The sequence below is a fragment of the Cervus canadensis genome, chromosome 20 (genome assembly GCF_019320065.1).
Source record: "Cervus canadensis isolate Bull #8, Minnesota chromosome 20, ASM1932006v1, whole genome shotgun sequence".
NCBI lineage: Eukaryota > Metazoa > Chordata > Mammalia > Artiodactyla > Cervidae > Cervus > Cervus canadensis.
This window is the reverse complement of record NC_057405.1, coordinates 896-72,984: the sequence shown is the minus strand read 5'-3', so window position 1 is coordinate 72,984 and position 72,089 is coordinate 896. Positions and strand designations below refer to the sequence as shown.

The following is a 72,089-nucleotide window of genomic DNA, read 5'->3' as shown; positions in this document are numbered from 1 at the left end:
TGCCGGGGGCAGAAGAAATCCAGTAGCGGGTTCTTTCTGTTCTCCCAAGCTCTCTGCAGTAGGTGAACACACGACTGGCTGGGATCTGGCCTCTCTCTCTTTTCTGGGATTGTGGCACCTACACCACCTCACACACCTGAGAATCTACAATAACTCTTCTCCCATACGATATGACCTGGACTCTGTGCTCTTCCTGATTCATCATCCTAAACCTGCAATCTCTCCCCACGAAATAAACAACAACAACAGCAAAAATCCACAGTCTTAGAAGAGGGGAGAAACACGTCTCTTCAACTTTCCTTGAATTTGCCATTTATTTTTCTCATTATTAACCTTCTCACAGAAATCACAGAAAAAATAAGAGAAAAAAAGTAGAGTCTCATACCTGATAAAGTGACTCCAAACATAATCCCTCTGTATTCTTCTGTCCCAACATCCTTCTGTCTAGTGTTTATTAAACACTGGAACGAAATGTAGCAAAAACAGGGTAAGCAAAATTAAGCCTTGATTCTACCACTTGCAAACTGAATGGACTTGACAAGTTATTTCTCAGAGCTCTCCTTTATTGCTCTGCAAACTGGTGTAACAACGCTACTGCACAGAGCTGTTGGCGGACTCAAGATAATCCATGTAAAGCACCTGGAGCACGCTGGACTTTGAAGTTCTGGAGCTGTTGTTAATGCGCAGACCTCATTCATCTCTACTGAGTCGGAGAGGTGCTCTGCCTCCACCCAGCAAGCAAGCTGAAAGCACTGCAGAGGAAAAATGTGTTGAGAGGGTGCCATTCCCAGAACTAACAAATGTTCACTGGAAAGTCCCTTGGTGCCCATAAGCCATTACAAATCTACCAACCTTGAGTTCGTCTAAGCACGTTTTTAAGCAATTTATATTTTTCAGCTCATAAAACTTACTGGAATAACAAGTTCCACCTGTTAGTCATAGTCCATAAATCTCGCCTTCACTAACAGGACAGCCTTCAGGGAAGGTAATAAGACCCAAGAGAAGGAGTTCAGATACTGTTTTCAAGTGTGGGCTGAAATTGCCATTTTCTATCTGTAAAAGGGATTAGATAGATGGCTAACCTCTTTGATTCTTGGGCTCCTAAATATGAAGCAGGAATAGTAGAACCTAAGTCACACATGGGTCAGCCTCAGAGATTTTAACCCATTCTTGCTTCTTTCAAGAATGCTTTTTCCTGTAGATAGGTATCTACATGGCTTGCTTGTTCATTTCATTAAAGTTTTTGTCCAAAGCACACATATAAGAACTATCCCATGTCTATACCATAAACACCTAAAAAGCAAGACAAACTTATTTTAGACATTGGACAATAAGCAGCAAAGTTACTGAGAGTAGGAAATAGTAAGGATGAGTTTTAGGAAGGCACTGGCTTTCTGCTGAGTTTGAATAAAATTATATGGGCTTTATGAAGGCACTGGCTGTTTGGGGTTAATTTCTGGAACTTTGGAAGAGGCAGGAAAAGCCCACACTAAAACTAAAATCTTGCTAAGTTGAAGAGACTAGGATAAGAACAATAGAAGACAGAGCTCACTGGAATTTGTGGGGAAGAATAACAGAAAGGAGAGTGCTAAGCAGAGAAAATCCTCCCCAAATCTGTATAAGTTTCCCTTTTCTGCCTTTGGATGAACGCTAATTTGTGTATGCACAGAGTTAAATTCTACAGGACTGTGCAAAGAACAGCTGCTGGAGAGCTCTAAATGGAACAATTTCCATAGCTCACACATAGCTGGGAGACATTTGAGTTTCTACGAGCCAGAGCGGAGAGAACATACTGAAAACTGATGACCTTCAGTAGACCCTAGACAATACCCAATAATTGCAGAATATATATTCTTGTCAGGTGCACATGGAAACACTCTTAGATGATATGCTGGGCTATAACAAGACTAAATAAATTTAAAAGGACAGCAATCACATGGATATATGCTCTGACGTAATGAAACTAAAGTATAAATCAGTAACAAAAAGATATCTGAAAATCCTAATATTTGTAGATTAAGCAACAAACATGTAAATATTCCAAGAGGCAAAGAATAAATCATAAAAGAAATTAGAAAAATTTAATGGAATGAAATAAAAGTAAAACATAAGAAAAATTGTGGGATGCAGCTGAATCAATGCTTAGAGAGAAATGTATGCCTATATATTCTTATAGTTTTTAAAAAGAGAAAGGCCTAAAATCAATTATCTAAAATTTCACCTTAAGAACAATGAGGGAAAAAAAGAGCAAATTAAACCCAAAGTAAGGAGTAGAAAGAAAATAATAAAAATGAAAGTGGAAATCAATGAGATGGAGAATGAGAACACAGCAGAAATTTTAAATAAAAGCAATAAACCTGAATGAATTGACTCTTGGAAAATATAGTTAAAAAAAAAAACAGGGTTTATCTCAGGAATGTAAGATTGGTTTATCACTAGAAGATCAGGCAATATAATTCACAGTATTGAGAGAAAAAAAAAAAACCAATGCAAGTATTTTTTTGAGCTAGAGAAAGTATTTGAGAAAATATGACATCTGTCTCTCAGAACACTAGAATCGAAAGGAAACGTCTTTAACATGTCAGGGTAATCTGCAGCAAATAAATGAACAAACGAAACCCTTCAGTGATATGAGACTGAGTGCTTTTCTCAAGACTGGGATAATCTCATCAATTCTATTTAACAATCTATTGAAGAGTCTAGTAAATACAATAAGATAATAAAAAGAAATGAAAGAAATACAGACTGAAAAGGAAGAAGTAAAACTTTTTATTATCAGATGATATTATTACATACATAGAAAATCATAACAAATACTCAAAAAAATTTCCAGAATTAGCAAATTTAGGAAACAATGTAATCAGTAAAACCCAATTGCAATTATATTTAATAATAACAAACAATTTATAAATAAAATTTAAAATGCCATATGTGATAATATCAACAACACAAATACTTAGGGATAAATTTAACAAAATATGTGTAAGACCAGGATACAGAGAACTATAAAACACTTTTGAGAGTAATTAAAGAATTCCTAAGTAAATAGAGAGATAATTCATGTTTACAGACTAGAAGATTCAATATTTTTATTTTATTTATTTTTTTAACCGTCCCTAGTGGTACGCACTTTATTTATTAGAAGTTCAGCTTTCTTTAAGTGCAAAAAAATGCCCTTGAAGTAAGAAGATTCAATATTTTTAAAATGTCAGTTATCCCCAAACTGACCAGAAAGTCAATGTAATTCCATTCAAAATCTCAGCAATTTTTTTTAAGAAATTAATATGATTTTAAAATGTATGTGAATGCAATATACCCAGAATATCCAGAGGAAATCTGACACAGAACAACATTATACAGCTAATTTCAAGACTTGCCACAAAATTAGCAACTTTCTCTGTAAAAGGCCAGAGAGTAAATATTTAAGGCTTTGTGTACCATATACAACTCTTTAAAGATATAAAAGCCATTTTTAGCCCATAGGCTGTACGAAACAAAATATAGACTGGATTAAACTTAGAGACTATAATTGGCTATATGACGAAACAGTGTGGAAATGATGTAAGGATAGATACACATGTCAGTGGAACATAACAGAGCCTGGAAATAGACCCACACATATATGGTTGACTGATTTTTGGAAACAGAGCCCAGGTAACACAATGAGAAAGACATTCAGCTGCACTGTCCAAGAAGACAGGGTTGGAGCTGGAGATATAATTTAGAGGCAGGAGTCTACATCTTCTGGTTTTATAAGCCTTCAGCAAGAGGAATAATCAATCATCTTTCAGTCAAGCATTCAACCTTCTTTACTGTCTCTAAATCCCTTATTGGTTGCTTGGTTGTTTACTGCTATTCAATGCTAAAAACAGAAACACAGAAAAGTAACCATAACATGGTTTTACAACTTCTGAGAACACGCTTAATGAAATCCTAATTTCTACCCTGCCAAGAAACCTGCTGCCCTTTCTCAGTGTTTAAGAAGGCTCCTTTACAACTGGACCACTCCACATCTTCATCCACTCCACTAAGTCACACATCCCCAACCCTGTCTTCTCTGGCAGCATAGCCGAATCTCGTCCACAAGCCAAGATTTCACGAACAAAGACCTGTTCACTCTCTGGAAGGAAAAAAGAAGCCCAGGTCTCAAAGACACAAAGTCCTACTAAAAAGTAGAAGGAAACATGGGTTTTCCCCAGTGACGAGACTGCTTCCAAGAAAATAAGACCTAGTTAATTTTTGTGTGTTACTTTATTGATTTTTCAGAAAATCAATTGCCTTATTGTCAGAATAAATAAGAAAATAAAAACAACTCATAATCTCACCACTTGAAAATTAATGAATTAATATATTTGTTATACACAGAACTAGAACTAATAGGTGAAGCAGAAATTGAAAGAAAAAAAATAACAACACATAATATGCCAACACATAAATGGGTAAAAGATGTGACAGCTAATTCACAAAAGAGGAGCTAAAAATTGATAAACAGCTTTACTCTTTCTGAAAGTCTCAAATGGGATTCTCTGGTGCCTCAGACGGTAAAGCGTCTACCCGCAATGCGGGAGACCCGGGTTCAATCCCTGGGTTGGGAAGATTCCCTGGAGAAGGAAATGGAAACCCACTCCAGTATTCTTGCCTAGAAAATTCCATGGATGGAGGAGTCTGGTGGGCTACAGTCCATGGGGTCGCAAAGAATCGGACATGACCAACCTAGATAGCATATTAAAAGCAGAGACATTGCTTTGCCAACAAAGGTCTGTCTAGTCAAGGCTATGGTTTTTCCAATGGTCATGTATGGATGTGAGAGTTGGACTGTGAAGAAAACTGAATGCCGAAAAATTGATGCTTTTGAACTGTGGTGCTGGAGAAGACTCTTGAGAGTCCCTTGGACTTCAAGGAGATCCAATCAGTCCATCGAAGGAGATCAGTCCTGGGTGTTCATTGGAAGGACTGATGCTAAAGCTGAAACTCCGATACTTTGGCCACCTCATGCGAAGAGGAAAAGACCCTGATGCTGGGAGGTATTGGGGGCAGGAGGAGAAGGGGACAACAGAGGATGAGATGGCTGGATGGCATCACTGACTCGATGGACATGAGTTTGAGTAAACTCTGTGAGTTGGTGATGGACAGGGAGGCCTGGCGTGCTGCCATTCATGGGGTCACAGAGTCAGACACGACTGAGCGACTGAACTGAACTGAACTGAACTGATATTTCACCTATTAAGTTAGTGGCAAACAAAAATACTGGCAATACAAATACAGTTGCAGACTCCAACATTTCTCTCAACAACTGATGAAACAATTAAACAGAAAACAGCAAGGATATAGAAAAGCTATCAAAACAAAGGTACCATAAACCCTTTGTTCTAAGGCTTATTCTGCATGCTAGGTCACAGTGACTGTAGACCTAGAGGAACACCCTGGAATTAAGTCTTGAAAGCCCAGTAACTCAGTATGAGTTTCACACACACAAGATCCTCCTAAAGTATACATGTTTACTTCAAAACAGATATTGATAATAGAAAAACTACAATAAGGTCCTGATGCTAGAATGTTTCTAATCATGTTGAACTGTTTTTATGAGATTATTTATTTTTGTATATGATAAACTACTTATATATTACTTATTATGGTAAAATAAAATAGGGAAAAATTAAAACTGACCTATAAGAGTGTTAAGGACTTAACAGAGGGACATACAATATACAAATTAACCATAAAGCAAGTAACCAGGAAAAGACTGTTAATATTACATTTATACAGATTAAATGTCCTTAATTTACCATTTGTCTTTCATTTTAAAGATTATTTGCTCCCAATTGTATGATTCTAGTGTTAAAAGTCTAACTTGAATTACTTTGCAGTAATTTATTTGACAGATCTCTACTGTGTAAATGCGTAATATAATGAGAAAAGAGATCTCTCTTTTTTAATGAAAATGTTAATGTATTAATACCCTGTATGGATGATGTTTGACATTTAGTGTTTACCCAAATATGTTAATATGTTTTTGAATATACATATGACTGGAGATGCATGTTCTACATTCTGTGGGATGATCATCTACTTCAACATAGACTATCCTTTTTATGGTGATTTTGTTGCCAATTTTTCAATAGGGAGTTTAGTGAGGCTTGCACAATATAGAGATTTTTAGTTACAAATCATATCATCTAGTATGTCACACTTACATTTTTATGTTTCAATACATTTAATTACTTTTTAAATAATCCTTTGCAATGACTCAGCATATAGCAATCGATTTACATGGAAAATAAACTGAAATAAACTTAAATGGATTTCTATTAGTTCAAAGTACTTATTGAAGAGCAAATAGTACATTTTGCTTGCTTAGACTGACCTACAGAGTATTATGTGTTGACAATTACTGGATTCAATATTCTTTGTAATTTATTCTTACAAAATTTCAGCCTAAAATTGTAAAATGTTGTATGTCAATTTACAGAAGTTTAATAAAGCTACTTTTTGCTGCAACACTACTTTTACACAGTCCTTTACACCAAGTTTAAATCCTTTCTTGTTCTAATTTTAATTAATACATAATTTAATTTGTTAATTTGTTTGGCTCTTCATTTATATACTGTTGTTTGTCTTTTCTGAGTTTCTAGGCTGAGTTCAATATTCTCCAGAATTAGGTGACTGCTCAAAGAACAAGAAGATAAGGCTCTTTTCCAGGTGTTGGAGATATGGCAGTGAATAAAGCAGAAAAAAAAAAAAAATCCCTGCCCTTATGGAGCTTGCATCCTTACTGGGGGAAGACAAAATAAATAGAATAAAATTTAAATACCTTTAAGTTAAATGAAAATATGTGCTGAGAATAAGAATAAATTAAGGAAAGAGCATAAAATGTATGGCAGAAGGTGGGTGTTGTGTCCCGAGATAGAGTGACAGGCATGGTGACTAATGAGAATGTCTTAGTAAGCTCAGGTTACTATAATCAAATAGCACAGACCGGAGAACTAAACAGTAGACATTTATCTCTCAAAATTCAGTAGGCTGGGAAGTCAAAGATCAAAGTAGCACCTGATTCCGCTTCTGGTGAGAGCTTGTTTTGTGTCTTGTAGACAGCTGCCTTCTTGCTGTCCTCACGTGCCCTCACATGTTGGAAAGAGAGTGCGCTCTGGTTTCTCTTCTGAAAGATCCTATAATTCTGTAAGCTTAGGACTTCACCCTTATGACCTTATTTAACCTTATTACTTCTGAACATGCTCAGCCTCCACATACAGTTACACTGGGGTTTAGGGAAACACAAGTCCATAGCAGGGAGTTACAAATTTCTTCTATTTTAAAACATTCCTTTTTATATCTAAAAATTAGGCTTGCTAGAATTTTATAAGTTAGGTTGCCTAAAACGTTCATTTGGGTTTTTCTGTAAGATGTTGCAAAAAACCCATGTGAACTTTTTGACTGACCCAATGTTTAACATAATGCTTTTGCATGAAAAACATGATAAATAATTGTGAACTGTCTGGCTAAAGTATTTTAATGCTAGAGACTGTAGATGAGCATAGATATTACCAGCCATATCTGGCTACTGAGATGAGATTCTGGCTATGAAACATAGTGAAGTGTTCAGGAATGGGTTTGCAATATACCAATGGCTATTCAAAAGCTGAGACATTATATTCTGGTGATGGTTTCTAAGGATTAGCCATCCTGTTATAAAGATAGAATTGAATTAGTTAGCTTTCCTTTAACTATCATATTGTTTTAAAGAAAATAACAGCGGAGATGTGCTTAATTCTACCAGCAGTCACAGAGACAGACGCAGAACAGAGTCCTGATGCCAACTGCAGTGAGAGCTTTCCACATTTTTGTTTGTTTTTTGTTTACTAAGAAGAAAAGAATAGTAGGTTACTGCACGAATGAGCTAAGTGCTGTGAAATGATGGCTCTCAGGGTGCTCATTATGTAAAAACCCTCACTCATTTTCTACTGATTCCAGGCTAGAAAGGTCATTTTGGTCAAGCTTATTTCCTTTCTGTCCTTAATAATAAAGACCATTCTCTCCACTAAGTATAGAAAGCTTTTCAGTACTTTTTTCCCAATTTGGTACCATGTGTTTTTATGGCCACATTTAGAAATTGGCTAATAAATAAGTCTAGTGAGAATTTATACTTAACAAGAACAATTGTTGCATTAAAAAATAAAATGATTCAATTAAAAAAATCTGGAATTGTGTCTTTATCTCCTTTGCTACTAGAGCTGCCTTTTTCCCCTTCTTGGTTTTGAAGCAGTTTATGGCCTTGTGAGGGCAGAAAAGTGAGGAGAGGCAGATTATTTTAGACTAGAGTATGTTTTCCTCAACTTCCATATTTAACACCCCTATTTCCACACTTCCTTTCACCTTGATTTATATCCTACAGAGTTCTCAAGCTTACCTGCTCCCTGTTTTCTTAAATTTGTGTTAATAGTAAGAGATCTATTGCTTAAATAAAGGTGCCTTTCCTCAGGCTAATGAAGCCTGAGCCAGTGTGGGGAAGGGAGGGCAGTGAATGCACTGCCTGGCCACTGGAAGGCTTTGGGGGAGGAGGAAAAACTGAGGGTAAAGGCAGGTAGTGAGTAGATGAGGAGAAAGTTGGCTAGCATGACTAACCCTATGATTTTAGGAATTTCTAGCTGTCTTCTGAGTCCAAACATATACTCCATTATTCTTTTTTTTAATTAGTTAATTTATTTTAGTTGGAGGCTAATTATTTTGCAATATTATTCTTTTAAGAGGCCTGAGATTCTCAGCGTTAACCACTTTGTTGCTGTTCAGTCGCTCAGTCATGTCTGACTCTCTGCGGCCCCATGGTCTGCAGCACTTATTTAGGGTGGAGTAAATACGATAAGAAAGGAAGGATGCATGTAAGCCCTGCAATGCATTGTGTTAGTCTTGGAAAGAGCTAATTCATTCGATAAGCTTATGACACTGTTGGGCTTCTCTGGTGGCTCAGACGGGAAAGAATCTGTCTGCAGTGCAGGAGACCTGTGTTCAATCCCTGGGTCCGGAAGATCTCCCGGAGAAGGGAATGGCAGCTCACTCCAGTGTTCTTGCCTGGAGAATCCCATGGACAGAGGAGACTGGCAGGCTATGGTCCATAGGGTCGCAGAGGGTCGGACAGGACTGAGCGACTAACACACATACATGATATCGTCATCAAGGGCCAGAGAAAACAAAGCACAGAATAAACTTTGATGAAGATTGGTTGCTTCATGGTGTCTGACTCTGTGCAACACTATGGACTGTGGCCTGCCAGGATTCTCTGTCCATGGGAATCTCCAGGCAAGAATACCAGAGTGGATTGACATGCCTTCCTCCAGGGGATATTCCCAACCCAGGGATGGAACCTGTGTCTCTTACATCTCCTGCACTGGCAGGCAGGTTCTTGACCACTAGCACCACCTGGAAGATTGGTTAGAACTCTCTTTTGGAGTTCCCCCCCTGCTGAGGGCAGGGATGAGAATGGTGATGTGATTTGGGGATACAGGCTGAGCAACATGCCTTAAGCATGCGTGGATGTCCAGGGCCCTCTCCTCATCACCCCACTCTAAAGACACAGACATGGTGGAACTAACTGGTGTTCATGAAGTCAAACACAGTTCTTCCCATATATCATCTTTTCTTGGAGCTTGGACCCGGGCCTTTCACTTTTGCTCTGGAATTAAAATTTAACAGTAGCAGTGTAACTGCCAAAAACAGAATTGACATACAATTTTTATCTTGTATGAACCTAGTTCTTCAATTGCTCTTTCCACTCTGCCAATGAAAAGATTGAAGTAGTGTGAGTCTCACCAGAGTAGAGGCTTATTCAATTAAAACCAAGAAAATGATGATGCCAGGTCTCTCCTCAACCTTGGTTGAAATGTGATCCTTATAATGTCTGCACAAGAATCACTACGGGTATTTTCTGCATACGTAGATTTAAGCACTCTACCCCAAACCTAGAGGATCAGAATTTCTTTGGGGTTAACTTAGAATAAGAGTTTTTAAACAGTCATTCACTTTCATTTTATATACTACAGTTTGGAATCACAGTCACAAAGGCTTTCTTTAGTCTAGTATTTGAAAAAAGCCCTGTACTCTAAGACTTGGCACATATGTGTTCACTTGCTTTATTTGGGCTTGTGCAACGGTCAGAGTGTTGTGGGTGTATGCTGGATCTACAGTGCTATTCTTCAGCAACCAGGACTGAGTGTAACACGGCAAAGCGCCATGTCAAATTCACCATAACTTTGGATCAGTATGGGTTTGTCTGAGTCAGAAAGGATCTGAAACATATTATCCCTATTCAGTTCCTCCTGGGTGAATTTCCTAAGATTGGAAATTTGTATTTAGTCTCTTTCATCATGGAAAATTTCAGTCTCCTCCTTCTTTCACAAATTTATACTGTTTCCGAAAGATACTCATGTGGTCATAGAAGAAAACAGTCTCATACTCCAAGTTGCTCCTCACACATTTCCTTTAGAAACACTTCATAAAGAGAGATTTCTCTTCAAGCCTAAGGCTCCTTGGGTAACTATTTTCTTTCAGCCCCTTCATTGAAATTTCCTGTGAAATGCTACCAGAGTGAACTGTAGTTAAAATCTCTCATTCTTCACGTACGGAGCTGTAATAAAGTGATGGTGGCAGTAATTATATTACTCAGCTATTTTTAGTTTGGGAATGGGGCTGATATAAACCATCATAACTACAGAGAAAATGATATTCAGTTATGAATCACTACCAGATGTGTGAATTTATATCTTCAGGTTTAATTTTTCTATAATATTCCTAATGCAGTATATTCCTTATCCACTTTTTAAACTGATTTTCTCTCTATGGGTAATGGATTTAATTGCATTAAATGTTCAGAAGATCCCAAAATTAATAAAATATGTATTTGTACTCACAAATTTCACAATCCTTTTTTAATTTCTTTTTTTTTAAAAGAAATCATTCATGTGTTCATGTGTTCAAAAAGTATTTGAACATGTATTGCATTCCATGTACCATGCTGGTTGATATGGATACAAGAATGAGTAATATCTTACCTTTAAGATATTAGAAGGGCTTGCCAGGTGGCGCTAAGTAAGTAAGTAAGTGAAGTCGCTCAGTCATGTCCGACCCTTTGTGACCCCATGGACTGTAGCCTACCAGACTCCTCCGTCCATGGAATTTCCCAGGCAAGAGTACTGGAATGGGTTGCCATTTCCTTCTCCAGGGGATCTTCCCAACCCAGGGATCGAACCCGGGTCTCCCGCGTTGCAGGCAAACGCTTTACCATCTGAGCCACCTAACACAGAACAAATTGAGAGGACGCAGGTCAAACACCACTGAGCTCCACTCAGCTCAAATCAGACGAGTCTACTGCCTCCAAAGCTGCTTTCCTAACGTGGGGGTTTCAGCAGCATGAGATAAGATTTGCTGAGCACCAGAGTAATCTTTCAAGACACTGATCAAAAACATGGTCCTATATTTTAAAAGCCCCAGAAGTGGTTTTAAAATGGCAGAAGCACCTCAGCCACTAAAATAAGCAAGATTCTAGTAAAATTACCCACACAACAAATCTTTTAACAGTTCAGCAACCAGTAAATGGAAAATGTTCCTTAAAATCTGCTATTTCCAATTATTCCAAAGAATCCTTCAACTGTAGTTAAGCTCTATGAAAAATAATTAGTTGTCATAGAGCTTCTGACCACGTTGTGTGTTTCTTAGGAAAGAACACTGGTCTGAGCCAAGCATGGTGACCTTGGACCAGGCACACAGTAGGTGCTTCCAGTTCTGAGGCGGTGGGCTCCTCCTGAGTAGTGTCTGACAATTGGGCAAGTGTCACAAGACTGTACAGCCTGACATAAAAGCGATGCCAACACTCAGCTCTCCTAAAATCAATCCAAGAAAGAGATGACTAGTGTTAAAGGCGTACTACAAATACACAGGCCTGAAGCTTCAATAAATTAAAACAGCCCTTGTTAACATATACTGAACACATCAGCAAATACTGTTATATTGAAGTGCATATAGTCAGACAAATATTATATGTTACCACCTTTAATATATTAGAAGGTCTTGCCAGGTGGCACTAGTGGTAAAGAACCCGCCTGCCGATGCAGGAGACATAAGAGACATGGGTTTGATCCTGGGTCAAGAAGATCCCCTGGAGAAGGGCATGGTAACCCACTTCAGTATTCTTGCCTGGAGAATCCCATGGACAGAAGAGCCTGGTGGGTTACAGTCCGTGGGATCATGAAGAGTCTGACATGACTGAAGTGACATTGTGTGCACGCGCGCACACACACACACACACACACACGAATTAGATATCTCTGGGTAAGACATAAACAGGTTAAAAAAAAAAGAATTATAATCCCACATGCTAAGTACACACAGTTTAAAATGCCATTCAAATATCATCCAGGCTACATTTTATGATCATCTGTTTGTGGTGACAAGATAGCTACACTTACTCAAAACTTGGTTTGAGACTGATGATGGGACATAGGCACCAATACGTTTTGAAAATGTTTGTTGCTTGCATAATCAGCTTTCTGTGGGTAGCAGGGCAAGCCTCCTACCCTGGTAAAAAAATGATTTGAGAGATCAAGGGAAGGAGGTGAGTTTGAGATTTTTATGGGATTTAAGGGGTATGGTTAGGGTGGCGCTATTGGTAAAGAACTTGCCTGCCAATGCAGGAGACAGAAGTGATGCAGGTTCCATCCCTGGGTTGGGAATATCCCCTGGAGAAGGAAATGGCAACCCAATCCAGTATTCTTGTCTGGAGAACTCCATGGACAGAAGAGCCTGGTGGGCTACAGTCCATGGGGTCGCAAAGAGTCAGACACGACTGAGCAACTTTCACTCTCACTTTTTCAGGGAAAATGTTCTTGAACTATCCATAACAAAGGAGGAAACACTCAAGTCTGCTTAGAAGTTTGCCCAGATGTGGGGCAGAAGGGGAAATGAGAGGTGTTTGGCTTAAAAACTGTCAGCAGTAGTCACATAAGTCTTTTTTACAATTCACCCAGTTTACATTAGATAACTACCCATTCCTTCCTCTAAGGTTTTTATTTATTCCTTCCTCTAAGTATTTTATTATAATTGTTCATTTATATGCTTTTAAGGTAAAGCATCAGCTATATAGTAATCATTGTGTTCCTGGTTCAGTGACTGTTATGTTTAATATGTGTTTGTTGAAGGAATGAAGGAAGTGATAAGTCAATCAAAATTAACACTATCTAAAGATATTAAAAACCTAGGAATCAACTAAGAAAAAGAAGTCCCTTCAAGGGACTCAAAAAGCCCATGTGTTTAGGAAAGAATAAAAATGTCAGTGATTTGAAGTAATTCTGGGGAGATAAATAGAAATTTCTTCATGAAAAGGTTACTTTCTCTATTGAAAAATGTAAGCATGCCAGTTTCTAGTGACAATTACACTGCAGGGTTCTAACCTTGACTGCAGAGAGCTAATCTCTAGTTTCAGGTGGAGTAAGCAGGTATCTGTAAGATGCCGTCTGAGGGGGAATCAGAAGTTTCAATTCTTCAAATACTTTGCCAATTTGTGACAGTTTTCAAAATTTTTACCGATAAAACTCTTCTTTTCCAGTAAAGCATTAATTCCATATGTCATCAATAAAAATACTATAATATGAAAAGCAAAAATTAAGATATTAACTTACTATTACAATATACTATATTTTATTGCCTACCAAAACCTGGGACTGGGGTAAGTGGAACTTACAGGTGGGACATATTGGATCAATAGAAATATCTTTTTGGCAGTCAGTTGTAGTATGTTAAATTATCCATTTCTTCCTAACAAACTAACTCCAAAACATAGTGATTTATCATTTCTGGTAGTTCTGTCTGTCGGCTGGATCTGCTGGGCTCCCCTGGGCTCACTCGTGTTGCTGTGTTCAGTTGCTGAGTTAGCTGAGGGCTGGGCTTCTTCACAAACCTGGAAGTCTTACCATCCAAGACAATGAAGGCAGCAGTCTCAAGGTCTCTTAAGGCTCATGATCGGGAACTTAAAAATGTCACTTCCACCACCTTTTTTCCACCACAAGTCCAGCTCAATTTTAAGAGACTGGAGAATGGAGAAACAGACTCCATCTCTGTGTGGGAGGAGCAGCAGAGCCACTTTGCAAAGGAATGTGCACAATGTTCATCGCAGCTCTGTTTATAATAGCCAGGACATGGAAGCAACCTAGATGCCCATCAGCAGATGAATGGATAAGGAAGCTGTGGTACATATACACCGTGGAATATGAATCAGTTCTAATGAGATGGATGAAACTGGAGCCTATTACACAGAGTGAAGTAAGTCAGAAAGAAAAACACCAATACAGTATACTAACACATATATATGGAATTTAGAAAGATGGTAATGATGACCCTATATGCGAGACAGCAAAAGAGACACTGATGTAAAGAACAGTCTTTTGGACTCTGTGGGAGAAGGCGAGTGTGGCATGATTTGAGAGGGTAGCGTTGAAATGTGTATATTATCATATGTGAAGCAGATCGACGGTCCAGGTTCGATGCATGAGACAGGGTGCTCAGGGCTGGTGCACTGGGATGACCCTGAGGGATGAGAGGGGGAAGGAGGTGGGAGGCGGGTTCTGGATGGGGAACACAAGTGCACCCGTGGCTGACTCATGTCTATGTTTGGCGAAAACCACTACAATATTGTAAAGTAATTAGCCTCCTATGAAAATTAATTAATGAAAAAACATAAATGTGGGCAGGACTGGGTTGATGAGGGTCCGTAGGCACCTGCAGCTGCACTCTGTGCTGAAAGGGGTACAGGAGGATTTGAAGGGGTCAAAGCTAAAAGTAGAGTCTGACCATTAGGGAGAAACACATCTGTACCCGCCAGGGGTCTCAGGCCACTAACTGCATCAGCAAAAGGCATTCTTCCAGTTTTCATATCAGATGAAGGCAGAGTAAAGGTTGCAGGAAACATAGATCTCGGACACATTTCTTACTGGAAGGCTAAGGCTCGGTCATCTAGAAAGGGGTGGGTCCTAAGATGGAGCTGACAAAATGGAGACAGGTTAAGCCATATAAAAGAGTGTCTAAAATGTTTATGAGGTAAAATATAAATGATCAGTTTTGGTTTACCTCCTTCAAAATATTATAGTAATTTAAAGCCTAAAGCAACTCTGTGATATAGAAGGTTTTCCTCAAAGTTGTTCTTCTTAAACTCTGGTTAAGATAACCAAGGATTTGAACATTCTTTTTTGAAAATTCTAGGAATATCCACGTTTTCTTCTCTGTATTTATCTTTATGTGTATCTATGTATTCTAAGGGAAAATAGCTGAATTTATACACAATTTTGCTTTATTTTGTGCTTTCCCCCCTTCAGTGTAGTTAGTTTATGCTTGGGGGTACTTTCTTAAAGTTAAGAAGTTACAGAGCTTAAAAGCATTAGTTTTCAAACCACAGAGACATTCTGAGATAAAAGTTTTAGACTATCATAGAAGATATGATATATTTAAGAATCTCTTCTCCTTTTTCATATAGATATAAAATAAAGATGAGATTGTAAGAAAAATATGACATAATATTACAAAGCTTCCCTCGTAGATCAGTTGGTAAAGAATCTGCCTGCAGTGCAGGAGACCAGGGTTCGATTCCTGGGTCGGGAAGATCTCCTGGAGAAGGGAATGACAACCCACTCCAGAATTCTTGCCTGGAGAATCCCATGGACAGAGGAGCCTGGCAGGCTACAGTCCATGGGATCACAAGAGTCAGACAAGACTTAGCGACTAAACCACCAACCACCAAAGGTTTTGTGAAAACTTTTTATATAATTTTTCCCTATCATATAAAATGCTCAGATCCAATAATATGGGAAATGCTATGTCACCAAATATGTAGATGCCAGTATGCAAGTGGTCCCTATTTTATTAAATTTCCCCAACATCCCAAAGGTCAATGACTATTCAAGATCACTGCAGATGGTGACTGCAGCCATAAAATTAAAAGATTTTTGCTCATTGGAAGAAAAGCTATGACAAACCTAGACAGCATATTAAAAAGCAGAGACATTACTTTGCCAACAAAGGTCCCTATAGTCAAAGCTATGGTTTTTCCAGTAGCCATGTGAGTAGTAGATGTGAGAGATGGACCATAAAGAAAGCTGAGCACTGAAGAATTGATGCTCTTGAACTGTGGTGTTGGTGAAGACTCTTGAGAGTGCCTTGGACTGCAAGGAAATCAAACCAGTCAATCCTAAAGGAAACCAGTTCTGAATATTCATTAGAAGGACTGATGCTGAAGCTCCAATACTTTGGCCACCTGATGTGAAGAACTGACTCATTGGAAAAGGCCCTGATGCTGGGAAAGATTGAAGGCAAGAGGAGAAGGGGATGGCAGAGGATGAGATGGTTGAATGGCATCACTGAATCAATGGACACGAGTTTGAGCAAGTTCCAGGAGTTGGTGATGGACAGGGAAGCCTGCTGTCCATGGGTTCATAAAGAATTGGACACGACTGAATGACTGAACTGAACTGAATGACTATGGGAAGACAGCAACATAAAGACATGACTTAAAATCATAAAGAGATGACATATGAGAAGCGATATGTCAAAGCGATATGTCAAAAACACTGTATAGGGTTTTGCTTTTGGCAGAGGAAACTGTCCCAGTCAGCTTGGGCTACTATAAACAAAATGCCACAGTAGGGGTAGCTTAAACAATAGGAATTTGTTTCTCAGAGTTGTGGAGACTGGAAGTTTGAAGTCAAAGTGACAGAGGATCAGTGTCTGGTGAGAGCTCTCTCCTTGGATGTGTTAAAAAAAAAGAAAAAAAAAAAAAGGCTCAATGTGAGAGTTATGAGTAGTTTTATTTGGGGCAAAATCAGGGCTGTAACCTGGGAAACAGCAACTCAAATAGCTCTGAAAGGCTGCTCCAAGGAGGTGAAGAGAGGAGCTAGAACACATAGGAATTTTGTAACAAAGGGGAGCTAGTCAGGAATGCCATAAGATTATTGTTAGTTAAAGAAAACCAGATATCTCAAGTTAAGCAATTTAGTGCTTTTCTATGTATGGGAAGATGCAAGAGTCTGGGCCCACTGAAATCATTTTTTAATATTCATCTCACCTATCTGGGGCCAATATCTTTATTATCACATCCTGAGTTTCCCCAGGATTCACAGCTGGGGGCAGCATCAGATATTCTTTTTCTCCCTGCCTTTCCGCAGAGTTCACCAGCTCATGTAGGAGGGCTGTAAACTTTGATGACTGTGGCATCCTTTGTTTACTGTTATGGCAGGAAATGTTCCATTTTTCAGGTTTTTGGTGTCTGCCTTCTTCCTGTGTCCTCACATGGCCTTTCCTTGGTGCCTTCCATTGGAGAGAGAGAGGAAGCAAGCCCTGTGATGTCTCTTTTTATAAAGGCACAAATTCCATCATGAGGGCTCCACTCTAATGAGGGCTCCACATCTAAACTTAGTTTGAGGGCAGGAGGAGAAGGGGGAGACATAGGATGAGATGGTTGGAAGGCATCATCTACTCAATGGACATGAGTTTGAGCAAACTCCAGAAGATAGTGAAGGATAGAGAAGCCTGGTGTGCTGCAGTCCGTAGGGTTGCAAAGAGTCAAACACAACTGAGGGACTGAACAATAACAACAACAAAGCTTAATTAACTCCTAAACGCCTTATGGTTAAATATCTTCACATTGGAAGTTAGAGCTTCAATATATGAATCAAAGGGTGGGGGGGGGTGGGGTGGGGCCCAATTCAATCCATAACAGAAACTTCATCGCTTTCTCTTTTAAAAACAACCCATATATCCTGTACATCTGTGTCTCTTTTTCTTTTTGCATATAGGGTTATCGTTACCATCTTTTTAAATTCCATATATATGTATTAGTATACTGTATTGGTCTTTATCTTTCTGGCTTACTTCACTCTGTAAAATGGGCTCCAGTTTCATCCACCTCATTAGAACTGATTCAAATGAATTCTTTTTAATGGCTGAGTAATATTCTATAGTGTATATGTACCACAGCTTCCTTATCCATTTGCCTGCTGATGGGCATCTAGCTTGCTTCCATGTCCTGGCTATTATAAACAGTGGGAGAAGGCGAGGGTGGCATGTTCTGAGAGAACAGCATTGAAACAAGTATACTATCAAGGGTGAAACAGATCACCAGCCCAGGCTGGATGCATGAGATGGATGCTCAGGGCTGGTGCACTGGGAAGACCCAGAGTGATGGGGTGGGGAGGGATGCGGGAGGGGGGATCGGAAGGGGGAACAAATGTAAATCCATGGCTGATTCATGTCAAAGTATGGCAAAAACCACTACAATATTGTAAAGTAATTAGCCTCCCACTAATAAAAATAAATGGAAAAAAAATAAAATTAAAAACAACCCATATGTCCTTACTAGCTTAAGTTAGAAGCCTCAGTAAAATACAGCAAAGATTCCTTTCAAATTCTAACCAAAGCTCCATCTAACAAACTGCTAAGGTTCATGCAGCTCTAACTCATACTGAGGTGTTAAAAGAGAGCGAGAGTTTTATTCCCAGGGCTTGTATATAGCAGGAGCTATATATACGGGGGAGCATGTGTCTTGCCTTTTTTCCTTTCTTGATCTACTTTACTCCAAGTTGCCGAAGAGCTACTAAGCTGAATATAGCTGATGAACACTTGGGAGAAGTGGCGCTAAAGAGACATTGAACAGGATTTTGTATTGGTCAAAATTGTGAAAGAGCCTTTTAAAAAACACAAACAATTCTAAATATCTATGCCAAACTGATGCTATGAATCTGTGAGTTTGTCAAATGGGCACATAATGGAGAAGGTCCAGGTCTGAAGGCCTACAGAATTGGCTGGCTTTGGATTTTACCATAGGCATTTATTCGCTGTGTGACCAACAGCACATTGTCCTCAGTCAGCTCACAGGAAGACCATTCATTAAATGGGAGAATTAATGCAAGGCATTCAGAACATTTTTTCATCTAATGAATGGTTATTAAGCACACCAGTCATGGGCCAGGTTCCTTGTTATGTGTTGTGTATTGATTGGGGACTGAGAAGGAGCTGGAACCTGACTTTTACTTTATTATAGTAAAGAAGAGACAAAAATAAATAAACTGGAAAGTGCCTTGAGGAACTAAACAAGTTACCACCATGGTAGAGAAGAACACAGCTTGGAAGGAGGAGGAGAGAGGAGCAATTGACTGAGACAGTTGCGAACCTAACACTTCTCAGAGGAGATGATTTTAAGTGAAAATTTATGGAGAAGCCGGAGATACCCCCCCAACAACAAAAAAAATAAGTCTAGGGTGGGTGAAGCTGACACAAGATGACTCTAAAACAGGAAAACTCAGCGGCAAGAAAGAGCACAAGTGTTAAATGCTGAAAGGACAATAGCATGGCTTGAGGGTGATGGTGTGGGGGTGAGAACAGAACCTGGCATGAAGGAAGTATCTACAAATGCTTTTAGCTTTTATTCTTGACATTTTTATGAGAAAGAAACAAGATAATGCATGAAAACTATCTAGTATAATGCTTGAAACATAATGGGTGCTCAATCAACAGAATTAATTGTAGCTGTTATTTTTAGCAGTCCTAGTAGCTTTGCTATTTTCTGAAAACAGTTTTTCTTGATTTGGGTCATATGCAGCAGTAAGCAGTGGCTAGAAGTAGGATCTTAGTTCCCAGACTGGAGGTCCTAACCACTGGCCCGCAGAGACCAGCTGTGAGGGCCTGAGTCCCTCATTTATGCCTGCTTTGTCAAGAAAGAATTCAGGTGAGGAGGTAGAAAGTAAAGAGAAAAGTAAAATTTATTGGAAAAGAAAAGTGCATGTGGAGAGATGCACGGAACTCAGAGAGAAAGGCACCTTTGGGGAGTTTAAATCCTTTAAAAGTGTTTGGTAGTTAGAACAGGAGAAAGGAGTCCAGAATGGCGGTGGCTAAAAGACAAGGAAGGGAAAAACCCTCGAAAATAGAGCAAAGGAAGGTCTGAGGACTGGAGTGAGGACCTCAGGTAAAACAAACAGTACTCCTGGCTAGCCCAGTTTACATAGGGCAGACCCAGGGCGAGGAGAAAAAACATGTAAAAAGAGGAGCCAGAATTGGGCTAGGGACCTTTCTTCTCTTTGTGTCTTTTGGGTGAGCATGCCCTCATGCCTCGAGGGTGTATTTTCCTTTACTTTCTAAATAAAACTGAGCTCTAACACGGAGCTGTAACACTGGTCTGGCTGTCGCTTCAAATTTTTGCTACGATGAGACAGAACCGAGGAAACTACACACTCCCCCGACAAAAGGAGCAGTCTTCCCGATCTTTGTCTTCTTTCTCACCAATCATTCTGTTTTGACCCCTGTGGCTAATTTGCCTCTGGACCCTCCCCAGGGTGTGCTGCACCCCTCAGTTAAGATGAATCCCACTGTGGAGACTTACGGCAGGGGATAGCAAAACATGTATGTCTGGCATCCCCTGCCTTTTTGACCCCATGAAGGATTTTGTGCATGCATAGTGTCCCCTTTGTGCTAAAGATGGGGAGTGTGTGACTTCTTGATCTTTCAACAGGCTTTAGTCCCACTCTGTCCTTGCCATTAAGATGCCCAATGTCTGGTCACTTACCCCATTAGTATTGATGGTTTTTATATCAGAGTGGGCTTGCTTGGAGAATCTCCATGGACAGAGGAGCCTGGCAGGCTACAGTCCATGAGGTCTCAAAAGAACTGGACATGACTGAGCGACTAAGCACAGCACAGATCTCAAAACATAGGCAGGAGTTCAGTCCTAAACACGACGTCCTGGAGTCCTTTGTCTTTTGCCTCAGGAAATGTAAACGGAGGGCTGGTAATAAATGTCCTGCCTGGAGCTCATCTTCTCACCCCAGGAGAGGTGACCAGGAGGCCAGTTGTTAAGTACCTAGCCTGGAGCCCATCTCTCTTCTGCCTCAATCTCACTTTGAATGTCTCCTTTTGATAATCCTCTTATCTGCCTGTCTGTCTGTCAGTCTCCATGACTCTCCCTCTTGCTTTTCGTGCTTACCTTCAGAGTATCTATCTTAAGCTATCATACCCTCTAGATATTCTACACATAGTTGGTAGACTCTTTGGAATATTTGTTTCTCAAAAACATTTACACTTTTACTTTAACTTTTTATTTATTTATTAAAACCTATTTTTAAAGAGAAAAGACTAAATAAAAATTTTAAAATCAAGTTGGTTTGATCAGATACCCTATATTTGGTACTGAGAGGAATGATCATAACTCTGATTATCTGACAAAAATTAGGAGCCTTGGTCTTGTGAGTGGGATTTGGGAACGCCCCCAAATTTGTCGCTTTTCAAGCATAGGGATGCCTGCTCCTCTCTGCAAACTGTCGTGAATGATTGATTTGAGATTCTGGATTCTTCAGAGCTTCTTCCAAATGAACAAAAGACAGTCATTCTTGGAGTCTTGATGGCATTTAGTCAGCCCTTTAATGTGATTCTAACAGTTTGTGTGTGTGTGTGAAAATTAACAGTAAATTCATTATGAAAACCTATTTACCACAGGGTTGACACCAGCAAAAGCCTGAGGCAGCTCAGCGAATTCTGGGACATGCCATCTGTTTCACTGAGCACAAGTCAGATCGTCCACATACAAGCTCACTCACTGGGGCTTAATAACTTCTTGCATAGCTCCTTCTCTCCTTGGGACATGCACATTCAGACACAGAAAACCATAAAGGCCAACTGTCTTCTTTAACCCTCCAAGGCTTAGTTAGATAAAGGGGAACTGTCAAGAGCCATAGCAACTAGCTATGTGAAAATAAAACAATAAGAAAAAGAAGAAAGAAAGAAGTCAATTTGATGATTTAATTCAAGATCCTATATTTCCCTGTATTGATGCTTTTGCATCAAATTTTTATGTATATTTAAAATAGAAGGTATAATTCGATTATACCTACTTGTTATTTTTTACTGTTAATAAGTTTGTTGAAGTGTAAATGGCCTCATATACTAATTGGGTGTTCTTCCTGTGACATATGCAAACTGACTTAGAAACTAACATATGCTGTTATTACTCATAATACATCAGCTTTGTCTGAAATATTTGTGCCCAAAATTACCATTTGGCATGTCTCCAAATTCAAATCCACCTTCTGCCCTGAGATGAAATTCAAGGATTTGTTTTCTGTTTTATATATTTTGGAGAGGCTGCTTTCACTGCTATAATAAGGCGTGTTCAGTGTTTACATTATAATGACTATTTATGGAGGTTTAATATGTTGCTTGTTGCAAATCACATCCGACGGAAGCTTGGCAAAGCAGCGCAGAGATGTGGGACCACATTCAACTATATTTAACGTCATATCATGCAGTTGATCTTTTGAAAATCTATTTGCATTCCCACCAGCAGTACAAGAGGGTTCCCTTTTCTCCACATCCTCTCCAGCATTTGTTTGTAGACTTTTTGGCGATGGTCATTCTCACTGGGGAGAAGGCAATGGCAACCCACTCCAGTGTTCTTGCCTGGAGAATCCCATGGATGGAGGAGCCTGGTGGGCTGCAGTCCATCGGGTCGCTAAGAGTCGGACACGGCTGAGTGACTTCACTTTCACTTTTCACTTTCATGCATTGGAGAAGGAAATGGCAACCCACTCCAGTGTTCTTGCCTGGAGAATCCCAGGGACGGGGGAGCCTGGTGGGCTGCCGTCTATGGGGTCACACAGAGTCGGACGCGACTGAAGCGACTTAGCAGCAGCAGCGTTCTCACTGGTGTGAGGTAGTACCTCATTGTAGTTTTTATTTGTATTTCTCTAATAATTAGTGATGTTGAGCATCTTTTCACGTGTTTGTTGGTCACCTGTGTGTCTTATTTGGAGAGATGTCTTGGGTCTTCTGCCCTTTTTTCTTTGATTGGGTTGTTTGTTTATGTGATGCTGAGCTGTATGAGTTGCTTATTTATTTTGGAGATTAACCCTTTGTCCATTGCCTCATTTGCAATTATTTTCTCCCATTCTGAGGGTTCTCCTTTCATCTGGTTTATAGTTTTCTTTGCTGTGCAAAAGCTTTAAAATTTAATTAGGTCTCATTTGTGTACTTTTGTTTTTATTTTCATTACTCTAGGAGGTGGGTCAGAAAAGATTTTGCTGTGGTTTATATCAAAGAATGACCTTCCTATGTTTTTCTTTAAGAGTTTTACCGTGTCATCTTACATATAGATCTTTAATACATTTTGAGTCTATTTTATGTATGATGTTAGGGAGTGTCCTGATTTCATTCTTTCACAGACACCTGTACAGTTTTCCCAGCACCACTTATGAAGGGGCTCTATTTTCTCCTTTGTGTGTCTTTGCCTGCTTTGTCATAGGTGCCCACAGGTGCCCGGGCTTATCTCTGGACTTTCTATCTTGTTCCATTGGTCTATATTTCTGTTTTTGTGCCAGTGCCATGCAGTCTTAATTACTGTAGTTTGTAGTACTCTCTGAAGTCAGAGAGCCTGATTGCTCCAGCCTTGTATTTCTTTCTCAAGATTGCATCAGCTATTCGGGGCTGTTGTATTTTCATACAAATTGTAAGACTTTCTTGTTCTCATTCTGTGAAAAATGCCATTGGTAATTTGATAGCAATTGCATTGAATCTGTAGGTTGATTTGGGTAGTACAGTCATTTTCACAATATTGAATCTTCCAATCCGAGAGTATGATATATCTCTCCATCTGTTTGGTCATATTTGGTTTCTTTCATCACTGTCTTATAGTTTAATGAGAACAGATCTTTTGCTTCCTTAGGTAGGTTTATCCTAGGTATTTTATTCATTTCGTTGCAATGGTAAATGTGATTATTTCCTTAATTTCTCTATCTGATCTTTCCTTATTAATGTATAAGAATGCGAGAGAATTTTGTGCATTAATTTTGTTTTATTCAGCTTTACCAGACTTCCCTGGTGGCTCAGATGGTAAAGTAATCCTCCTGCAATGCAGGAGACATGGGTTTAATTCCTGGGTGAGGAAGATTCCCTGGATGAGGGCATGGCAACCCACTCCAGTATTCTTGCCTAGAGAATCCCCATGGACAGAGGAGCCTGGCAGGCTACAGTCCATAGGGTTGCAAAGAGACACGACTGAGTGACTAACACTTTCACTTCCTTTAATTTTCAACTTTACCAAATCCATTGATTAGCTATAGAAGTTTTCTGGTAGCATCTTTAGGATTTTCTATGTATGTCACCTGCAAAAATTTTGCTTCTTTTTCCAATTTGGATTCCTTATTTTTTTAAAATTAATTTATTTCTTTTAATTAGAGGATGATTGCTTTATAATATTGTGATGGTTTTTTGCCATGTATGAACATGAATCGACCGTAGGTATACATGTGTCTCCCCCATCTTGAACCCCCCTCCCATCTCCCTCTCCGCCTTATACCTCTGGGTGGTCCCAGAGCACCGGCGTTGGGTGCCCTGCTTCATGCGTCAAACTTGCACTGGTCATCTATTCTACATATGGTAATGTACATGTTTCAATGCTATTTTTTCAAATCATCCCATCCTCGCCTTTTCCTACTGAGTCCAGAAGCCTGTTCTTTATATCTGTGTCTCCTTTGCTGCCCTTAATGTAGGAATTTGGCACTGTCTTTCTAGATTCCATATATATGCATTAGTATGCAGTGTTTGTCTTTCTCTTTCTGAGTTACTTCACTCTGTATTATAGGCTTCAGGTTTGTCCACCTCATTAGAACTGACTCATGTGTTCCTTTTTAAAATGGAGTAATATTTTATCGTGTATATGTACCACAACTTCCTTACCTATTCATCTGCCAATGGACGTCTAGGTTGCTTCCATGTCCTATTTATTGTAAGCAGTGCTGAAATGAACTTTGGGGTACATATGTCTCTCATTTCTGATTTCCTCGGGGTGTATGCCCAGCAGTGTGATTGCTGGGTCATAAACAGTTCTACTTCCAGAGTTTTAAGGATCTCCACACTGTTCTCCATTGTGGCTGTACCAGTTTTCATTCCCACCAACAGATGTAAGAGGGCTCCCTTTTCTCCACACCCTCTCCAGCATTTATTGTTTGTAGACTTTTTGATGATGGCCATTCTGATCAGAGTGAGATGATACCTCATTGTGGTTTGATTTGCATTTCTCTAGTAATGAGTGATGTTGAGCATTTTTTCATGTGTTTATTAGCCATCTGTATGTCTTTGGAGAAATTTCTGTTTAGGTCTTTTGCCCACTTTTTGACTGGGTTGTTCATTTTTCTGGTATTGAGCACATGAGATGCTTATATATTTTGGAGATTGTCAGTTGTTTCATTTGCTATTATTTTCTCTCATTCAGAAGGCTGTCTTTTTCACCTTGCTTATAGTTTCCTTAGTTGTGCAAAATCTTTTAAGTTTAATTGGGTCATATTTGTTTATTTTTGTTTTTATTTCCACTTCTCTGGGAGGTGGGCCATATAGGATCTTCCTGTGAGGATGTCAGAGAGTGTTTTGCATATGTTTTCCCCTAAGAGTTTTATAGTTTATGTCCTTAGATTTAGGTCTTTAATCCATTTTGAATTTATTTTTGTGTATGTGAAAGGCAAAGGAGAAAAGGAAAGATATACCCACTTGAAGGCAGAGTTCCAAAGAATATCAAGGAAAGATAAGAAAGTCTTCTTAAGTAAATAGTGCAAAAACAGAACTGCCTCATTCCTGTTCTGATGTCTATATTAATATTTCACACTGGGTATTTATTTAGTTCTAATTCATAGACATTGATTTACTGAAGGATTTTTTTTTGTTGTTTTCAGTTACCTGATGCTAGAGCAGTGAATCTTTGATTCTCTCTGGGTTAGGTTAAAATTTTGAACAGTCAAGATTCCTGAAAATAAAATGAGGGGTCAGAAGAAGTGCACATTAAAAGATTTGCCCATGCCCATGTCTGCACATCGTTGAGGATCACAGAGGGTATTGTCAGTCATTATATTTTCAGAATAACTCTTCATACCCTTTTTTTCTTAAAGGCCACCGTTTGAGAGTTGTCAATATGAATCAGCAAAGTGACACTGCAGATTTGCTGGGAGGGTAAGGATGGTTTTAAACCATTTTCTTGTTATTTTGTGTTCATTGCTTGAGGTAGGGAACACTTCTTTCCTATCAAGCTCAGTACTAATCAAGCTCAGTACTAACCTTGGAAAAATGTTCAACGACTTGCCCCCCATGCCTACCCCAGCAGGATATTTATTAGTGTTTATTAAGGGCCTCTTGGGTATGTAGATGTTTCTCTTCATTTTAAAGAATTCTTGAGATTCTTGCTCTCAGAGATCCTGCTGAGGGTGTGAGGTGGGGGCTGGAATATAAAAGTGAGTATGCAGTCAACTGTGGATCACAACAAACTGTAAATTTTTAAAGAGATGGGAATACCAGACCACCTGACCTGCCTCCTGAGAAACCTGTATGCAGATCAGGAAGCAACAGTTAGAACCGGACATGGAACAACAGACTGGTTCCAAATAGGAAAAGGAGTACATCAAGGCTGTATATTGTCACCCTGGTTATTTAACTTATATGCAGAGGTTACATCATGAGAAACCGTGGGGCTGGAGGTAAGTACAAGCTGCGAATCAAGACTTGCCGGGAGAAAATCGCAATAACCTCAGAATGCAGATGATCACGTACCTGGTGGCAGAATGAGAGGCAACTAAAAGCTTTTGAGCAAGAAAGAGAGTGAGAGATAAATTACGTAACTAGCATCAGAAGCAGATAGCAATACGGTCCCATCACTTCATGGCAGATAGATGGTAAACAACGAAAACAGTGACAGACTTTATTTTGGGGCTCTAAAATCACCGCAGATGGTGACTGCAGCCATGAAATTAAAAAATGCTTGTTCCTCGGAAGAAAAGTTATGACCAACCTATACAGCGTATCAATAAGCAGAGATTGATATCAAACATCATCCATACAGGGTATTAATACATTAACATTTTCATTAAAAAAGAGAGATCTCTTTTCTCATTATATTACGCATTTACACAGTAGAGATCTGTCAAATAAATTACTGCAAAGTAATTCAAGTTAGACTTTTAACACTAGAATCATACAATTGGGAGCAAATCATCTTTAAAATGAAAGACAAATGGTAAATTAAGGACATTTAATCTGTATAAATGTAATATTAACAGTCTTTTCCTGGTTACTTGCTTATGGTTAATTTGTATATTGTATGTCCCTCTGTTAAGTCCTTAACACTCTTATAGGTCAGTTTTAATTTTTCCCTATTTTATTTTACCATAATAAGTAATATATAAGTAGTTTATCATATACAAAAATAAATAATCTCATAAAAACAGTTCAACATGATTAGAAACATTCTAGCATCAGGACCTTATTGTAGTTTTTCTATTATCAATATCTGTTTTGAAGTAAACATGTATACTTTAGGAGGATCTTGTGTGTGTGAAACTCATACTGAGTTACTGGGCTTTCAAGACTTAATTCCAGGGTGTTCCTCTAGGTCTACAGTCACTGTGACCTAGCATGCAGAATAAGCCTTAGAACAAAGGGTTTATGCTACCTTTGTTTTGATAGCTTTTCTATATCCTTGCTGTTTTCTGTTTAATTGTTTCATCAGTTGTTGTGAGAAATGTTGGAGTCTGCAACTGTATTTGTATTGCCAGTATTTTTGTTTGCCACTAACTTAATAGGTGAAATATCAGTTCAGTTCAGTTCAGTTCAGTCGCTCAGTCGTGTCTGACTCTGTGACCCCATGAATGGCAGCACGCCAGGCCTCCCTGTCCATCACCAACTCACAGAGTTTACTCAAACTCATGTCCGTCGAGTCAGTGATGCCATCCAGCCATCTCATCCTCTGTTGTCCCCTTCTCCTCCTGCCCCCAATACCTCCCAGCATCAGGGTCTTTTCCTCTTCGCATGAGGTGGCCAAAGTATCGGAGTTTCAGCTTTAGCATCAGTCCTTCCAATGAACACCCAGGACTGATCTCCTTCGATGGACTGATTGGATCTCCTTGAAGTCCAAGGGACTCTCAAGAGTCTTCTCCAGCACCACAGTTCAAAAGCATCAATTTTTCGGCATTCAGTTTTCTTCACAGTCCAACTCTCACATCCATACATGACCATTGGAAAAACCATAGCCTTGACTAGACAGATCTTTGTTGGCAAAGCAATGTCTCTGCTTTTAATATGCTATCTAGGTTGGTCATGTCCGATTCTTTGCGACCCCATGGACTGTAGCCCACCAGACTCCTCCATCCATGGAATTTTCTAGGCAAGAATACTGGAGTGGGTTTCCATTTCCTTCTCCAGGGAATCTTCCCAACCCAGGGATTGAACCCGGGTCTCCCGCATTGCGGGTAGACGCTTTACCGTCTGAGGCACCAGAGAATCCCATTTGAGACTTTCAGAAAGAGTAAAGCTGTTTATCAATTTTTAGCTCCTCTTTTGTGAATTAGCTGTCACATCTTTTACCCATTTATGTGTTGGCATATTATGTGTTGTTATTTTTTTTCTTTCAATTTCTGCTTCACCTATTAGTTCTAGTTCTGTGTATAACAAATATATTAATTCATTAATTTTCAAGTGGTGAGATTATGAGTTGTTTTTATTTTCTTATTTATTCTGACAATAAGGCAATTGATTTTCTGAAAAATCAATAAAGTAACACACAAAAATTAACTAGGTCTTATTTTCTTGGAAGCAGTCTCGTCACTGGGGAAAACCCATGTTTCCTTCTACTTTTTAGTAGGACTTTGTGTCTTTGAGACCTGGGCTTCTTTTTTCCTTCCAGAGAGTGAACAGGTCTTTGTTCGTGAAATCTTGGCTTGTGGACGAGATTCGGCTATGCTGCCAGAGAAGACAGGGTTGGGGATGTGTGACTTAGTGGAGTGGATGAAGATGTGGAGTGGTCCAGTTGTAAAGGAGCCTTCTTAAACACTGAGAAAGGGCAGCAGGTTTCTTGGCAGGGTAGAAATTAGGATTTCATTAAGCGTGTTCTCAGAAGTTGTAAAACCATGTTATGGTTACTTTTCTGTGTTTCTGTTTTTAGCATTGAATAGCAGTAAACAACCAAGCAACCAATAAGGGATTTAGAGACAGTAAAGAAGGTTGAATGCTTGACTGAAAGATGATTGATTATTCCTCTTGCTGAAGGCTTATAAAACCAGAAGATGTAGACTCCTGCCTCTAAATTATATCTCCAGCTCCAACCCTGTCTTCTTGGACAGTGCAGCTGAATGTCTTTCTCATTGTGTTACCTGGGCTCTGTTTCCAAAAATCAGTCAACCATATATGTGTGGGTCTATTTCCAGGCTCTGTTATGTTCCACTGACATGTGTATCTATCCTTACATCATTTCCACACTGTTTCGTCATATAGCCAATTATAGTCTCTAAGTTTAATCCAGTCTATATTTTGTTTCGTACAGCCTATGGGCTAAAAATGGCTTTTATATCTTTAAAGAGTTGTATATGGTACACAAAGCCTTAAATATTTACTCTCTGGCCTTTTACAGAGAAAGTTGCTAATTTTGTGGCAAGTCTTGAAATTAGCTGTATAATGTTGTTCTGTGTCAGATTTCCTCTGGATATTCTGGGTATATTGCATTCACATACATTTTAAAATCATATTAATTTCTTAAAAAAATTGCTGAGATTTTGAATGGAATTACATTGACTTTCTGGTCAGTTTGGGGATAACTGACATTTTAAAAATATTGAATCTTCTTACTTCAAGGGCATTTTTTTGCACTTAAAGAAAGCTGAACTTCTAATAAATAAAGTGCGTACCACTAGGGACGGTTAAAAAAATAAATAAAATAAAAATATTGAATCTTCTAGTCTGTAAACATGAATTATCTCTCTATTTACTTAGGAATTCTTTAATTACTCTCAAAAGTGTTTTATAGTTCTCTGTATCCTGGTCTTACACATATTTTGTTAAATTTATCCCTAAGTATTTGTGTTGTTGATATTATCACATATGGCATTTTAAATTTTATTTATAAATTGTTTGTTATTATTAAATATAATTGCAATTGGGTTTTACTGATTACATTGTTTCCTAAATTTGCTAATTCTGGAAATTTTTTTGAGTATTTGTTATGATTTTCTATGTATGTAATAATATCATCTGATAATAAAAAGTTTTACTTCTTCCTTTTCAGTCTGTATTTCTTTCATTTCTTTTTATTATCTTATTGTATTTACTAGACTCTTCAATAGATTGTTAAATAGAATTGATGAGATTATCCCAGTCTTGAGAAAAGCACTCAGTCTCATATCACTGAAGGGTTTCGTTTGTTCATTTATTTGCTGCAGATTACCCTGACATGTTAAAGACGTTTCCTTTCGATTCTAGTGTTCTGAGAGACAGATGTCATATTTTCTCAAATACTTTCTCTAGCTCAAAAAAATACTTGCATTGTTTTTTTTTTGTCTCTCAATACTGTGAATTATATTGCCTGATCTTCTAGTGATAAACCAATCTTACATTCCTGAGATAAACCCTGTTTTTTTTTTTAACTATATTTTCCAAGAGTCAATTCATTCAGGTTTATTGCTTTTATTTAAAATTTCTGCTGTGTTCTCATTCTCCATCTCATTGATTTCCACTTTCATTTTTATTATTTTCTTTCTACTCCTTACTTTGGGTTTAATTTGCTCTTTTTTTCCCTCATTGTTCTTAAGGTGAAATTTTAGATAATTGATTTTAGGCCTTTCTCTTTTTAAAAACTATAAGAATATATAGGCATACATTTCTCTCTAAGCATTGATTCAGCTGCATCCCACAATTTTTCTTATGTTTTACTTTTATTTCATTCCATTAAATTTTTCTAATTTCTTTTATGATTTATTCTTTGCCTCTTGGAATATTTACATGTTTGTTGCTTAATCTACAAATATTAGGATTTTCAGATATCTTTTTGTTACTGATTTATACTTTAGTTTCATTACGTCAGAGCATATATCCATGTGATTGCTGTCCTTTTAAATTTATTTAGTCTTGTTATAGCCCAGCATATCATCTAAGAGTGTTTCCATGTGCACCTGACAAGAATATATATTCTGCAATTATTGGGTATTGTCTAGGGTCTACTGAAGGTCATCAGTTTTCAGTATGTTCTCTCCGCTCTGGCTCGTAGAAACTCAAATGTCTCCCAGCTATGTGTGAGCTATGGAAATTGTTCCATTTAGAGCTCTCCAGCAGCTGTTCTTTGCACAGTCCTGTAGAATTTAACTCTGTGCATACACAAATTAGCGTTCATCCAAAGGCAGAAAAGGGAAACTTATACAGATTTGGGGAGGATTTTCTCTGCTTAGCACTCTCCTTTCTGTTATTCTTCCCCACAAATTCCAGTGAGCTCTGTCTTCTATTGTTCTTATCCTAGTCTCTTCAACTTAGCAAGATTTTAGTTTTAGTGTGGGCTTTTCCTGCCTCTTCCAAAGTTCCAGAAATTAACCCCAAACAGCCAGTGCCTTCATAAAGCCCATATAATTTTATTCAAACTCAGCAGAAAGCCAGTGCCTTCCTAAAACTCATCCTTACTATTTCCTACTCTCAGTAACTTTGCTGCTTATTGTCCAATGTCTAAAATAAGTTTGTCTTGCTTTTTAGGTGTTTATGGTATAGACATGGGATAGTTCTTCTATGTGTGCTTCGGACAAAAACTTTAATGAAATGAACAAGCAAGCCATGTAGATACCTATCTACAGGAAAAAGCATTCTTGAAAGAAGCAAGAATGGGTTAAAATCTCTGAGGCTGACCCATGTGTGACTTAGGTTCTACTATTCCTGCTTCATATTTAGGAGCCCAAGAATCAAAGAGGTTAGCCATCTATCTAATCCCTTTTACAGATAGAAAATGGCAATTTCAGCCCACACTTGAAAACAGTATCTGAACTCCTTCTCTTGGGTCTTATTACCTTCCCTGAAGGCTGTCCTGTTAGTGAAGGCGAGATTTATGGACTATGACTAACAGGTGGAACTTGTTACTCCAGTAAGTTTTATGAGCTGAAAAATATAAATTGCTTAAAAACGTGCTTAGACGAACTCAAGGTTGGTAGATTTGTAATGGCTTATGGGCACCAAGGGACTTTCCAGTGAACGTTTGTTAGTTCTGGGAATGGCACCCTCTCAACACATTTTTCCTCTGCAGTGCTTTCAGCTTGCTTGCTGGGTGGAGGCAGAGCACCTCTCCGACTCAGTAGAGATGAATGAGGTCTGCGCATTAACAACAGCTCCAGAACTTCAAAGTCCAGCGTGCTCCAGGTGCTTTACATGGATTATCTTGAGTCCGCCAACAGCTCTGTGCAGTAGCGTTGTTACACCAGTTTGCAGAGCAATAAAGGAGAGCTCTGAGAAATAACTTGTCAAGTCCATTCAGTTTGCAAGTGGTAGAATCAAGGCTTAATTTTGCTTACCCTGTTTTTGCTACATTTCGTTCCAGTGTTTACTAAACACTAGACAGAAGGATGTTGGGACAGAAGAATACAGAGGGATTATATTTTGAGTCACTTTATCAGGTATGAGACTCTACTTTTTTTCTCTTATTTTTCCTGTGATTTCTGCGAGAAGGTTAATAATGAGAAAAATAAATGGCAAATTCAAGGAAAGTTGAAGAGACGTGTTTCTCCCCTCTTCTAAGACTGTGGATTCTTGCTGTTGTTGTTGTTTATTTCGTGGGGAGAGATTGCAGGTTTAGGATGATGAATCAGGAAGAGCACAGAGTCCAGGTCATATCGTATGGGAGAAGAGTTATTGTAGATTCTCAGATGTGTGAGGTGGTGTAGGTGCCACAATCCCAGAAAAGAGAGAGAGGCCAGATCCCAGCCAGTCGTGTGTTCACCTACTGCAGAGAGCTTGGGAGAACAGAAAGAACCCGCTACTGGATTTCTTCTGCCCCCGGCAGAGAGGAGAAGGACTGTGTGGGTGACTCTCAGCATCCATAGATAATGTGATCACTGGGAAGTTTTTCACTGTTTCTTTTGAAGCATAGTATTAGGACTGCTTTCAATGCTTGGGTACAGAGTGAATAAGGAAGAGGACACTGCTTGTTCAAGCTACGAGACATTTCTAGGTATACCATGTGTGCAAGCAATGTGAGAAATCTCTAGAAGTAATAATACTTTTACAGGCCAAAGGAAGACATCAAGGTCACTTTTTTTCTTTTCCCACTTATCATTTATGAGTAAGGAGCTTTCTCTCACTTTATGGCATTTCCTCCCCCCTTTTCTTCCTCCCTCTCTCTACCTCTCCCTTCCTTCCTACCTTTCTTCCTCCTCCTTCCCTCCTCCCTTCTGTAATATTTATTGAATTACCTGTTATGTGCCAGGCCATGTCCAAAACATAGCTACCTTTCAATGCTCATAGATGTATATCGCAATCTTGACTACACTACCGCACCACCACTGACTTCAACATCCCTTTCATCATGATGACAGTCCACAGGCTGTGCTAAGTACCTGGGAAGTAACTGAAAAAGATGAGAAGCAGAAACTCACAAGACCAGTTAAAACAATTCTTCAGCTAGTCTATGGCCTATGAGCAGTTTGCAGATGGATCTGGGATCTTTGACATTATGGCAAAGGAGGGCTGCCATGGTCCTCCATCATTAATAAATAAGATCAACATCAAAACAGCAAAAATCTTACACATCAACCAGGGGAAAGGGGGGACAAGTTCACTGACAATGGAATATTGGTGCAGGCTTAATGCTCAATGGCTTTTTTTTTTTTAATGTAAGAAAATGCAAAAACTGAGAGGAGAGAATACACTGCCGTCACCTGGTCAATTGACCAAAGATAATTTAACTCTAGGCTCCTGTCATTTGAACCATTGATTTTGATTGCATCTTCTCAACATTATCACTTATTTTTTAAAAAAAGATACAAAGTAATTTACAGTAAAATCAAATTAAAAATAAGGTAAAATACAATAACAGGATAAAGAACCTAGTGAAAAGTACCCCCAAAAATATGAAAAAAGTGCCTCTATAAAGTCTGTAGCATTTGCACACAAAACTTAGTTGTGAGCTTCCTGACAACTTTGGAAAAGAAGGAAATGTTAAGGCTGACACAGCTCTGACAGTCTGGTGGAAGGATGGCTGCAAATTATTCAGAATCACAGCCCTGAGCTGTGGGAGAATTTTTCACATGACCCCCTATACTGGGGCATCGAATTCTATAATCTTGTGGAAAGATTTATTTGCAAAGATACTCCATGCAACTAATGATCTCAATACTGGTATGCAATGAAAATACTAGTATTTCTGTATTCATTTCATTTAATACCAAGCTATATTTTTATTTTTATTTGAATTAGCTAATTAATTTAATTATTAATATAATGATTGAAATTCAATTGAAGTAAAAATGAATAAATGCAATACATAGACATTTACCATAATTCACATAAAATTTATTCACATTTCAAAGCATAAAGTCAAAACATCTATAAAAATGCTACATCCATTATGGGCTTCCCAGGTGGCACTAGTGATAAAGAACCTGCCTGCCAGTGCAGGAGATCTAAGAGATGTGGGTTTGATCTCTGGATTGGAAAGATCTCCTGGAGAAAGGAATGGCAACCCACTCCAGTATTCTTTCTTGGAGAATCCCATGAACAGAGGAGCCTGGCAGGCTACGGTCCTTAGTCACGAAGAGTCAGACACGACTGAAGTGACTTAGCATGCAGGCATGTAGTGAGTATCAAGCATAGGAGAAGGGATGAAGGAGAGAAGAATTATAGACAGAACAAATGGTGAACAGAATTAAAATATGTGGCCCAGAAATATTGCTTTGTCCATAAAAATGTCATTGTTTAGTAGAGTCAAAAATACTCAAATTTGCATTGCAATCACTAATTGCACCATTATCTTTAAAGAGAAATAATTTATAATCTTGCTTAGATTAGTATGTGTCCAGATGATGAAATATTCAATGACCATTGGCATATAATGTCAAACAATTTTTTATGACTTGAAAAATGTTCACAATACAACTTTAAGTTAAAAAAAGTCAGAGTCAAAATTTCTATATTCATCATTATCTAACTAAGAGGATCCTGGAAAAGATTGGGAAAAGTAAAACAAATGTTACCATGGAAAGCAAAAAGGGGAAAATTGAGCTAAAGAATTTGAGCTAAAGAAAAATTGAGCCAAAAAAAATTTAAACCTAAGAATTGCCATCAGGGGCTAGGCTAGGACCTTGCCCAAGACCCAGAACCATACCTGGGACAAAACATGTTGGCCAAGTTTCTATGGCCTAGAGCAAGAAGCCAAGGCAGTATGGATTTCTGCTTCTCCATTCCTAAGAAGACAAAAAGAGGACTACATCTCCATCATCTTGGCACCACTCTAATGGGTGTCAAGCACCATTTGTTCATGATCTCAGGGGTAATGCAACTTTTTTACTGTCATTTAAACCATGGATTTTGATTACATCTTCTCAACATTACCACTTATTTAAAAAACAGATATGAAGTAATTTACAGTAAAATCAAATTAAAAACAAGGTAAAATACAATAACAGGCTAAAGAACCTAGTGAAACTTGACTTGGGTGGGTTGAGTCTGAAGGTGGAAAACTTATAATACATTTCTGTCCCTGACTTTCTTTGTTCTAAGAATGCAGCGTCCTAGACAAATGAAATCATCTTAACAAAAACATGTTCAGTTAAGTTCTGATCATTTAACATGACTATGTAGGCAGTGTCACATTCTTGACTCCTACTCAGACAAGCATTACATACACCTGGTCCCAAAAACACCCCCAAGATTTGTTTTATCTTTGAAGCTCTGGTCAAGACTTCTTTTTCTGACTTTGGCCACTAGAAAAATTCAATCCTGTGGGACATGGTTGAGGATTTAAAACAAGTTCTTGGCTTTTAGGATCACAAGGTCTACATTGTATTCTTCTCTTTTAGCGTAAGTTCCTCCCATGGTTCTTGGCACCTATCAGATGCTCAGTGGAATCGGTTATTTCTGTAGTTACCAGGAGGGCTCAACAGAGTTCATATGCCATTGCTTGCTCAATTGCTCAACCTAGCTTGTCCAAAACAGAACTCTAGACTTCCACCCCAATGACTTCTTCCTCAAGTTTTCCCTACCTCCACTCAACCAATGGCTCAAACCTGATCCTAAGAGTCACCTCTGACCTTGACTCTTCTCTCCTTCATGTCCAGTCTATCAGCAAATTTTGTTGGCTCTGCTTCCAATAGATCCTAAATCTTACCACTTCTCTTTGCAACACCATCATCGCTCAAATAGGCCATGAACTACTTGTATTAGTTTGCTGGGCTGCCATAACAAAATACCAGAAATTGGGTGTCTGTAGCAATAGAAATTTATTTTCTCATAATTACGGAGGCAGGAAGTCCAAGATCAAATTTTCAATAAAGTTCATTTCTTCTGAATCCTCTCTCCTCAGTGTGTAGATAGCTATCTTCTTCCAGTGTCTTCACATAATCGTCCCTGTGTGTCTGTGTCCTAATCTCTTTGTAGTTAGTATTAGTCACTTAGTCCTGTCCAACTCTGTGCGATCCCATGGACTGTAGTCCACCACACTCCTCTGTCCATGGAATTATCCAGGCAAGAATACTAGAGTGGGTAGCCTTTCCTTTCTCCATGGGAATCTCCCTGACCCTGGATTGAATCCCGGTCTTCTGCATTGCAAGCAAATTCTTTATCATCTGAGCCACCAGGGAAACCCAATCTTTTCTTATATGGACATCAATCTCATGGAAATAGGGGCCATCCTAATGACCCCTTTTAACTTAATTACCTTTGTAAAGATCCAAATACATTCTGAGGTACTAGGGGTTAGGGTTTCAAGATGTAAATTTTGGGAGGACACAATTCTGCCCATTACACAGGTACCTTGCTTTGATTCTTGACTCCTAAAGTCTGGTTCCCATAGTGAATTAGAGTAATCTTTACGTATCTTGGCACTTCGCCATTCTGAAAATTCTCTGGCGGTTTCCTATTGCACCTGTATTTACACCAGAGATTCCCCGGTGGCTCAGATGGTAAGTGTCTGCCTGCAATGTGGGAGACCTGGGTTCAATCCCTGGGTCAGGAAGATCCCCTGGAGAAGGAAATGGCAACCCACTCCAGTATTCTTGCCTGGAAAATCCCATGGATGGAGGAGCCTGGCAGGCTACATCCCATGGGCTCACAAAGAGTCGGACTCGACTGAAGCGACTTAGCATGAGTGACTTCACTTTCTTTACATTTAAGATTTCTTCCTCAGCCTGTGAGGCCAGCCGTACCCTCTGCAAGCTCATCTGTTCTGACCCTGGTCTGCTCAGCATGACCTAAATCTCTCCCCCACGCATGCCTAAATCATCCTCACCTCAGTGACTTTGCACCTGCTGTTCCTGTTGGGCAAAGCACACTTCCTCCAGCTGTCCCTCAAGGCTGGCATCTGCTCACAATCTGGTTCACCCCAGAGTTGCTATCACTTTCCTGGGTGCTCCCCTCTCCCTCCTGCCCAGCCAGTGTCAGCTTCAGCATGCAGACCCTACCGAGACCCTCATCCTGTTTGACTTCTTTCATAGAATAATCACTTTCTAAAGTTTTCCAATGTTTAAATTTGTTTTTTTAAATTGTCTACCTCCCCCATATTAATGTAAATTCTAATGTAAATTCATAGTTCAGTAAGTAATATTTATTTAATTATCAAAGGGAACCTTCAAAATGTGGACACAGCACTTTTCTTTTGCCAGTAAACCAGCATTTATTTACTGATGCTCTTCACAAACGACATCATTCATTAAGTCATTCAACAAGTATTGATCAAATGCAGGATGGTAGAGCAGACAGATCAATGGATTCTGCAGTAAGCAGATGGGTAATTTAAATGCTATTTCTACCACTTTGCCATGTTGCCTTTTGCAAAATGTTTAACCTCTCTAAAACTTTGTGAATCTGTAAAATAAAGACTGAAAATATATTTGTCCTTACTTTAAGATGCACCAAAAATAAGGTGGATTGACAAATATAGCAGGATGAACAGATGGAGAGTGTGTGATAAAGCAAGCAAGCAACCCCATGAATAGTCCATGGAATTCTCCAGGCCAGAATACTGGAGTGGGATGCCATTCCCTTCTCCAGGGGATCTTCCCAACCCAGGGATCGAACCCAGGTCTCTTGCATTGCAGGCAGATTCTTTACCAACTGAGCCACAAGGGAAGTCCATAAGCAAGTATGACAAAATGTTCATTGTAGAATCTGGGTGGTGAGTCTATGGGTATTCATGAAAAAATTCTTTCAACTTTTCTGCATGTTTAGAACTTTTCATAATAGTATATCAGGGTGGGGGGGGCAAATCAAACAACAATCTTGCAGGTTTGTTTTCCGGATTAAAGGATATGGTGTTTATAAGGTACATAGGCGTGGTTGGAGTGCTATCAGTTCAGTTCAGTTCAGTCACTCAGTCGTGTCCGACTCTTTGCAACCACATGAATCGCAGCACGCCAGGCCTCCCTGTCCATCACCAACTTCCGGAGTCTACTCAAACTCGTCCATCGAGTCAGTGATGCCATCCAGCCATCTCATCCTCTGTTGTCCCCTTCTCCTCCTGCCCTCAATCTTTCCCAGCATCAGGGTCGCAGAGAGTCGGACACAACTGAGCGACTGAACTGAACTGAATGTGGCAAGCAATAGGGAGGGGAGTGGGGTGGGTAGATTTACTGTAGCCTTTGCCCTCTAAATAAGGAAGATCTGATCTGATCAAATCAACAGAATTGATCGTGGATGAGTGTTTTCCTCCAAGGAACTGGCAAATAAATTGAATATATTCATTTCTTACAACTGATGTTATTTCTTCCTGGAAAACCCAGGCAAAAGAAATGTCTAAATGCAGCATAAAATTCAAGGCAGCCAACTGTCAGCCAGGGAAGACGTGAACAAAATCTTTCCAGGTCACATAGCTGTAGCTACGTTCCAGGCATTCCCTCATTCCCTCAGCAAACTTGCACAACCTTCTGTTCTGAGTCAGGCCTTGTGCCAGAACTTGAGAATGTGAAGGTGACTTTGTGGGGGTTCAGAACAGGCCTTCCCAAGATGTGCCACCTTGACAAGTGGCCATTGAGACCCTCTGGACTCAAGAGAAGCTACTTCCCCTCCCTTAACTAACCTAGAAGAATTTAAACTGGAGATTTTTCCCAGGAAAAGAGTTCTTTTCAGGGATAAATTTGATCTAAGTTGCTGTCTGTAAGGCAGGGCAAACACTTAATTACCAAACATGTGCTCTTCTTCTTGCCGCCCTGTGACTGACCCTCCTGTCCTTGAGAGCCCCAAGTCCCTATCCCATTCCTTAGCTCAGGATGGCATTTTTACCTGGTTTTACTTTTCTCTGAACCTCTCACACATGTGGGATTCTCGTACCCAAGAAATTAAATTCAATTTTCTCCTGTTAATCTGTCTCATGTCAATTTAATTCTTAGACCAGCCAGAAGATGCTACAAGGGTGAAAAACAGTTCTTTTCCATCCTAACAACTTGGACACGTGCCAGTTCCCCAGGAGCCCACAGGCTAATGGGGTGGACCAGTGCATGTGGACTGATATTAACTATGTGAAGAGGGCCAACATACATACAAAACATACAAAGGGGTGGGACAGAATGAAATTGTGTTGGACATATATAAAAGCTATAAATTCATTCTTATGAATCAAAACCAGAATATCTTTGTTCTTTTCCTTAGAAAATCATCAAAAGGAAAGGCTTTGTGCCTGTTTTCAAGCAGACCATGTCAAACATGCCAAAAAGAGCTTTAAGACCTAAGGGACTTGAAAAGAGATTTCACCAAGGTTGTGGTGATAAAATAAGGGAAGGGAGACCCAATGAATACAGAGCATTCATCCTGGGCCAACTCTTAACAGAAAGCATTTCATATCATTCTCACAACAACAGTAGGACATATCACAGGAGGAAATGAGGTTCAGGGAGCTTGGGTGCTCCCCTCAAGCACATGGACCAGAGCTGGGATGCTAACACTAATCTTCCAGTCCCCAAAGCCCATACTCCTTCTGCCAGACCCTCACCGCCAATTTTAGAGAGAATTCTTTTTTTTTTTTTTTAGGGAAAGAAGGGCGTTATTATCTTTTCAGGGGCAAATCTATGTCTTGTGAGGTTGCTTCGGAGGTCAGGATAAAGGTCACTGCCCTTGACCATGAGCCACAGTAACCTCTGGAAACTGAGGGGAGGAGGTATAGGGAGAATTGAATGGTTGTATCTTTATGCAAAGGCCCCTCCAAACTAGGGTTTCCCAGGGGGTGTTAGTGGTAAAGAACCCCCCTGTCAATGCAGGATACTTAAGAGACACAGGTTTAATCCCTAGGTCGGGAAGATCCCCTAGTGGAGGGCGTGGCAACCCACTCCAGTATTCCTGCCTGGAGAATCCCATGGACAGAAAAGCCTAGTGGGCTACAGTTCATAGGGTTGTGAAGAGTCGGACATGACTCCAGTAACTTAGCATGCATGCCTCCAAACAAGGCTGGGATTTAGAGCTCTGTTGTATCATTTTAGAGTCTCTTTGGTATTTCTCTTTGGGTTTCCCTTGTGGCTCAGACGGTAAAGAATCTGCCTGCAACGCGGGAGACCTGGGTTCGATTCCTGGGTTGGGAAGATCCCTTGGAGGAGGGAATAGCTACCCACTCCAGTATTCTGGCCTGGAGAAGCCCATGGACCATATAGTCCATGGGGTTGCAAACAGTCAGACCCGACTGAGTGACTTTCACTTCACTTCATTTAGTATTTCTCTGAAGAGGTTCAGGGAGGTAGACAACTAAAGAACCCCTGGGTCAGCTGGGATGTAGTCATTGTTAATTGGGGTGCTTAGGCATGAAGGGAGGGTAATGTTGATATGGGAAGGTACCATGGACAAGGACCGAGGCAGGAGTGCTCAAATCCCGTTCTGTCAGTCACCCTCCACCCCTGGAAAAGTACCTAAGGCAGCTTTACACTGAGCATTAAGAGAAAAGCTAAAATTAAACCACCACTTTGTCAATATCTGATTAAGTATGTGAAGAGATTTCTGGGAAAGGTTTCTCCAAACCAGCTCCTCTTCTTCAGATCTAACTGAGGGACCAGAATGTCCATGTGGGCTTGCTAGGACAGAGAGAGCTACCCAGACCCATGGGAGGTCCACTTCTCTGAGTTGTAGAGAAGAGGCTGACCTTCCCTGAAGAACTAGACCCATTAGGAGATGTGAGAGCATGAAGAGAAAACATTTAAGATATAGCTACGGTTTTTCCAGTGGTCATGTATGGATGTGAGAGTTGGACTATAAAGAGAGCTGAGTGCCAAAGAATTGATGCTTTTGAACTGTGGTGTTGGAGATGACTCTTGACAGTCCCCTATCCACGTGGAAGTAGCCAGCTCCACATAAATGTGAACAGAACTTACATATACTTTTGTGGGAATAAACTTAAAAAGCAGGTTCAAGCTTCATCATATTTTTTTAACGTTGAGTACTGGTGACAGGTCATATTTCTGCAATGAACTGTTGCCTGTCTATATGAGGGATTATTATATAAACATGGAATTTTGAAACTTATATAACTCTAGAAATAGAACACACAACTAATCATTACAATTTTCCCTGTCCAAATTTATTGTTTGTTGTTTTGATTACCTGAATAGCAAAACTTATTATAATACACTGAACAATCTCAAAAAAAAGGGAAAAAATAGAACAATTTACTCTGTGGTTTCCATAATTAACAATGATGATCATTTTTATATTGATCATTTCTAATATGAGTATATATGTAAGGTTTGAGGTGGAAAACACTTGTGCTTTTATAGCAGATACTTACTTTTACAAAAATTTAAATCCTTTCCCTTTCCCCCTAACTTTCCTATCCCCACTATCATCTCTAGGAAAATATATTAAAAAACCATGACTTGTGAATATCCCCATCAGTTTTTTCCAGTCTCATCTTATACATGTAAATATTTTAATGATATCTTTTGTTTTATAAATTCAACAAATCATATTATTATTTACTCTGATATGCACATAAATGATGCCTAATATTTATTAATATCATTGTGCAACATCGTTTGTTAAACTACATTCCCAATGAAAGGTGCTTTTTACTCTAAGAAATAATTTCCCTGTAGAATAATTGCTAGGCCAAATTATATGCAATATTTTAATTAAGGTCCACTACCAACTTAGTTTTAAAAATTTCTGCAACAACTCTATGGAAATGAATAATATACTTTCAAATAAGTGATATAACTGAGTCTGTATTACAACTGGGTCTGTTAGAGCAATTCTTGTCTGAAGTTCTTACTACGAGAGAACATTTCACAATAAGGTTACAGAATTCCCAAATGAATGATTTGCTATTTGTTAACCTATATACAACTGTATAACTGCAGACAGAAATATCTTTTAGAGTTACAAGCAATTTTTATTTTGGTAATAACTACCACTTTATAGACAGATAAATTGACTTTAAGATAAATATTTATTGAAAATTTATAACAAATATATAAGAAATCCACTTCTGAAATACAAGTCACTTTTTCAATGAACTAAGGTATTTGCCAAAGCCTTTGACTGTGTGGATCACAATAAACTGTGGAAAGTTCTGAAAGAGATGGGCATACCAGATCACCTGATCTGCCTCTTGAGAAACCTATATGCAGGTCAGGAAGCAGCAGTTAGAACTGGACATGGAACAACAGACTGGTTCCAAATAGGAAAAGGAGTACACCAAGGCTGTATATTGTCACCCTGCTTATTTAACTTATATGCAGAATACATCATGAGAAACGCTGGGCTGGAAGAAGCACAAGCTGGAATCAAGATTGCTGGAAGAAATATCAATCACCTCAGATATGCAGATGACACCACCCTTATGGCAGAAAGTGAAGAGGAACTAAAAAGCCTCTTGATGAAAGCGAAGGAGGAGAGTGAAAAAGTTGGCTTAAAACTCAACATTCAGAAAACTAAGATCATGGCATCTGGTCCCATCACTTCATGGGAAACAGATGGGGAAACAGTGGAGACAGTGTCAGACTTTATTTTTGGGGGGCTCCAAAATCACTGCAGATGATGACTGCAGCCATGAAATTAAAAGACGCTTACTCCTTGGAAGGCAAGTTATGACCAACCTAGATAGCATATTAAAAAGCACAGACATTACTTTGCCAACAAATGTCCATCTAGTCAAGGCTATGGTTTTTCCAGTGGTCATGTATGGATGTGAGAGTTGGACTGTGAAGAAGGCTGAGCGCTGAAGAATTGATAAAACTGTGGTGTTGGAGAAGACTCTTGAGAGTCCCTTGGACTGCAAGGAGATCCAACCAGTCCATCCTCAAGGAGATCAGGCCTGGGTGTTCACTGGAAGGACTGATGCTGAAGCTGAAACTCCAGTACTTTGGCCACCTGATGTGACGAGTTGACTCATTGGAAAAGACCCTGATGCTGGGAGGGATTGGGGACAGGAGGAGAAAGGGATGACAGACGATGAGATGACTGGATGGCATCACTGACTTGATGGACATGAGTTTGAGTGGACTCCGGGAGTTGGTGATGGACAGGGAGGCCTGGCGTGCTGCGATTCATGGGGTCGCAAAGAGTCAGACACGGCTGAGCGACTGAACTGAACTGATACCATGTTCATATTTTTATACCTTATTTCACTTTAGTCAGATTTAAGATATCCATGTGTTCATGCTAAATTGCTTCAGTCATGTCTGACTCTGTGCAACCCTATGGACCATGGCCCACCAGGCTCCTCTGTCCATGGGATTCTCCAGGCAAGAATACTGGAGTGGGTTGCCATGCCCTCCTACAGGGAATCTTCCTGACCCAGGGACTGAACCTGTATCTTTTACATCTCCTGCATTGGCAGGTGGGTTCTTTACCATTAGCACTACCTGGGAAGCCCAAGACATCCATATGTATATATTAACACAAAAAGTAAGTTTAGAAAATGTATTGACCTACAAGATATATGCCAGTTTTTCCCACACTCATGGATGTTCCACAAGAGATGTTTCCCCACAGCACCAGCCTTGTGGAGAACAAAGAAGCAGGACTTCCTTAGTTTCTTCTGGGTCATGATTTTCTGATCTTAGCATGAATTTTATGTAATGGAGGGCTATGGGAAAGTTTTATTTTTTAATATTTATTTTTATTTATCTATTTATTTGGCTGCTCCAGGTCCTAGTTGCAGCACACAGGATCTTTAGTTGTAGCACATGGAATCTAGTTCCCTGACCAGGGATCGAACCTGGGCCCCCTGCATTGGGAGCTCGGAGTCTTAACCACTGAACCACCAGGGAAGCTCCTTGGAAAAATTTTAACATGAAAGTGTTATTCTCAAATTCATTAAGTTCTAGGATTTTTTTTAGTTTTTTCTTCTACTTTTGGCTGTGCTGGGCCTTCACTGCAGCACATGGTCTTCTCTAGCTGGGGCACACAGGCTCTAGAGCCCACAGGCTCAGTAGTTGCTGCTCTTGGGCTGCTCTGACCCACTGCATGTGAAATGCTTAGTTCCCTGACCAGGAATCGAACCTCTGTCCCCTGAGTTGGAAGGCAGATTCTTAACCACTGGATCACCAGGGAAATCCCAAATTCTGGGATTTAAATATTGAGTCTTGTCATGATTGAAAGAACAATCTACCCTACCTTTACCACAGCTGATCTGACTTCTAATCGCTTCTCAGTTCACCCAATCAGAACTGGCTACATCATTTGCAAGGACCAGTGCAAAATGAAAATATGGGGCCCTTTGTTCAAAACTTAAGAATTTTAAGACAGCAATATCAGAGCTTAGAATTAAATGTGGGACCCTTCTAAGCACACTGGCCCCATGCAACCGCATAGCCTGTGTGCCTGTGAAACGGACCCTGGGCGTGTGTATTTGAAGTGATCATACCAATTACACATTTTGCAATGGCGAAAATATCATTAAATTGCTTATGTTGGTAAAAGTTTTAGTAGAGGGTACAGGGCACAGTAGACAGACCTCCCCAGTGATCTATAAAACAAGGAGACTGTACTATTAATCAAGGTTCCATGAACACTTTGGTGAGGGGAGACAATATCTCAGAGGTTCACCTCAGGTCCATCTCTTGTTCATTTCACCACTGGAGGCAGGTCAGGCAATAGTCCCCTGATGATTTACTCTGAGCATCTCTGGAGCTTCCACCTTCCAACTCTACTATCTTGGAGTTCTTTGCTTCTAGTCACAAGGAGGGGAGAAAAAGTAAAGGAAGCCCTTTGCTCATGTTCTCATTGACCAGAATTCAATCCAATATTCCCAGCCTAACCTCATGGAACCTGAGAAATACCATTTTCTTGTATGCTCCCCAAAAAAGCAAAAAGAATTGTGAACATCTAGCTTGCCTGTGCCACAGAAATGGAAATATGGAAGTAAAATAAATTCATCAACTACATATTAATTAGTGTTGACTAAGTAGGGTGGCTCAGAGGTTAAAGCGTCTGCCTGCAATGCAGGAGACCTGGGTTCAATCCCTCGGTCAGGAACAGCCCCTGGAGAAAGAAATGGCAACCCACTCCAGTATTCTTGCCTGGAGAATCCCATGGACAGAGGAGCCTGGTGGGCTACAGTTCATGGAATCGCAGAGAGTCAGACACGACTGAGCAACTTAACTAAGTAGATAGGATTGTGCTGCTCTTTGAGAAGACATTAGAGAAAATATCAGTGTACCTTCTGTCAAAAAGCCTAATGCTTCATTATGGATATAAGACACACAAACACCAAAAAGATTCATATCAAAGGAAACTACTATATTAGTGTAGTCTGAAGAGTTAGGCAACCTCCTTGCAGGAAATTACTTAAGAGCAAGGATAAATGAAGGCCATTCAAATGTGAACAAGCAAAGGGTTTTTTAAATTAATTTTTTATTGAAACATAGTTGATTTACAATGTTGTGCTAATTTCTTCTGTACAGCAAAGTGATTCAGTTATACATATATAAACATTCTTTTATATATATCTTTTCCATTATGGTTTATCACAGTATGTTTAATATATTGATGTTTTCCTGTGCTATTCAGTAGGACCTTGTTGTTCTCCATTCTGTATATACTAGTTTGCATCTGCTAGCACCAAACTCCCACTATATCCCTTGCCCACCCACTTTGGCAACCACAAGTCAGTTCTCTATGTCTGTGAGTCTGTTTATGTTATATTTTAGATTCCACATATGAAGATGTCATATGGTATTTGTCTTCCTCTTTCTGGTTTACTTCACTTAGTATGATCATCTCTAGTTCCATTCATGTTGCAACAAGTGGCATTATTTCATTCTTTTTTAGGAATGAGTAGTATCACATCATATATATGTACCACATATTCTCTATTCATTCATCTGTTGATGGACATCTTTTTTTGTGAATTAAAACATTTTCATTTTTTTTTATTCAAAGCTAACTATAGCAAGAGAGTTAGCCACCATCACTTGTATTTGGCAGGGACGCAAAAGCAGGTAGAGGAGCAGGAAAGTTTCACTGTGGAAAAAGAGGAAGGCTTCATGTATGCCCTGGCTAGAGGCTGCCAACCTAGGACAGCTGTAGGTGAGAGAGGTGGACAAGGGACACTGGCTGGGTAGGGGTGTATATTTGACTGTCTCCAGTTGGCCCTAGGTTGGAAGTAAGGGGTGGGGGATGAGGGAAGTGGTCAGTTATGAATCAAGTCTTGGCTGTTTGGGTCATTGGTCACAGGGGTTTTGGCTTCCTAGACTGGCTGCAGGAGACAGAGGGCTTACTTCCTACAAGTCTGAGTTGCGGATAGTAAGTTAGTTTCCTGGGTTGCTTTCTGCAGATTGTCAGTCGGAGTTCTATTTTTACACATGGTCTGGGTATTATCTGTTTGTATATTCAGTCTCTCAAGGAAATCTCAACCACAGGACTGAGCTATGTGGATCTTGGAGCCCAGGCCCAGTTTCAGAAAGTTTCAAGTGGATGTGTATCTGGTTCTAACTTAGCCTCGGCAGGAGGTGGCCATGTGTATCCCAGAAGAAAGTCAGCTTCAAGTTTGCAATCTAATTCTACCCCTGATGAGCTCTGTAACTTTCATAGCTGAGTCTACTGGTCTGGGTCTAGTTCCTTCATCAGTAGAAACAGAGAAAACACACTTGGTAAGGTTTTGGACAACTGAGAAGAAATTACTGTTTTAAGTAACTGAGAGGGAGGACTTCCCTGGTGGTCCAGTGGTTAAGACTCTGTGCTCCCAATGCAGGGGGCCTGGGTTCCATCCCTGGTCAGAGAACTAGATCCCACATGCTGCAATGAAGATTGAGGATCCCGCGTACTAAGACTCTTCAGATCCAAATAAATAAATAGATATTTTTTTAAGAAATAATAAAGTAACTGAGAGAGTACTTGCGGAATCTCAAGAACCCTTGGTTCCTCTCCTTTTCCTGCCTCTTTGTTCATGTGCCACCATGAGGCGGTTACAGTTCTGAGGACTTTCTAGGCGGGAAAGGTCTTAGCAGATCTAAGCCCATCTCGGGTCCAGCTCTGAGGAGTCTGTGACACAGTGACCTTGGGCTATTGAACACAAACTGTTCCCTTCTCCTGGGCTGACCTTCTCTTGAACATGCAACTCTGGATAAAACTTGCCCTCTGCAGGCCAGGTAACATGGTGGATCCTGTGCCCAGTGTTTTAGAAACTTGTTTCCAGTCAGTCAGTTTCACTTGAGGAAAAAAGACTTCATTAAAGGAGGCAGCCAGAGAACAAAGGAGTCACTCACTCCCCCAGTGCAAATACCTTGGCCCAAAGGATTTAAAAGGGCCAAACTCCCAGGGCCCCCACCAAGGTCCAAAGTCACACCATGACCTTTTGTACACTCACCCTTAAGTTCTCAGATTCATAATGAGATTAGTACACCATCAGCTCCCTGGCATCCACTGTTCTGACTCAGAAATCTAGTTCCCTAACTTCCTTTGGAGCAGGGAGTCATGGTCTCTCACAAGAGCCTCTCAGAGCACACAAACCCCTATGCTCCCATGTTGCTCCACAGGTTCCTTGATCCCTGTATTTCTGAGGCAGGAGACACAGTGAAATGTTCCTCTTTTCTATAACACACTCCTTTCTCTCTTTCTCGCCCACCAAACATGGCTGGCAGCTCTGAGGACCACAATGAGCACTGTGCAAAGAGAACCAAAGTGACTCGCTCCCCCACAACTCAGCAGCCAACAGGCCCTGAGACCCACTTCAGCATGTGGCTGTGTTTTCTCAGTTGGGACTGGGATAAAACCTCTTTATACAGTTGTATAGATTGCACGTTGGCATGAGGCTATACCCACCAAGAAGACATTAGATGTCTTTGCCTAATCTTCAGAGCTATGGCAATTCTGAATGTCAAGTTATATGCATTCTACATTCTAAAGTATTAGAGCCAAAAGAAATCGACCTATTTGAAGGCGTTCCAGGATGGTAAGTTGCCATCTCCACCAGTCATGCCAACACACATCTGCATCAATCTGTATATCATTTCAGAATCCAGTGGCCTCATGTAATGTCAATAGAAGGCAGGACTTGAAGTCAGCTGGACTGGGTTTGGCCCTTGGATCTTTACCTTCATTCATTCATTCAACAACTATTTACTGAGGACCTCTTCCATGCCAAGAGTAGGGCAAAGCATTAGGGACACAACAGTTAATAAAAGACAAAAATCCCAGCTTTCGTGGTGTTTACAAACTATCTGAAGGAGACGGACAATAAATAAAATTAACAAGTGAATATGTTAGAGGGTAGAAATTGCTGTGGATAAAGTAAAAATGGGAAGGGGGATCAAGTGTCCTGGAGCAGAGGGCATTTGTATATATGTGGTAGATAAATGGGGGAAGAGCTTTCCGGGCAGAAGGAATAGCAAAAACAAAGGCACTAAAGCAGGAGAACACTGGGCTTGTTTGGGAGGCAGCCAGGAGGCCACCGTGGCTGGAGCAGCATGAGGAAGGGTTACCAAAAGTAGAAGATGCAGTTTAACTATGAGGTTGTGAACTGTCTTGTAGCCCTTTTAAATCCTTAGTTTCCTCCTCTGTAAAAAGGGACCAGGGATATCATTTCACAGGGAGTGATAAAGTACTGGAATACATGTGGGAGAGCTTTGCACACAGTAAGAAACTGTAAGGTATTTGTAAACTGGGACAGCCACTCTGTCCCTCCTCCCATCGGGCGGCCATTCTCATTCCTCCTTCTCTGTGTCCCTACCCAGCCACAGGTGCCACACAGAATGGAAGTGTATCATCCCAAATTCTCCCAGAATGAGGTCTGGAATCACCATCCCCATCATATCCTGACTCTGTGAAACATAGAGCTCTCTCACACCCAGTGCTTGGCCGGCTTTAGAGAAGGAAGAAAGGAACTACCCACCAGACACACTTGGCCACCCACCAGCTACTACAAGACGTCACTCAGCCCCACACAGTGCCTGGAACAGGGAAGAGACTCAAAAATGCCCAGTGAACTGGATCCAACTGAAGGAGTTTAAGGTGCAGATGAGAAGACAGAATGATAAGAATATCCACAAAACAGAGGCAAAGAACTAGGGAAGGTCTCTACAGACACTGATAATTAGGATGAAATCTGCAGCTAAAACTATAAAATCTGGGTCTATCACAGAAACCCTTGTTGCCCTGTCCAGCACGTCAAGCTACACTTTCATGTCAGATGGCTCCTGTGTGCATCTGCTCCCACACTGACGATACATCTCTGCTGAGGTTGAGTAGACTTATAAGGGAGTTGGAAAATCACTGTAATGGAGAAAATCCCAGAACATCAAGGCTTCCACTCACATCCTTCTACAGAGCCAATCCATGTTTACTGTCTCACCCTACAGAAAGGCTGGTTCCAGCATCTGACCCTCAGAGGGGCCAGTTCCCCACTCATGGTGGGGCAGTGGCTGAACCAGACCAGTTGTCAGCTAAGAGGGCTGTGGCAACAGCCAGGGGTGATCCACTCAACAAGGGAAAGGATGAGGCTATATCCACCAAGAAGACATTAGATTTCTTTGCCTAATCTGCAGAGTTATGACTTCTTTGAATGTCAAGTTATATGCATTCTACATTCTAAAGACTCTTCAGACCTCGGGGCGATCTAATTACAAACAGCAGATCCAGATGCAGAATCAGAACAGGAGTGAGGAGCCAGGACTCACATCTGGCAAAAAGAAGACCAGAGCAAGAGAAGCTGACCCAGGGAAAAAGAAGCCCAAGTTACCTGGAGCATGAAATGAGTGTGGGTCAGTCGCCGTGGCTTAAAGGGCAAGAAGCAGATGCCACACCAGTTTAGGAAACAGACATCCTTCTAGTCTTCCTCACTGCGAGGGCAGTGATACCCTGCGAGTCCACTCGAGCTCTCTCCTTTCTCCTAGTTACATTTACCCAGGCCTATATTTTCATTTTTATCAAATAATAGAGAACAGTATGAAGATTCCTTAAAAAAAGAGAGAGAGAGAGAGAGAGAGAACTAGGAATAAAACTACCATATGACCCAGCAGTCCCACCACTGGGACCCAGCAGTCCCAGGCATATACCCTGAAAGTGAAAGTCACTCAGTCATGTTCGACTCTTTGCAATCCCATGGACTAGAGAGTCCATGGAATTCTCCAGGCCAGAATACTGGAGTGGGTAGCCTTCCCCTTCTCCAGGGGATCTTCCCAACCCAGGAATCGAACCCAGGTCTCTGGCATTGCAGGCAGATTCTTTACCAGCTGAGCCACCAGGGAGGGAAGCCACAAGGGAAGCCCATATAATTCTGGAGGAAGCCAGAATTGAAAAAGATTTATTTTAAAATTTAAGATGCATCTATTGCCCTTGAGCACTTTTACTTCAGAAAAAAGAGAAACCAGGCCCTTTTACCTTTCAGAACAGACACAGCAGGGTGCCCACAGGACACATTTTTGCATTTAGTGGTACACACACAGACCGTAAAGGAGACTCAACGGCCAGCATACACTGAGCATGTGTCAACTACCAGACCATGTGCAAAGTACTTCTATCAGAATTTAATCCTCAAAGTACTACCTATGACATGACGCTACCTTTTAAAATTTAATTATTTAATTTTTGGCTGCGCTGGGTCTTCATTGCTGCGAGGGCTTTCCTCTAGTTGCAGCAAGTAGGAGCTGTTCTGCAGCTGCGGTGCTCAGGCTTCTCATTGTGCTGGTTTCTCTTGTTGCGGAACACAGGCTGCAGACTCTAGCATGTGGGCTCAGTAGCTGTGGTTCCCAGGCTGTAGGGCACAGGCTCCATAGTCATGGCACACAAGCTTCGCTGCTCCAAGGCATGTGGGGTCTTCCTGGATCAGAGATGGAATCTATGTCTTCTGCATTGACAGGTGGATTCTTTACCACTGAGCCACCAAGGAAGCCCTAACATTATGTTATTACGTTCATTTCTGAGATGGGGAAATAGGTACATAGCTTTCCAAGATCACAACACTAGTAACTCATGGGGCTATAGGAAGCTTTTTATCTTGTAAATTCATAATTTTTATAGTTGTAGGACTAATGATATTTCCTATTTTTTGCATGTCAGATTTAGTAAAACAGATTTCCTAGGAATTTAGATAGCTCATTTAAATATTTGAACTTATTGGCATAAATTTGGTCAAATTTCTCTCATAATTTTTAAATTCGGCTTCATTTCTGATACTGGTTTTATGTGCTTCTTTCTCTTTTAACTAGTCTTGCTAGAAATGTATCAATTTAATTAGTCTTTTCAAAGTAAACATTTTCTTGATTTGTTGTCCCTTCCTATTATAGATTTGTTTCTTATTTCATTAATTTCCCCTCTTATCTATATTTTTTCTTCCTTCTATTTTCCTTGGGAGTTGCTGGTGATTTTTCTTTTCTAGTTTCCTGATATGGATGTTTATTAGATTATTGATTTTTAGCCCCTGTTCTTGTCTAAAGTATGTATTTAAGACTATACAATTTCCTGAAGACACAGTTTTTTGAGGCAGAAGCCCAATGTGTCTCCCTTTGCCTGGCAAAGCAAAATAGCTATCTTTTTCTACTTAAATGTCCATACAACAGAATACTACTTTGTGATAAAAAATAAATAAATAAAGTACTGATACCTCAAGGTGTAACATGAATAAACTCCACATCATGCTAAGTGAAAGACATCTGTCACAGAAGAGCATGTGTTCCATGATTCTACTTACAAAAAATGTCCAGAATGGGCAAATCTATAAAGACGGAAGGTAGACCTAGTGGCTGCCTTCAGTCAGGGGTATGGGTGTGGAAGAGCAGCATGGCTGTTGACCTAATAGGCAAGGGGTTTCTTTCTAGGGCGATGAAAAAGCTCTAAATCAGACTGCGGTAATGGTTGCACGGCTCGGTCACTACACTAAAGACCATTAAGTTGCACCCATTAAATGGGTGAATTGTGTGGTGTGTGATTGTATCTTAATAAAGATGTTAAAGAGAAAAAAATGGCTATTCCATTAAATCAATGAAATATGATTTTAAGGTACATTCTATTACTTAATTATTAAACACTGAGTTTATTTTCAGGTTTTCCACACTGCTGAGTAATAGTGTAACTAAACATTCCATTTGAAAGAACCTTTTTTTTTTTAAGTAAAGCTGCTATAAATGTAAAAGACATGCTATGTTACTAAGGTCACCTTTATAACTTCAAGATTAACACTTTACAGATGTAAAGAACTAGTTATCTTCCACACAATTATCTCCCATAAAACAAGGTCAGTAGCCTGTTCTTATGCCTCATTTATGGTTAGTCTGGCAGAAAGAGACACAAAAATAAAGTGCCTTAAACAAAGAAGACATTTTCTCGGTCACATGAAAGTCTAGAGGTAGGCAACCCAGGGCTGGGGTGGCAGATATCTCCACAGTGTCCTCAGGACCCCAGGCTCCTTTTAGTCTAATGCTTTGCCAGTCTGAGTATGCTTTTATGGTTCAAACAGTAGTTATCACATCCCCATTCCAAGCAACAGGATGAAAGACGCAGGAAAAATGATTGGAAGGAATGGAAACAAAGGGAACATGCCAGGTATCTTAAAGCAAGGTTCCCACATGCCATTTCTACTATGCATCCATTGTTAACCTAGCTATACTTAATTTCAAGTGAAACTGAGAATATGGTCTTTATTCTAGGTAGCATGTGCCTGGACAGAAATTAGGAGTTCTGTCATCATGGAAGAAAGGGAAACAAAGAGACATTCAGAAGTAAATAGCAGATTCTGCCAATGACTCATAACTTATCTAATGACACAAAACCCTACCAAAAGCTAAAAAGAAAAATAATCTGATCATGAACAATGAAATAAGATGAACTAAGAACTATACATTAAATAAACGATGTGAGGAATGACTGTGCCTAATAGTGAAAAGCATCAGAGGAGACATGTTTGCAAAAGGGTCGAGGAATAACCAAAAGTTCTAATGTGGGGGAGTGTTTTTAATAAAATGGGAACCAGAGGCAATCTATTAGATACATGAAGGCAAAAAAAAAAAAACAACAGTTTGAATGAGCAATAAAAAAATCATTCTGCCTTCACTTCCCATTAAGACAATAGATTTTTTAATTTATTTATTTATTTTAATTGGAGGTTTATTACAATATTGTGGTGGTTTTTGCCATACATCAATGTGAATCAGCCATGGGTGTACATGTGTCCCCCCATCCTGAATCCCCCATCCCACCCCTCTGGGTTGTCCAGAGCACCGGCTTTGAGCGCCCTGCAGGCTTCATGCATTGAACTTGCGCTGGTCATCGATTTTACATATGGTAATATACATGTTTCAATGCTATTCTCTCAAATCATCCCACCCTCGCCTTCTCCCACATAGTCCAAAAGTCCGTTCTTTACATCTGTGTCTCTTTTGCTGTCTTGCATATAAGGTCGTTGTTACTGTCTTTCTAAATTCCATATATATGCGTTACTATACTGTATTGATGTTTCTCTTTCTGACTTACTTCACTCTATAGAATAGGCTCCAGTTTCAGCCACCTCATTAAAACTGACTCAAATGCATTCTTTTTTATAACTGAGTAATATATTCCTTTGTGTATATGTACCACAACTTCCTTATCCATTCATCTGCTGATGGACATCTAGGTTGCTTCCATGTCCTGGCTATTGTAAACAGTGCTGCAATGAACACTGGGGTACACATGTCTCTTTCGATTCTGGTTTCCTCAGTGTTTGTGCCCAGCAGTGGGACTGCTGGGTCGTATGGCAGTTCTATTTCCAGTTTTTTAAGGAATCTCCACACTGTTCTCGATAGTGGTCGTACTAGTTTGCAATCCCACCAACAGAAAACAACAGACTTTTAACAAAAGTTTATCTTCGCCTATTTTATTTGTTCACATGCTTCTAATTCCCAAAAGGCTTATATTATTAACTGATTTTATTGCTTCTGGTTCTATTTCAAGGATATATAGTTACATCTGACCTTTTCTATATATACTTAAAGATATGATCACTTTTGTCTAGGAATCACTTTTGTTGTAGTTTTTGATTTACCAAGTAAATATGTGCATACTACATATATCAGAAAATACCCAAACAATTCCAAGAAGTCCCAATGCACATGACTTGGTGTAAAGTTACTTAACCCTATTAATAATTAACTCCGTGTGCACAGATAGGCTCAGTGTTTATATAAGAAACATGATTGACTGAATGTGACTGAGTATTCAGGAGAGATAATATTTAATACATTTCAGGAAAAGGATAATTAATATATTTTAGGTGTTCAGAAGAATTTACCCACAGGAAAGAACTTAACTACACATATGAAGACATAAGGAAAAATTATCATATGGGAAAAATAGAACTTTCTCAGCTAATGCTGAGATTAGTCTAAAAATTTCATATTATTGAGTTTTTCATAAATGAAAAACTGGTGCCCATATATATACACAAATAACCCAAACACTAAAAAAAAAAAAAAAAAAGTTCACTTTCTTTAGATAATTCTACAACTGGTATGCACTTCCTAGAAGAAAGTACTGGGGTTTTCTTATTGAAAGTAAATTTTTAAAATGTAACCAACCCACCAGATTCCACATAGCATGATCATATAAATAAATATAAGTTGCCTGGGATTTTCATGGTTGTCCAGTGATTAAAATTCAGCACTTACACTCCAGGGGACGAGGGTTTGATACCTGGTGGGGGAACTAAGATCTTGCATGCTGTGTAGCATGGCCAAAAATTTTTTTAAAAAGGAAAGAAGTTGCCTTCTTGAAATCACTAAAGCACTAGAAACCATTAAATCTCAACACTATTTCAGCTTATTCAGAAGATAAGGCAAGCATGCTTGACTTGTTTCTGAGTCCCCTTTGCAGATTTGCTATTATATCTGATATAGACTATATCACATACCATGAGGGAGAGTGGGGAAGGACTGGCCTGAAAAATCAAGAGGACCGTGTTCCAGTCCCAGTTTAGCCTCCAGTTAGTCAGTCTAAGCAAGACACTTTGTCAAGGCCTTCATTTCCTCATTAAAAACAAACAAGTTAGACCCAATATTATCTAAGGTCCTTTCTAGCACTGTGATTCTATGGTATCTTGTGGGTTCATTTCAGAAGACGTAACATTTGTTTACATTAAATCACTTCTGATACACTGATTATCAGAAACTGTCCATATAATGAAGTGTGAATTATTTACTTCTTAACATATTTTTTCAAGCCAGAAACAGTAATTCAACTATCACATTCTGAGATTTTAATCAAAATAAGATGACCAGAATCATAAAACTTAGCATTTACAGCATTAAACCTAGAAATATATATATATAGCTAATAGAACATTAAAGTCAAAAGAATATCTGACAGAGAGAGAGAGATTGAGAATTCATGAAGTATGTTTCATCGACAATTACTCCATAACAACTGTGCACTCAGAATTGGTGGACATAACCTTACAAGCTGGGGGAAAAGGCCATCCCAAATGTCAAAACAGAGAGCCAAAATGATTCTGAATTTCCTAAAGTACATTTTGAGGAAGAAAGAATTCTTCCCCATTCCCCCAACCTCCTGTCCCAAAGAGGAGAATTTAAAAATATGCACATCTTTGGTAATATTTTACAGAAAATAAATGCCCAGATAGAAGGACAATATTTAACTTAATACTTATTCTTTAGTTTGTTTTTTATAGCAGACATGTTAATTTCATTTTGAACATGGTATGCCAAATAACCTGAACTTCCAGGAATGAAGTCATGTAGCTCCCCAAGAAATTTCTTCATGGCATCAATTGATATATAACCTACAGAATAGAATATATATATTGGAAATTCTATCATACTATCTCCTTTTCAAGGTCTTTGATTTATTAGAGCTAAGATTTCCAAAGAATGTTTTTAGAAAAGAAGTAAAAAGAAGAAATACCAATGAGAATATTCTCCATAAAACGTGGTAACTATCGGGGAACACCTTCCTCCCCTCTTCACCACTACCCTTAGCCTTATACTCTTTTTAAAACACCAGATACTTCATTAGCCACTTTGACTACAGAGAGTGTGATGTACAGGTTAGGGCTGGAACTTAAAAGTACCTAGACCAAAATAACTTGGACGTGTGTCTGGTTTAGAGTGTAACTGCTTAGAATTCTCTATCCAGCTAGCTACTAACAACACAAAAATCTAGCTCATCTTCCCTAGTAGGGCAAGTGACACCTTCCTGCATTGCTAACACTGAGATAACAGTATTTAATAAAAAATTAAGAAGAAAACTGATATCACAACTTAGTCAACAAAGGTTGTAGGTGTGAGTAATCCTGATGTCATTAATAATCTGAAATAGATATGAGAATCAAAAAGAAAACCTGAATGGAAAGAGCTTACAGACTCAATGATTTTGAGTAATATTACCTTGATAGCAGTTGCTTATCTGAGTGATAATGTTTTATGTGTAATATAAATGTTTGTGGTTTATACTAATATTGAAACCTAATTTAAAAGTAAATACCATATGAAAAAAAATTCTGCTAGAGCTCAGAGATGACTGAATTTAGACCACCACCATCAATAGTATATCTATACAGTTTGATTGTTTATAATAATAGATAATAAATTCAGTTAATAAATTAACTATGAGGCCAATAACATAAAATTCATTACAATCTTTAAAGATATTTTAAACATAACCATTTACTTTAGAAAATCTCTTAAAGCACTATTACTATCCTCCATATTGTTCATGGTCCTTGCCTAATGGCTAGATTTCTATGTAAAATAAACTAGTGCATTAAAATATTAACATTTAATTAACTGCACATACATACTATGTGACGTTTCTAAAGGTATGTGGGAGGATAGAAATTTTTAAAATAATTACTATATTAATAAAATTATTCCTGCAAGTTAAAGAGGGATAGGACATTTATGATGTAAAACTGGATTATTGTGGCAGTTTTGAAGTAGTTAGGACTTTAGGCTGAAATTGACAGACACTCAATTTAAACTAGCTTAAATGGAAACTAATGAGAACCTACCGCATAGCACAGAAAACTCTACTCAATGTTCTGTGGTGACCAAAATGGAAGGAAATCCAAAGAAGTGGGGCTATACATCTACACATAGCTGATTCACTTTGCTATACAGCAGAAACTGAAACAACACTGTAAAACGACTATACTCCAATAAAAATCAATTTCAAAAATTAAAAAAAATAAATAAATAAAATAGCTGAAGGTGAGTTTACTGGAAAGACACTGCCGTATCAACCGAACTATGAGGAAGGCATACATGGTGCTAAGCCTCAGAAATAACTAGCTCTCACAGCCATCTCAATGATCTCCAGTTTTTTCCTATACATATTAATTTAATTTTCTTCTCAACACAAGCTGACTTTCTTTACAGGGTAGAAAACATGGCCACCAGTAGCTCTCACGTTTTATATCTTAGAGCTATGGTCACTTGAATAAGAATGACATGACTTGCTGCACTCCATGTCTAGAAATCCAAAGAACTGTGATTGGTCCAGCTCAAGTCAGGTATTCATTCCCAAAGCAACTGCTGGAGGTAGGAACTAGCTCATGTTTTAGAAAATGTAACCCAAAATAATTGGGAAGAAGAAAAGAGAGTTCCTAGGAAAGGCATTCTTGTTGGACAATTCTATATGAGTCTGTGGTAGCCAGCTCCTCAGATGGGCCTGAATGATCCCTATCATCTGGTATTCATGAATTTGTGTAGACTCCTCCCACTTTGTAATTGGGTTGTTCTATATGACTTGACAGCACTTGGCAGAAGTAATGATACGTCCCTTCTGAGAATAGGATATAGAAAAGACACTGGCTTCTGTCTTCGACACACTCTTTCTCACACTTGCATTTCTCATTCTGAGGAAAGCAAGCTACCATGTTGTGAACAGCCCTTATGGAAGCCCACTTGGTGAGATCTAAGCCTTTTTCCAAAATCCAACAAGAACCCAAAGCCTGCCAACAACCATATGCATAAGCTTTGAAATAGATTTTCCTGTCCCTGAAATGACTGCAAACTGGCTGACAAACTGACTGCAACCTTACTAGAGATTATTAGACATAAGTATCCAACTAAGCTTCCCCTCATAGTTCAGTCAGTAAAGAATCTGCCTGCAATGCAAGAGACCTGGGTTCTATTCCTGGGTCGGGAAGATACCCTAGAGAAGGAAACAGCAACCCACTCCAGTATGCTTGCCCGGGAAATCCCATGGACAGAGGAGCCTGGCAGGCTACAGTCCATGGGGTTGCAAGAGTTGGACACAACTTAGCAACTAACTACCACCATCCAACTAAGATGCTCCTGGATTCCTGGTCCTCAGAAACTATGAAATAATAAGTGTTCACTGTCTTAAGCTGCTAAGTTTTGAAGCAATTTGTTACACAGCAATATATAAATGGAGAAGGGAATGGCAAACCACTTCAGTATTCCTGCCTTGAGAACCCCATGAACAGTATGAAAAGGCAAAAAGATAGGACACTGAAAGATGGACTCCCCAGGTCGGTAGGTGCCCAATATGCTACTGGAGATGAGTGGAGAAATAACTCCAGGAAGAATGAAGAGATGGAGCCAAAGCAAAAACAACACCCAGTTGTGGATGTGACTGGTGATGGAAGCAAAGTCCAATGCTGTAAAGAGCAATATTGCATAGGAACCTGGGACGTTAGGTCCATGAATCAAGGCAAATTGAAAGTGATCAAACACGAGATGGCAACAGTGAATGTCGAATTTTAGGAATCAGCGAAATAAAATGGACTGGAATGGATGAAATTTAACTCAGATGGCCATTATATTTACTACTTGGGCAAGAATCCCTTAGAAGAAATGGAGTAGCCATCATAGTAAACAAGAGTGCGAAATGCAGTACTTGGATGCAATCTCAAAAAGGACAGAATTCCAAGGCAAACCTTGGAATATCACAGTAATCCAAGTCTATGCCCAGAGCAGTAATGCTGAAGAAGCTGAAGTTGAATGGTTCTATGAAGACCTACAAGACCTTGTAGAACAAACACCCAGAAAAGATGTTCTTTTCATCACAGGGTACTGGAATGCAAAAGTAGGAAATCAAGAAATACCTGGAATAACAGGCAAATTTGGTCTTGAAGTACAGCATGAAGCAGGGAAAAGGCTAACAGAGTTTCACCAAGAGAATGCACTGGTCATTGCAAACACCCTCTTCAAACAACACAAGAGAAGACGCTACACATGGACATCACCAGATGGTCAACACTGATATCAGATTGATTATATTCTTTGTAGCCAAAGATGGAGAAGCTCTATGCAGCCAGCAAAAACAAGACCAGGAGCTGACTGTGGTTCAGATCATGAACTCTTTATTGCCAAATTCAGACTTAAATTGAAGAAAGTAGGGAAAACCAATAGACCATTCGGGTATGAACTAAATCAAATCCCTAACAATTATACAGTGGAAGTGAGAAATAGATTGAAGGGACTAGATCTGATAGACAGAGTTCCTGATTAACTATGGATGGAGGTTCGTGACATTGTACAGGAGACAGGCAGCAAGACCATCACCAAGAAAAAGAAATGCAAAAAAGCAAAATGACTTTCTGAGGAGGCCTTACAAATAGCTGTGAAAAGAAGAGAAGTGAAAGGCAAAGGAGAAAAGGAAAGATATACCCAGCTGAATGCAGAGTTCCAAAGAATAGCAAGGAGAGATAAGAAAGCCTTCCTCAGTGATCAGTGCAAAGAAATAGAGGAAAACAGTAGAATGGGAAAGACTAGAAATCTCTTCAAGAAAATTAAGAGTACCAAGGGAACATTTCATGAAAAGAAGGGCTCAATAAAGGACAGAAATGGTATGGACCTAAGAGAAGCAGAAGATATTAAGAAGAGGTGGCAAGAATACACAGAAGAACTGAACAAAAAAGATCTTCATGACACAGATAATCACGATGGTGTGATCAGTCACCTAGAGCCAGACATCCTGGGATGTGAAGTCAAGTGGGCCATAGGAAGCATCGCTATGAACAAAGCTAGTGGAGGTGATGGAATTCCAGTTGAATTATTTCAAATCCTAAAAGATGATGCTGTGAAAGTGCTGCACTCAATATGCCAGCAAATTTGGAAAATTCAGCAGTGGCCACAGGCCTGGAAAAGGTCAGTGTTCATTCCAATCCCAAAGAAAGGCAATGCCAAAGAATGCTCAAACTACCACACAATTGCACTCATCTCAGATGCTAGTGAAGTAATGCTCAAAATTCTCCAAGCCAGGCTTCAACAGTACGTGACCCGTAAACGTCCAGATGTTCAAGCTGGTTTTAGAAAAAGCAGAGGAACCAGAGATCAAATTGCCAACATCCACTGAATCATCGAAAAAGCAAGAGAGTTCCAGAAAAACATCTATTTCTGCTTTATTGACTATGCCAAAGCCTTTGACTATGCGGACTATAACAAACTGTGGAAAATTCTGAAAGAGATGGGCATACCAGACCACCTGACCTGCCTCTTGAGAAATCTATATGCAGGTCAGGAAGCAACACTTAGAACTGGACATGGAACTGGTTCCAAATAGGAAAAGGAGTACGTCAAGGCTGTATATTGTCACCGTGCTTATTTAACTTATATGCAGAGTACATCATGAGAAACGCTGGGCTAGATGAAGCACAAGCTGGAATCAAGATTGCTGGAAGAAATATCAATCACCTCAGATATGCAGATGACACCACCCTTATGGCAGAAAGCAAAGAAGAACTAAAGATCCTCTTGGTGAAAGTGAAGGAAGAGAGTGAAAAAAGTTGGCTTAAAGCTCAACATTCAGAAAATAAAGATCATGGCATTCAGTGCCATCACTTCATGGTCAACAGATGGAGAAACTGGAAATAGTGGCAGATTTTATTTTGGGGGGGCTCCAAAATCACTTCAGACAGTGACTGCAGCCATGAAATAAAAAGATGCTTACTCCTTGGAATAAAATTATGACCAACCTAGACAGCATATTCAAAATCAGACACATTACTTTGTCAACAAAGGTCTGTCTAGTCAAGGCTATGGTTTTTCCAGTAGTCATGTAAGGATGTGAGAGTTGGACTATAAAGAAAGCTGAGCACTAAAGAATTGATGCTTTTGAACTGTGGTGTTGGAGAAGACCCTTGAGAGTCCCTTGGACTGCAAGGAGATCCAACCAGTCCATCCTAAAGGAGATCAGGCCTGGGTGTTCATTGGAAGGACTGATGCTGAAGCTGAAACTCCAATATTCTGGCCACCTGATGAGAAGAGCTGACTCATTTGAAAAGACCCTGATGCTGGGAAAGGTTGAAGGCGAGAGGAGAAGGGAACGACAGAGGATGAGATGGCTGGATGGCATCACCGACTCAATGGACATGAGTTTGAGTAAACTCTGGGAGTTGGTGATAGACAGGCCTGGCATGCTGCAGTCCATGGGGTCACAAAGAGTTGAACACAACTGAGCGACTGAACTGAATTGAACTAAATAGATAACTAATAAAGTATCTCTTATAAGTTCCCAAACTTTTAATTATCAGAACTTTTTGGTTTGGGGACTTCCCTGGTGGTTCAGGAGTTAAGACTTCACACTTTAATGCAAGGGGGTCTGGGCTTGAAATTTTTTGCCTGCGAGATATTTATCACTATTAGTTATGCTTTTCCTTTTTATTAACTGTATGTGCTCAGTTGCTTCAGTCACGTCTGATTCTCCGGCCCTGTGGGACCACAGCCCTCCAGGCTCCTCTGTCCACAGGCTTTCCCACCATGAACTGGAGCGGGTTGCCAGGCCCCCCCCCCCAGGGGACCTTCCCCACCCAGACACTGAACCAGCGTCTCCTGCATCTCCTGCACTGCAGGCAGCTTCTCTGCCACTGAGCCACTGGGAAGCCACATATGGAGCTGTTAATCAGAATTTTTTATTATGGTGATAACCAGTGACAGCAGATGGAGAGAACTTAATTCCAGTCAAAAGCAAAAAATAAAAAACAGACCCAAAAAACTTTGATATTTTATGGGACACTTGTAACACCTGGATATACTTCTGGTTGTCACAACATGGGGGTCATGTGGTGGGGAGGGGCAGGTTTCTGGCTGGGATGCTACTGGCATCTAATGGGCACCGGCCAGGGTTGCTCTCTACAACAGAGAATTATCTGGCCTAAAGTGCCAACAAAGGTCCGTCAAAGTCAAAGCTATGGTTTTTCCAGTAGTCATGTATGGTTGTGAGAGTTGGGCCATAAAGAAAGCTGAGTGCCAAAGAATTGATGCTTTTGAACTGTGGTGTTGGAGAAGACTCTTGAGAGTCCCTTGGACAGCAAGAAGATCCAACCAGTACATCCTAAAGGAAATCAGTCATGAATATTCACTGGAAGGACTGATGCTGAAGCTGAAACTCCAATACTTTGGCCACCTGATGCAAAGAACTGACTGATTTGAAAAGACCCTGATGCTGGGAAAGATTGAAGGCAGGAGGAGAAGAGGACGACAGAGGATGAGATGGTTGGATGGCATCACCGACTCAATGGACACGAGTTTGAGTAGGCTCCAGGAGTTGGTGATGGACAGGGAAGCCTGGCGTGCTACAGTCCATGGGGTTGCAAAGAGTCAGACACGACTAAGTGACTGAACTGAACTGAAAATGCCATATATGACAGTTCCAGGACTGAGAAACCCTGTTCTAGGGTATAGCTTCAACTTGTATTTTCTAAAACCAAACATTAGATTTAAGAGATTTAACATTCACTGAGTTGAACTCGACCCATTTTGAGGACGAGACAGTAAAGTTATAGTCACAAATACTGATACCGCTGCCTAAATTAGAACACTGCTGCCCTACATTTTCAATTAGATTACCACTGCCCTATATTTTCAATTAACACAAGCTGATTTTCTCAACAAGAAGTTATTTCTTCCTGTACAGGCAAATGGGCATGATAACAAAGGAAAGGCTGTCACTTTATGTCAAAATTAAAGACAATTAAATTATTTTTAAAATAAAGCTTTCTTCCAAGAAAGTACTATTTTTAAATTTAATGCAGTATTAGAAAGAAAAAAATAATTATTCAACTTCACAAATTAAAAAATTAGAAGATTTTACTTTAGTTCTACCAGTAAAATCAATACCAGATTACCACAGGTTAAAATTATACTTTAAAGATAACTAATGATTATTTTTACAGTTTTTAATAATTTTATTTGGCTGCACTGGATCTTAGTGGTGGCACGTGGGATCTAGTTCTCTGCCTGTGTGCTAAATTGCGTCTGACTCTTTGTGACCCTATGGACTGTAACCCTCCAGGCTCCTCTGTCCACGGGATTCTCTAGGCAAGAGTGCTAGAGTGGGTTGCCATTTCCTCCTCCAGGAGATCTTCCTGACTGAGGGATCAAATCCATGTCTCTTACATCTCCTGCACTGGCAGGTGGGTTCTTTACCACTAGTGCCACCTGGTAAGCCAGGGATCAAACCCAGGCCCCTTGTATTGGAAGCACTGAGTCTTAACCACTGGTCCACCAGGGACATCCCTATAGTTCTTTTTTAGTTTGTTTTATATAACACTGCCATGTCTTTTTAAACAGTAAGATGGCAATGAGATATAGAACAACATTGTTGCTTATCCAAATCTAAGCATTTGTCTTTATTGTATGGCTGATTTTAATATTTATTATTGGTCTTTATGTTATCAAACAGTCAGTAAATCCAAATGAGCAAAAGACATTTAGTATGTGGTGATGGAGCTGCCTGAAGCAAAATCAATACCAATACTATACCATAACCATCCATGGTTTAAGGTACCTACATCTTATCTGAATATTTAGATCTAGGGAAAAATCTAGGCAGCAATCAGCTACTCCCAATCATAGTACAAGTACAGTTGACCCTCCAAATAATGTGGGGGTTAAGGATGCCAACTCTTTCAGCAGTCAAAAATCCACTTACAATGTATAGCTGGCCCTGGAGATTCAATGTTCACCTTTATCTGTGGTTCTACATCTGCAAACTCAACCAACTGCAGATTATGTATGTAGAACTGTAGCATTTATTATTTAAAAAACCCTCATATAAGTGGACCCTGGAAGTTCAAACACTTGCTATGCAAAGGGAAACTGTACTTCTTCTTAGTTCACTGTCCTTTGCAGTCAACAACTGCTCCTAAGAGTTCCAGAACTGACTTTTTCTACTATCATAGTTGGAATAGAAGTTTTCTTTGGTATCTCCAACACTTAGCCCCAAACTACACATTCAATGTTCTTAATTGCTTTTCTGAAGGCCATTTATATTACTCAAATGAATAGAAGGAAAAAACTAATAAAACAAATGGATAGATAAACTTAGTTAGAGGAATAGTAATATGATAGAAGACATTTAGGAATTTGTAAACTAGTTACAAGAGGTAATTATGACACTGCTAAAAAAGATAAAATGATAAATATACAAATGATTTTATAATGACACATCCAAAAGTCTACACATTTTAATCGTAGTGTTTTAAAAACAAATTTTTTAAATCCTCTATTTTTAAAATTAACAATGACCCTACTAAATACTACCCACATCAAATTATTCAAATAATATTCCCTACTTCGCCTTACTTAGCACTATTCAAATTTCAACAGCCACTTTTCAACTAGTTCCTTCGTTTGCACTCTCTCAATGTCAGCCTCAATTAATTGTCTTCTTTTTATGCTGGGCACTAGAAAACCTAAATATGGAGTCTGTCAACATCTGGGTGACCCATGAAAGGGCTTCTGGGCACATGTGAGCCTCTTTAAATTATATGTAAAGTTTATGTGTTATGTTTGTATGCATGTATGCTTAGAGGAAGGGACCTATATATTTCATCAGATTCTCAAAGGAAACTATATAATTAGGGTTGTTCAAGCAATTAATCTGGCTTCCCTGGTGGCTCCGATGGTAAGAATCTGCCTACTATGCAGGAGACCTGATCCATGTGTCGGGAAGATCTCCTGGAGAAAGGAATGGCTGCCCACTCCAGTATTCTTGACTGGAGAATGCCATGGACAAAGGAAACTAGGGGCCTACAGTCCAGAGGGCCGCAAAGAGTTGAGCATGACTGAGCAACTAACACTAACATTTTATACAATTAATCTTCCAAATCGGGACACTTAAGAGCAAAAGTTGATGCCAGGACAACAGGCACAAATTGGAACCGTCTTATGTAAACAGGAATGTGTTTCCACCTTGTCAATAGACCAGCATTTTAAAACAGGAAATACAGGGCCTATTTTGGGTCAGTTCTGCAGATTAATTTATTTAAAGTATGAATGAGGTCTCCTATTAGTGTGTATGACAGGGGAGTTATACTTTGTACAAGGTATTCCCTTGTTTCTTCCCTACTTGAGTTGACTCTAAATATTATTTTAAATTACCTGTTACCATGTTGTTCACTGGATAGTGCTGAAGAGGAAAGTACATCTGCTTTTCTACAACTGGAGTCCTTATAAAATGCTTTTCTGTGCTATAAAATGAAACATATAGAAAGTCATATTTATATTTGTTTTTTGGACTTGTTATACAAATTAGCCCATTATACAGAGTGAAGTAAGCCAGAAAGATAAAGACCAATACAATATACTAACGCATATATACGGAATTTAAAAAGATGGTAACGATAGCCCTATATGCAAAACAGAAAAAGAGACACAGATGTACAGAACAGACTTTTGGACTCTGTGGGAGAAGGCGAGGGTGGGATGTTCTGAGAGAATAGCATTGAAACAAGCATACTATCAAGTGTGAAACAGATCACCAGCCCAGGTTGGATGCATGAGACAAGTGCTCAGGGCTGGTGCACTGGGAAGACCCAGAGGGATGGGATGGGGAGAGAGGCGGGAGGGGGGATCGGGATGAGGAACACATGTAAATCCATGGCTGATTCATGTCAATGTATGGCAAAAAACACTACAATATTGTAAAGTAATTAGCCTCCAACTAATAAAAATAAATTAAAAAAAGGAAATTATTCCAGGCAATATGTATAGCAATGTATTGCTCTGTGATAAGATTTCAGTCTTATTGGGTGAAAACATCAACCATGAACTTCTTCTGTGCTTCCAAACAGATGGGGAAACAGTGACAGACTTTATTTTGGGGGGCTCCAAAATCACTGCAGATGGTGACTGCAGCCATAAAATTAAAAAATGCTTGCTCCTTAGAAGAAAAGTTATGACCAACCTAGACAGCATATTCCAAAGCAGAGACATTACTTTGCCAACAAAGGTCCAGCTAGTCAAAGCTATGGTTTTTCCAGTAGTCAAGTATGGATGTGAGAGTTGGACTGTAAAGAAAGCTGAGCACCAAAGAACTGATGCTTTTGAACTGTGGTGCTGGAGAACATTCTTTTGAGTCCCTTGGACAGCAAGGAGATCCAACCAGTCCATCCTAAAGGAAATCAATCCTGAATGTTCATTGGAAGGACTGATGCTGAAGCTGAAACTTCAAACTTCTGGCCACCTGATGTGAAGAACTGACTGATTTGAAAAAACCCTGATGCAAGGAAAGATTGAAGGCGGGAGGAGAAAGGGACGACAGAGGATGAGATAGTTGGATGGCATCACTGACTCAATGGACAAGAGTTTGAGTAAACTCTGGGAGCTGGTGATGGACAGGGAGGCTTGGCATGCTACAGTCCATGGGGTTGCAGAGTCAGACATGACTGAGTGACTGAACTGAACTGAACAGATATTTTTGGTTTTCTTGACTGCTTCACAAAACAAGTGTTTATTGAGTAATAGAGACCTGGTCTTTCCCCCAATATTCTTGAAATCATAATAATTCAATAATACTTTATACTTAGATAAAATACATAAATACACATGTAATTTTAAATACTCTAAAAGAAAAGGCTCCATTTTAAATAACCATTAACATTTACTGTTATTGTGTTCAAATAACTGGAACTCTATTAATTAGCACTTCCACATTTTAAGCAAAAAATGATGTCTGGGAAAAAACATGAGGTATACTAAGTGACTTCTGAGTTAAAAAGAGAAAAAGTTAAATTATTCTGAGTGTGGTTATATAGTATAATTAATTATATTCTAATTTTTACAGAGCTAAGCAGTTTTCAACTAAAATATACTATTTTCTAACTGCCAAATAGCAATGTTTATTATAGTCAGACTATATATAATCCATAGATAATGCAACTATATGAGAATAAAAATTTCAATAATAAAAAAATTGAGATCATCCTTAAATTTATTATACTGAGTGATAACAAAGACTTTATTTTCAATTTGTTTAAAAGTCCATCTAAAAGAAACTATAGCTTGGAGACTTCCCTGGCAGTCCAATGGTTAGGACCCTGTGCTTCCAATGCAGGGGTCATGGGTTTGATTTCTGGTTGGGGAACTAAGATCCTGCATGCCATGAGGCATGGCCAAGAAATTAAAAGAAATGAAAACAGAGAAACCATAGCTCATTTACGAAGAGTTCTACAAATAAAGCAAAACAATGTTCCCAGAAAAGTTGGGGACTAAACAAGGATACCCATTATCATTGTTATTATTTACCATGGCTCTAAAATTTCTGGCCATACAGAAAGAGATGGGGGAGGGAAAAGCAAGAAACAGAAGAGATAGCTAGTAAAATAGAAGAGCTATATAGAGAAAAGGAAGAAAAAATACTTCCATTATTAACAAATGATATAAATGTGTACCCTGAAAAGCCAAGAGAAAAAACTGAAATATTTTTAGAAACTTAAAGTGGGTGAATGTAAGACAAATACTCAAAAATATATAAATTTTCTATGTATCAGCGATGACTAATGAAAATAAAATGGAAAAAATGATCCAATCCACTATAGCAACAAAGTTCATAAAAATTCTAGGAATAACATAATAAGCAGTTTCTGATTCTATCTGTAGAAAAATTAGGAAACCTTACTGAGATATCAAAAAATAAAAACAAAAAAGGCATTGTCTTGGATAGGAATACTGAAAATTATCAATTATTCTCAAATTTAACACAATTCTCAAAGGGATTTTAGTGCTCAAGACGAAATAATTCTAAAATTCACATGAACAATCACGTTAGAAGATCTAACAGGAGATAAGATTAAATTTATAATAAAATGAAAAAATACCTAGGAATAGTCTTAAAAGAAATATAAGATTTATATGAAGAAAGTATGGGAAAAAATTTTAATATTTATCTACTTATTTGGCTACACCAGATCTTAGTTGCAGCATGCAGGATCTTTAGTTGCAGCATGTAGGATCTGGTTCCCTGACCAGGAATCTAATTGGGGCCCCCTGCATTGGGAGCATGGATTCTTAGCCAATAGACCACCAGGGAAGTCACCTGAAAAAAAATTTTTAAGGTCTACAAAAGAAAACTTGAACAAGCGAGGGAAAATATACCATTTTCTCAGAGAGGAAGATTCAGCATCAAAGTCTCCCTAAATTAACCTATAATTTTTGTAATGTCACTAAAAATAGCAACAGGAATTTTTAATATGAACAGGCTGGTTCAAATTCCATCAAAATTCAGATGGAAAAATAAATCAGGAAGAATAGTTAACTAAGAAAATTTGGAAAAGAATAAGGAGGAGGAACTAGCTCTAGATATTAACTCATATTATAAATAATTAAAACAGTGATACTGTTGTACGACAAATGAATGTAATAGACTATATTAATAATAAAGTCCAGTAGACCCAAATACTTCAAGGGGTTTAACCTAGGATAAAGGTGGCATTTCAGTACAGTGGCGGGGGGAGATAAATCATTCAACCAACAGACAGAAGTAGGTAATTATCTGAAGAAAAAAAGAAGGTGAGATCCAAACCTCACATCTTACACCAAGATATATTCCAAATGTGTCAAAGATTTCAATTTAAAAATAAAAAAAAAATCATTAAGAAAAACCTTAGCAAAATAATAACAACAATAGTCTCATAGAATGATTTCTTTAAAAAATGACACAAAACACAAGGAGCCGTTAAAGAAAATATTAGTTAAGAATGAATACAGGACTTCGTCCAGTGGTTAGGAATCCACCTGCCAAAGCAGGGGACATGGGTTCAATCCCTGGTCTGAGAAGATTTCACATGTCATGGGGCAACTAAGCCCCTTGTGCTGAAACTACTGAGCCCTCATGCCAAGCCCATGCCCCACAACAAGAGAAGTCACTGCAATGAAAAGCCCACTCGCTGCAACTAGAGAAAGCCCGTGCACAGCAACAAAGACCCAGCACAGACAAAAATAAATAATTTCTTTTAAAAAAGAATGAATACATATAGTAAAAAATTTCTGCATGCAAAACCCGTTTTTATTTATAAAATTTATTTTTTTATATAAATTACATATTTCTTTGGCAAACAGTCTTCACACTATTTTACTCATAGCACATCTGGAAAGCCACACTACAGGATAAGTCTTAACAAGGTCTATATTTCCAAAGTAGCATGTGTCTACCAGGCACTGTAGAGGAAGATTAAAGAAAAGCCAGGATATGCTGAGGTGAAGAAGAGGGAAGGGGTAACATATGTTAGCAAAAGGCTAATGTGAAGGTAGAAATATGTTATCACACTGTGTCAGAGAAAGTATAGAAGAATGGTGACTATCCCAGTTTACCTTGGATTGAGGGATTTCTCAGACATGGGCTTTTCAGTGCTAAAACCAAGACCGTCCCAAGCAAATCTGGATGTCTGGTTACCCTAGCCATGTAAATACAAAGTCAATTGGAATGTAAGCTGGTTTAAACTCTTGGAGGGCAATTTGACAAGGCCTATCAAGGATACCACAGGACTGGAAAAGGTCAGTTTTCATTCCAATCTCAAAGAAAGGCAATCCCAAAGAATGCTCAAACTACCACACAATTGCACTCATCTCACACGCTAGTGAAGCAATGCTCAAAATTCTCCAAGCCAGGCTTCAGCAATACGTGAACCATGAACTTCCAGATGTTCAAGCTGGTTTTAGAAAAAGCAGAGGAACCAGAGATCAAATTGCCAACATCTGCTGGATCATCAAAAAAGCAAGAGAGTTCCAGAAAAACATCTATTTCTGCTTTATTGACTATGCCAAAGCCTTTGACTATGCGGACTGTAACAAACTGTGGAAAATTCTCAAAGAGATGGGCATACCAGACCACCTGACCTGCCTCTTGAGAAATCTATATGCAGGTCAGGAAGCAACACTTAGAACTGGACATGGAACAACAGACTGGTTCCAAATAGGAAAAGGAGTACACCAAGGCTGTATATTGTCACCCTGCTCATTTAACTTATATGCAGAGTACATCATGAGAAACGCTGGGCTGGATGAAGCACAAGCTGGAATCAAGATTGCTGGGAGAAATATCAAGAATCTCAGATATGCAGATGACACCACCCTTATGGCAGAAAGTGAAGAGGAACTAAAAAGCCTCTTGATGAAAGTGAAGGAGGAGAGTGAAAAAAGTTGGCTTAAAGCTCAACATTCAGAAAATAAAGACCATGGCACCTGGTCCCATCACTTCATGGGAAATAGAGGGGGAAACAGTGGAAACAGTGTCAGACTTTATTTTTTTGGGCTCCAAAATCACTGCAGATGGTGACTGCAGCCATGAAATTAAAAGACGCTTACTCCTGAAGGAAAGTTCTGACCAACCTAGATAGCATACTAAAAAGCACAGACATTACTTTGCCAACAAAGGTCTGTCTGGTCAAGGCTATGGTTTTTCCAGTGGTCATGTATGGATGTGAGATTTGGACTGTGAAGAAAGCTGAATGTCGAATAATTGATGCTTTTGAACTGTGGTGTTGGAGAAGACTCTTGAGAGTCCCTTGGACTGCAAGGAGATCCAACCAGTCCATCCTAAAGGAGATCAGTACTGGGTGTTCATTGGAAGGACTGATGCCGAAGCTGAAACTCCAGTACTTTGGCCACCTCATGCGAAGAGTTGACTCATTGGAAAAGACCCTGATGCTGGGAGGGGTTGGGGGCAGGAGGAGAAGGGGACGACAGAGGATGAGATGGCTGGATGGCATCACAGACTCAATGGACATGAGTTTGAGTAAACTCCAGGAGTTTGTTATGGACAGGGCCTGGCGTGTTGCTGAACTGAACTGAACTGAACTGATCAAGGATACAAAATGTATACACTCCTGATGCAGCAATCCCCCTTCAAAGAATTACTCCACAGACACTTGCACACATACAAAATGACATTACTTGATCAATCACTGAAGCACTGATTTTAACAGCAAATGAGAAATTACCTCAAGTCCAGTAAAATAGGAAAACAGTCAAATAAATTATGGTAAATCCATATAATAAAACACTACATAGCACAAAAATGAAAACGTTCTTTATGTAGTTAACATGGAATGATCTAAAAAGTAAATTATTAAGAGCAAAGAGGAAAGGTGCTGAACAACGGTTATAGAATATTACTATCTATGAAGAAAAGGAAGAATATTTACTTGAATTTGCCAGTATATGCATACACAAGAACCTGATAATACTGGTTGCCTCTGGGAGGGAAACAGGCTATCTAGAAGCCAGTATATGTCATCTGTTCAGTTCAGTTCAGTCACTCAGTCGTGTCCAACTCTTTGTGACCCCATGAACCACAGCACACCAGGCCTCCCTGTCCATCACCAACTCCCGGAGTCCACCCAAACCCACGTCCATCAAGTTGGTGATGCCATCCAACCATCTCATCCTCTGTCGTCCCCTTCTCCTTCTGCCCTCAATCTTTCCCAGCATCAGGATCTTTTC

The 72,089-nt window shown here is 39.4% G+C and overlaps 2 long non-coding RNA genes across 2 annotated transcripts; one reads left to right on the top strand and one right to left on the bottom strand.

Moving 5' to 3' along the window:
• The first annotated feature begins 32,071 nt into the window (after positions 1–32,071).
• Positions 32,072–49,284, top strand: LOC122422592. Its single transcript, XR_006263891.1, has 3 exons — positions 32,072–32,208; positions 32,387–32,462; positions 49,149–49,284. It is a non-coding gene; the product is annotated as an uncharacterized LOC122422592 (long non-coding RNA).
• Positions 49,285–54,791: 5,507 nt separating this feature from the next.
• LOC122422591 lies at positions 54,792–65,962 on the bottom strand. The gene is made up of 2 exons (XR_006263890.1): positions 65,751–65,962; positions 54,792–56,182 (listed from the first exon to the last, which is right to left on the bottom strand). It is a non-coding gene; the product is annotated as an uncharacterized LOC122422591 (long non-coding RNA).
• Positions 65,963–72,089: the final 6,127 nt, after the last annotated feature.